Source organism: Ascaphus truei, chromosome 4, assembly GCF_040206685.1.
Source record: "Ascaphus truei isolate aAscTru1 chromosome 4, aAscTru1.hap1, whole genome shotgun sequence".
Classification (NCBI taxonomy): domain Eukaryota; kingdom Metazoa; phylum Chordata; class Amphibia; order Anura; family Ascaphidae; genus Ascaphus; species Ascaphus truei.
The window spans coordinates 183,602,083-183,667,487 of NC_134486.1; positions in this window are offsets into that span (position 1 = coordinate 183,602,083).

Genomic DNA, 65,405 nt, shown 5'->3' on the forward strand with positions numbered 1-65,405 from the left:
CAGTCAGTCAGTCTTTCTCTCATTCAGTCAGTCAGTGAGTCTCTCTCTCAGTCAGTCAGTCTCTTACTCCATCAGTCAGTCAATCAGTACGTCAGTCTCTCTCTCAGTCAGTTAGTCAGTCAGTCAGTCTCTCTTTAGTCAGTCAGTCACTCTCTCAGACAGTCAGTCAGTCAGTCTCTCTCTCTCTCAGTCAGTCAGTCAGTCTCTCTCTCAGTCAGTCTCTCTCTGTCAGTCAGTCTCTCTCTCATTCAGTCAGTCTCTCTCTCAGTCAGTCAGTCAGTCAGTCTCTCTCTCAGTCAGTCAGTCAATCAGTCACTCTTTCAGTCAGTCAGTCAGTCTCTCCGTCAGTCAGTCAGTCTCTCTCTCAGTCAGTCAGTCAGTCTCTCTCTAGTCAGTCAGTCACTCTCTCAGACAGTCAGTCAGTCAGTTTCTCTCTCAGTCAGTCTCTCTCTCAGTCAGTCAGTCTCTCTCTCAGTCAGTCAGTCAGTCAGTCTCTCTCAGTCAGTCAGTCAGTCAGTCTCTAACTCATTTAGTCAGTCACTCTCTCTCTCAGTCAGTCAGTCTCTCTCTCAGTCAGTCAGTCAGTCAGTCAGTCTCTCTCTCAGTCAGTCAGTCTCACTCTCAGTCAGTCAGTCTCTCTCTCATTCAGTCTGTCAGTCAGTCAGTCTCTCTTTTAGTCAGTCAGTCAGTCAGTCAGTCAGTCACTCTCTCAGTCAGTCAGTTAGTCTGTCAGTCTCTCTCTCAGTCAGTAAGTCATTCAGTCTCTCTCTCATACAGTCAGTAAGTCTCTCTCTCAGTCAGTCAGTCAGTCTCTCTCTCAGTCAGTCAGTCTCTCTCTCATTCAATCAGTCAGTCAGTCAGTCTCTCTTTCAGTCAGTCAGTCAGTCAGTCAGTCAGTTTCTCTCTCATGCAGTCAGTCAGTCAGTCAGCCTCTCTCTCAGTCAGTCAGTCAGTCTCTCTCTCAGTCAGTCAGTCTGTCAGTCTCTCTCTCAGTCAGTCAGTCAGTCAGTCTCTCTCTCAGTCAGTCAGTCTCTCTCTCAGTCAGTCAGTCAATCAGTCACTCTCTCAGTCAGTCAGTCAGTCAGTCTCTCAGTCAGTCAGTCTCTCTCTCAATCAGTCAGTCAGTGAGTCAGTCTCTCTCAGTCAGTCAGTCACTCTCTCAGTCAGTAAGTCAGTCTCTCTCTCAGTCAGTCAGTCAGTCAGTCTGTCTCTCTCTCAGTCAGTCAGTCAGTCTCTTTCTCTCAGTCAGTCTCTCTCTCAGTCAGTCAGTTTCTCTCTCTGTCAGTCAGTCTCTCTCTCAGTCAGTCTCTCTCTCAGTCAGTCAGTCTCTCTCTCAGTCAGTCAGTCTCTCTCTCAGTCAGTCAGTCTCTCTCTCAGTAAGTCAGTCAATCAGTCACTCTCTCAGTCTGTCAGTCAGTCTCTCCGTCAGTCAGTCAGTCTCTCTCTCAGTCAGTCAGTCAGTCAGTCTCTCTCTAGTCAGTCAGTCAGTCTCTCTCTCTCAGTCAGTCAGTCTCTCTCTCAGTCAGACTCTCTCTCAGTCAGTCTCTCTCTCAGTCAGTCAGTCAGTCTCTCTCTCAGTCAGTTAGTCAGTCTCTCTCTCAGTCAGTCAGTCAGTCAGTCTCTCTCAGTCTGTCTCTCTCAGTCAGTCAGTCAGTCAGTCTGTCAGTCTCTCTCTCAGTCAGTCAGTCTTTCTCTCATTCAGTCAGTCAGTGAGTCTCTCTCTCAGTCAGTCAGTCTCTCACTCCATCAGTCAGTCAATCAGTACGTCAGTCTCTCTCTCAGTCAGTTAGTCAGTCAGTCAGTCTCTCTTTAGTCAGTCAGTCACTCTCTCAGACAGTCAGTCAGTCAGTCTCTCTCTCTCTCAGTCAGTCAGTCAGTCTCTCTCTCAGTCAGTCTCTCTCTGTCAGTCAGTCTCTCTCTCATTCAGTCAGTCTCTCCCTCAGTCAGTCAGTCAGTCAGTCACTCTCTCAGTCAGTCAGTCAATCAGTCACTCTTTCAGTCAGTCAGTCAGTCTCTCTCTAGTCAGTCAGTCAGTCTCTCTCTCTCAGTCAGTCAGTCTCTCTCTCAGTCAGACTCTCTCTCAGTCAGTCTCTCTCTCAGTCAGTCAGTCAGTCAGTCTCTCTCTCAGTCAGTTAGTCAGTCTCTCTCTCAGTCAGTCAGTCAGTCTCTCTCAGTCAGTCTCTCTCAGTCAGTCAGTCAGTCAGTCTGTCAGTCTCTCTCTCAGTCAGTCAGTCTTTCTCTCATTCAGTCAGTCAGTGAGTCTCTCTCTCAGTCAGTCAGTCTCTCACTCCATTAGTCAGTCAATCAGTACGTCAGTCTCTCTCTAAGTCAGTTAGTCAGTCAGTCAGTCTCTCTTTAGTCAGTCAGTCACTCTCTCAGACAGTCAGTCAGTCAGTCTCTCTCTCTCTCAGTCAGTCAGTCAGTCTCTCTCTCTTTCAGTCTCTCTCTGTCAGTCAGTCTCTCTCTCATTCAGTCAGTCTCTCTCTCAGTCAGTCAGTCAGTCAGTCTCTCTCTCAGTCAGTCAGTCAATCAGTCACTCTTTCAGTCAGTCAGTCAGTCTCTCCGTCAGTCAGTCAGTCTCTCTCTAGTCAGTCAGTCACTCTCTCAGACAGTCAGTCAGTCAGTTTCTCTCTCAGTCAGTCAGTCTCTCTCAGTCAGTCAGTCTCTCTCTCAGTCAGTCAGTCAGTCTCTCTCTCAGTCAGTCAGTCACTCTCTCAGACAGTCAGTCAGTCAGTTTCTCTCTCAGTCAGTCAGTCTCTCTCAGTCAGTCAGTCTCTCTCTCAGTCAGTCAGTCAGTCTCTCTCTCAGTCAGTCAGTCAGTCTCTCTCTCAGTCAGTCAGTCAGTCTCTCTTTCAGTCAGTCTCTCTCTCAGTCAGTCAGTCTCTCCCTCAGTCAGTCTATCTCTCAGTCAGTCAGTCTCTCTCTCATTCAGTCAGTCAGTCAGTCTCTCTCTCAGTCAGTCAGTCAGTCAGTCTCTCTCAGTCAGTCAGTCAGTCAGTCAGTCTCTAACTCATTTAGTCAGTCACTCTCTCTCTCAGTCAGTCAGTCTCTCTCTCAGTCAGTCAGTCAGTCAGTCTCTCTCTCAGTCAGTCAGTCTCACTCTCAGTCAGTCAGTCTCTCTCTCATTCAGTCTGTCAGTCAGTCAGTCTCTCTTTTAGTCAGTCAGTCAGTCAGTCACTCTCTCAGTCAGTCAGTTAGTCTGTCAGTCTCTCTCTCAGTCAGTAAGTCATTCAGTCTCTCTCTCATACAGTCAGTAAGTCTCTCTCTCAGTCAGTCAGTCAGTCTCTCTCTCAGTCAGTCAGTCTCTCTCTCATTCAATCAGTCAGTCAGTCAGTCTCTCTTTCAGTCAGTCAGTCAGTCAGTCAGTCAGTTTCTCTCTCATGCAGTCAGTCAGTCAGTCAGCCTCTCTCTCAGTCAGTCAGTCAGTCTCTCTCTCAGTCAGTCAGTCTGTCAGTCTCTCTCTCAGTCAGTCAGTCAGTCAGTCTCTCTCTCAGTCAGTCAGTCTCTCTCTCAGTCAGTCAGTCAATCAGTCACTCTCTCAGTCAGTCAGTCGGTCAGTCTCTCAGTCAGTCAGTCTCTCTCTCAATCAGTCAGTCAGTGAGTCAGTCTCTCTCAGTCAGTCAGTCACTCTCTCAGTCAGTAAGTCAGTCTCTCTCTCAGTCAGTCAGTCAGTCAGTCTGTCTCTCTCTCAGTCAGTCAGTCAGTCTCTTTCTCTCAGTCAGTCTCTCTCTCAGTCAGTCAGTTTCTCTCTCTGTCAGTCAGTCTCTCTCTCAGTCAGTCTCTCTCTCAGTCAGTCAGTCTCTCTCTCAGTCAGTCAGTCTCTCTCTCAGTCAGTCAGTCTCTCTCTCAGTAAGTCAGTCAATCAGTCACTCTCTCAGTCTGTCAGTCAGTCTCTCCGTCAGTCAGTCAGTCTCTCTCTCAGTCAGTCAGTCAGTCAGTCTCTCTCTAGTCAGTCAGTCAGTCTCTCTCTCTCAGTCAGTCAGTCTCTCTCTCAGTCAGACTCTCTCTCAGTCAGTCTCTCTCTCAGTCAGTCAGTCAGTCAGACTCTCTCTCAGTCAGTTAGTCAGTCTCTCTCTCAGTCAGTCAGTCAGTCTCTCTCAGTCAGTCTCTCTCAGTCAGTCAGTCAGTCAGTCTGTCAGTCTCTCTCTCAGTCAGTCAGTCTTTCTCTCATTCAGTCAGTCAGTGAGTCTCTCTCTCAGTCAGTCAGTCTCTCACTCCATCAGTCAGTCAATCAGTACGTCAGTCTCTCTCTCAGTCAGTTAGTCAGTCAGTCTCTCTTTAGTCAGTCAGTCACTCTCTCAGACAGTCAGTCAGTCAGTCTCTCTCTCTCTCAGTCAGTCAGTCAGTCTCTCTCTCAGTCAGTCTCTCTCTGTCAGTCAGTCTCTCTCTCATTCAGTCAGTCTCTCAGTCAGTCAGTCAGTCAGTCAGTCTCTCTCTCAGTCAGTCAGTCAATCAGTCACTCTTTCAGTCAGTCAGTCTCTCCGTCAGTCAGTCAGTCTCTCTCTCAGTCAGTCAGTCAGTCTCTCTCTAGTCAGTCAGTCACTCTCTCAGACAGTCAGTCAGTCAGTTTCTCTCTCAGTCAGTCAGTCTCTCTCTCAGTCAGTCAGTCTCTCTCTCAGTCAGTCAGTCAGTCAGTCTCTCTCAGTCAGTCAGTCAGTCAGTCTCTAACTCATTTAGTCAGTCACTCTCTCTCTCAGTCAGTCAGTCTCTCTCTCAGTCAGTCAGTCAGTCAGTCAGTCAGTCAGTCTCTCTCTCAGTCAGTCAGTCTCACTCTCAGTCAGTCAGTCTCTCTCTCATTCAGTCTGTCAGTCAGTCAGTCTCTCTTTTAGTCAGTCTGTCAGTCAGTCAGTCACTCTCTCAGTCAGTCAGTTAGTCTGTCAGTCTCTCTCTCAGTCAGTAAGTCATTCAGTCTCTCTCTCATACAGTCAGTAAGTCTCTCTCTCAGTCAGTCAGTCAGTCTCTCTCTCAGTCAGTCAGTCTCTCTCTCATTCAATCAGTCAGTCAGTCAGTCTCTCTTTCAGTCAGTCAGTCAGTCAGTCAGTTTCTCTCTCATGCAGTCAGTCAGGCAGTCAGTCAGCCTCTCTCTCAGTCAGTCAGTCAGTCAGTCAGTCTCTCTCTCAGTCAGTCAGTCTGTCAGTCTCTCTCTCAGTCAGTCAGTCAGTCTCTCTCTCAGTCAGTCAGTCTCTCTCTCAGTCAGTCAGTCAATCAGTCACTCTCTCAGTCAGTCAGTCAGTCAGTCTCTCAGTCAGTCAGTCTCTCTCTCAATCAGTCAGTCAGTGAGTCAGTCTCTCTCAGTCAGTCAGTCACTCTCTCAGTCAGTAAGTCAGTCTCTCTCTCAGTCAGTCAGTCAGTCAGTCTGTCTCTCTCTCAGTCAGTCAGTCAGTCTCTTTCTCTCAGTGAGTCTCTCTCTCAGTCAGTCAGTTTCTCTCTCTGTCAGTCAGTCTCTCTCTCAGTCAGTCTCTCTCTCAGTCAGTCAGTCTCTCTCTCAGTCAGTCAGTCTCTCTCTCAGTCAGTCAGTCTCTCTCTCAGTAAGTCAGTCAATCAGTCACTCTCTCAGTCTGTCAGTCAGTCTCTCCGTCAGTCAGTCAGTCTCTCTCTCAGTCAGTCAGTCAGTCAGTCTCTCTCTAGTCAGTCAGTCAGTCTCTCTCTCTCAGTCAGTCTCTCTCTCATTCAGACTCTCTCTCAGTCAGTCTCTCTCTCAGTCAGTCAGTCAGTCAGTCTCTCTCTCAGTCAGTTAGTCAGTCTCTCTCTCAGTCAGTCAGTCAGTCTCTCTCAGTCAGTCTCTCTCAGTCAGTCAGTCAGTCAGTCTGTCAGTCTCTCTCTCAGTCAGTCAGTCTTTCTCTCATTCAGTCAGTCAGTGAGTCTCTCTCTCAGTCAGTCAGTCTCTCACTCCATCAGTCAGTCAATCAGTACGTCAGTCTCTCTCTCAGTCAGTTAGTCAGTCAGTCAGTCTCTCTTTAGTCAGTCCGTCACTCTCTCAGACAGTCAGTCAGTCAGTCTCTCTCTCTCTCAGTCAGTCAGTCAGTCAGTCTCTCTCTCAGTCAGTCTCTCTCTGTCAGTCAGTCTCTCTCTCATTCAGTCAGTCTCTCTCTCAGTCAGTCAGTCAGTCAGTCTCTCTCTCAGTCAGTCAGTCAATCAGTCACTCTTTCAGTCAGTCAGTCAGTCTCTCCTCAGTCAGTCAGTCTCTCTCTCAGTCAGTCAGTCAGTCTCTCTCTAGTCAGTCAGTCACTCTCTCAGACAGTCAGTCAGTCAGTTTCTCTCTCAGTCAGTCAGTCTCTCTCTCAGTCAGTCAGTCTCTCTCTCAGTCAGTCAGTCAGTCTCTCTCTCAGTCAGTCAGTCAGTCTCTCTCTCTCTCAGTCAGTCAGTTTGTCTCTCTTTCAGTCAGTCTCTCTCTCAGTCAGTCAGTCAGTCTCTCTCTCTCTCAGTCAGTCAGTTTGTCTCTCTTTCAGTCAGTCTCTCTCTCAGTCAGTCAGTCTCTCCCTCAGTCAGTCTATCTCTCAGTCAGTCAGTCTCCCTCTCATTCAGTCAGTCAGTCAGTCTCTCTCTCAGTCAGTCAGTCAGTCAGTCAGTCTCTCTCAGTCAGTCAGTCTCTAACTCATTTAGTCAGTCAGTCTCTCTCTCAGTCAGTCAGTCTCTCTCTCAGTCAGTCAGTCAGTCAGTCTCTCTCTCAGTCAGTCAGTCTCACTCTCAGTCAGTCAGTCTCTCTCTCATTCAGTCTGTCAGTCAGTCAGTCTCTCTTTCAGTCAGTCAGTCAGTCAGTCAGTCACTCTCTCAGTCAGTCAGTTAGTCTGTCAGTCTCTCTCTCAGTCAGTCAGTCATTCAGTCTCTCTCTCATACAGTCAGTAAGTCTCTCTCTCAGTCAGTCAGTCAGTCAGTCTCTCTTTCAGTCAGACAGTCAGTTAGTCTCTCTCATAGTCAGTCAGTCAGTCTCTCTCTCATTCAGTCAGTCAGTCTCTCTCACAGTCAGTCAGTCAGTCAGTCTCTCTCTCAGTCAGTCAGTCAGTCTCTCTCTCAGTCAGTCAGTCAGTCAGTCAGTCAGTCTCTCTCTAGTCAGTCAGTCAGTCAGTCCCTCTCTCAGTCAGTCAGTCAGTCACTCTCTTGTCAGTCAGTCACTCTCTCAGACAGTCAGTCAGTCAGTCTCTCTCTCAGTCAGTCAGTCAATCAGTCACTCTTTCAGTCAGTCAGTCAGTCTCTCCGTCAGTCAGTCAGTCTCTCTCTCAGTCAGTCAGTCAGTCTCTCTCTAGTCAGTCAGTCACTCTCTCAGTCAGTCAGTCAGTCAGTCTCTCTCTCAGTCAGTTAGTCAGTCTCTCTCTCAGTCAGTCAGTCAGTCTCTCTCAGTCAGTCTCTCTCAGTCAGTCAGTCAGTCAGTCTGTCAGTCTCTCTCTCAGTCAGTCAGTCTTTCTCTCATTCAGTCAGTCAGTGAGTCTCTCTCTCAGTCAGTCAGTCTCTCACTCCATCAGTCAGTCAATCAGTACGTCAGTCTCTCTCTCAGTCAGTTAGTCAGTCAGTCAGTCTCTCTTTAGTCAGTCCGTCACTCTCTCAGACAGTCAGTCAGTCAGTCTCTCTCTCTCTCAGTCAGTCAGTCAGTCAGTCTCTCTCTCAGTCAGTCAGTCAGTCAGTCAGTCTCTCTCTCAGTCAGTCTCTCTCTGTCAGTCAGTCTCTCTCTCATTCAGTCAGTCTCTCTCTCAGTCAGTCAGTCAGTCAGTCTCTCTCTCAGTCAGTCAGTCAATCAGTCACTCTTTCAGTCAGTCAGTCAGTCTCTCCTCAGTCAGTCAGTCTCTCTCTCAGTCAGTCAGTCAGTCTCTCTCTAGTCAGTCAGTCACTCTCTCAGACAGTCAGTCAGTCAGTTTCTCTCTCAGTCAGTCAGTCTCTCTCTCAGTCAGTCAGTCTCTCTCTCAGTCAGTCAGTCAGTCTCTCTCTCAGTCAGTCAGTCAGTCTCTCTCTCTCTCAGTCAGTCAGTTTGTCTCTCTTTCAGTCAGTCTCTCTCTCAGTCAGTCAGTCTCTCCCTCAGTCAGTCTATCTCTCAGTCAGTCAGTCTCCCTCTCATTCAGTCAGTCAGTCAGTCTCTCTCTCAGTCAGTCAGTCAGTCAGTCAGTCTCTCTCAGTCAGTCAGTCTCTAACTCATTTAGTCAGTCAGTCTCTCTCTCAGTCAGTCAGTCTCTCTCTCAGTCAGTCAGTCAGTCAGTCTCTCTCTCAGTCAGTCAGTCTCACTCTCAGTCAGTCAGTCTCTCTCTCATTCAGTCTGTCAGTCAGTCAGTCTCTCTTTCAGTCAGTCAGTCAGTCAGTCAGTCACTCTCTCAGTCAGTCAGTTAGTCTGTCAGTCTCTCTCTCAGTCAGTCAGTCATTCAGTCTCTCTCTCATACAGTCAGTAAGTCTCTCTCTCAGTCAGTCAGTCAGTCAGTCTCTCTTTCAGTCAGACAGTCAGTTAGTCTCTCTCATAGTCAGTCAGTCAGTCTCTCTCTCATTCAGTCAGTCAGTCTCTCTCACAGTCAGTCAGTCAGTCAGTCTCTCTCTCAGTCAGTCAGTCAGTCTCTCTCTCAGTCAGTCAGTCAGTCAGTCAGTCAGTCAGTCAGTCTCTCTCTAGTCAGTCAGTCAGTCAGTCCCTCTCTCAGTCAGTCAGTCAGTCACTCTCTTGTCAGTCAGTCACTCTCTCAGACAGTCAGTCAGTCAGTCTCTCTCTCAGTCAGTCAGTCAATCAGTCACTCTTTCAGTCAGTCAGTCAGTCTCTCCGTCAGTCAGTCAGTCTCTCTCTCAGTCAGTCAGTCAGTCTCTCTCTAGTCAGTCAGTCACTCTCTCAGACAGTCAGTCAGTCAGTTTCTCTCACAGTCAGTCAGTCTCTCTCTCAGTCAGTCAGTCTCTCTCTCAGTCAGTCAGTCAGTCTCTCTCTCAGTCAGTCAGTAAGTCTCTCTCTCAGTCAGTCAGTCAGTCTCTCTTTCAGTCAGTCTCTCTCTCAGTCAGTCAGTTTCTCCCTCAGTCAGTCTATCTCTCAGTCAGTCAGTCTCTCTCTCATTCAGTCAGTCAGTCAGTCTCTCTCTCAGTCAGTCAGTCAGTCAGTCAGTCAGTCTCTCTCAGTCAGTCAGTCTCTAACTCATTTAGTCAGTCAGTCTCTCTCTCAGTCAGTCAGTCTCTCTCTCAGTCAGTCAGTCAGTCAGTCAGTTTCTCTCTCAGTCAGTCAGTCTCACACTCAGTCAGTCAGTCTCTCTCTCATTCAGTCTGTCAGTCAGTCAGTCTCTCTTTTAGTCAGTCAGTCAGTCAGTCAGTCACTCTCTCAGTCAGTCAGTTAGTCTGTCAGTCTCTCTCTCAGTCAGTCAGTCATTCAGTCTCTCTCTCATACAGTCAGTAAGTCTCTCTCTCAGTCAGTCAGTCAGTCAGTCTCTCTCTCAGTCAGTCAGTCAGTCTCTCTCTCATTCAGTCAGTCAGTCTCTCTCTCAGTCAGTCAGTCAGTCAGTCAGTCTCTCTCTCAGTCAGTCAGTCAGTCTCTCTCTCAGTCAGTCAGTCAGTCAGTCAGTCTCTCTCTAGTCAGTCAGTCAGTCACTCTCTTGTCAGTCAGTCACTCTCTCAGACAGTCAGTCAGTCAGTCTCTCTCAGTCAGTCAGTCTCTCTCTCAGTCAGTCAGTCTCTCTCTCAGTCAGTCTCTCTCTCAGTCAGTCTCTCTCTCATTCAGTTAGTCAGTCAGTCAGTCTCTCTCTCAGTCAGTCAGTCTCTAACTCATTTAGTCAGTAAGCCTCTCTCTCAGTCAGTCAGTCTCTCTCTCAGTCAGTCAGTCAGTCAGTCTCTCTCTCAGTCAGTCAGTCTCACTCTCAGTCAGTCAGTCTCTCTCTCATTCAGTCTGTCAGTCAGTCAGTCTCTCTTTTAGTCAGTCAGTCAGTCAGTCACTCTCTCAGTCAGTCAGTTAGTCTGTCAGTCTCTCTCTCAGTCAGTCAGTCATTCAATCTCTCTCTCATACAGTCAGTAAGTCTCTCTCTCAGTCAGTCAGTCAGTCTCTCTCTCAGTCAGACAGTCAGTTAGTCTCTCTCATAGTCAGTCAGTCAGTCTCTCTCTCATTCAGTCAGTCTCTCTCTCAGTCAGTCAGTCAGTCAGTCAGTCAGTCAGTCTCTCTCTCAGTCAGTCAGTCAGTCTCTCTCTCAGTCAGTCAGTCAATCAGTCAGTCAGTTTCTCTCTAGTCAGTCAGTCAGTCTCTCTCTCAGTCAGTTAGTCAGTCACTCTCTTGTCAGTCAGTCACTCTCTCAGACAGTCAGTCAGTCAGTCTCTCTCAGTCAGTCAGTCAGTCAGTCAGTCTCTCTCTCAGTCAGACAGTCAGTTAGTCTCTCTCATAGTCAGTCAGTCAGTCTCTCTCTCATTCAGTCAGTCAGTCTCTCTCACAGTCAGTCAGTCAGTCAGTCAGTCTCTCTCTCAGTCAGTCAGTCAGTCTCTCTCTCAGTCAGTCAGTCAGTCAGTCAGTCAGTCTCTCTCTAGTCAGTCAGTCAGTCAGTCCCTCTCTCAGTCAGTCAGTCAGTCACTCTCTTGTCAGTCAGTCACTCTCTCAGACAGTCAGTCAGTCAGTCTCTCTCTCAGTCAGTCAGTCAATCAGTCACTCTTTCAGTCAGTCAGTCAGTCTCTCCGTCAGTCAGTCAGTCTCTCTCTCAGTCAGTCAGTCAGTCTCTCTCTAGTCAGTCAGTCACTCTCTCAGACAGTCAGTCAGTCAGTTTCTCTCTCAGTCAGTCAGTCTCTCTCTCAGTCAGTCAGTCTCTCTCTCAGTCAGTCAGTCAGTCAGTCAGTCTCTCTCTCAGTCAGTCAGTCAGTCTCTCTCTCAGTCAGTCAGTCAGTCTCTCTTTCAGTCAGTCTCTCTCTCAGTCAGTCAGTCTCTCCCTCAGTCAGTCTATCTCTCAGTCAGTCAGTCTCTCTCTCATTCAGTCAGTCAGTCAGTCTCTCTCTCAGTCAGTCAGTCAGTCAGTCAGTCTCTCAGTCAGTCAGTCTCTAACTCATTTAGTCAGTCAGTCTCTCTCTCAGTCAGTCAGTCTCTCTCTCAGTCAGTCAGTCAGTCAGTCAGTCAGTCTCTCTCTCAGTCAGTCAGTCTCACTCTCAGTCAGTCAGTCTCTCTCTCATTCAGTCTGTCAGTCAGTCAGTCTCTCTTTTAGTCAGTCAGTCAGTCAGTCAGTCACTCACTCAGTCAGTCAGTTAGTCTGTCAGTCTCTCTCTCAGTCAGTCAGTCATTCAGTCTCTCTCTCATACAGTCAGTAAGTCTCTCTCTCAGTCAGTCAGTCAGTCAGTCTCTCTCTCAGTCAGACAGTCAGTTAGTCTCTCTCATAGTCAGTCAGTCAGTCTCTCTCTCATTCAGTCAGTCAGTCTCTCTCTCAGTCAGTCAGTCAGTCAGTCAGTCTCTCTCTCAGTCAGTCAGTCAGTCTCTCTCTCAGTCAGTCAGTCAGTCAGTCAGTCAGTCTCTCTCTAGTCAGTCAGTCAGTCAGTCTCTCTCTCAGTCAGTCAGTCAGTCACTCTCTTGTCAGTCAGTAACTCTCTCAGACAGTCAGTCAGTCAGTCTCTCTCAGTCAGTCAGTCAGTCTCTCTCTCAGTCAGTCAGTCTCTCTCTCAGTCAGTCTCTCTCTCAGTCAGTCTCTCTCTCATTCAGTCAGTCAGTCAGTCAGTTTCTCTCTCAGTCAGTCAGTCTCTAACTCATTTAGTCAGTCAGCCTCTCTCTCAGTCAGTCAGTCTCTCTCTCAGTCAGTCAGTCAGTCAGTCTCTCTCTCAGTCAGTCAGTCTCACTCTCAGTCAGTCAGTCTCTCTCTCATTCAGTCTGTCAGTCAGTCAGTCTCTCTTTTAGTCAGTCAGTCAGTCAGTCAGTCACTCTCTCAGTCAGTCAGTTAGTCTGTCAGTCTCTCTCTCAGTCAGTCAGTCATTCAATCTCTCTCTCATACAGTCAGTAAGTCTCTCTCTCAGTCAGTCAGTCAGTCAGTCTCTCTCTCAGTCAGACAGTCAGTTAGTCTCTCTCATAGTCAGTCAGTCAGTCTCTCTCTCATTCAGTCAGTCAGTCTCTCTCTCAGTCAGTCAGTCAGTCAGTCAGTCAGTCTCTCTCTCAGTCAGTCAGTCAGTCTCTCTCTCAGTCAGTCAGTCAGTCAGTCAGTCAGTCTCTCTCTAGTCAGTCAGTCAGTCAGTCTCTCTCTCAGTCAGTTAGTCAGTCACTCTCTTGTCAGTCAGTCACTCTCTCAGACAGTCAGTCAGTCAGTCTCTCTCAGTCAGTCAGTCAGTCAGTCTCTCTCTCAGTCAGTCAGTCTCTCTCTCAGTCAGTCTCTCTCTCAGTCAGTCTCTCTCTCATTCAGTCAGTCAGTCAGTCAGTCTCTCTCTCAGTCAGTCAGTCTCTCTCTCAGTCAGTCAGTCAGTCAGTCTCTCTCTCAGTCAGTCAGTCAGTCTCTCTCTCAGTCAGTCAGTCAGTCTCTCTCTCAGTCAGTCAGTCTGTTTCTCTCTCAGTCAGTCTCTCTCTCAGTCAGTCAGTCTCTCCCTCAGTCAGTCTATCTCTCAGTCAGTCAGTCTCTCTTTCAGTCAGTCAGTCAGTCAGTCTCTCTCAGTCAGTCAGTCAGTCTCTAACTCATTTAGTCAGTCAGTCTCTCTCTCAGTCAGTAAGTCTCTCTCTCAGTCAGTCAGTCAGTCAGTCAGTCTCTCTCTCAGTCAGACAGTCTCTCTCTCATTCAGTCAGTCAGTCTCTCTCTCAGTCAGTCAGTCAGTCTCTCTCTCAGTCAGTCAGTCAGTCAGTCAGTCTTTCTCTCAGTCAGTCAGTCTGTCTCTCTCTCAGTCAGTCTCTCTCTCAGTCAGTCAGTCACTCCCTCAGTCAGTCTATCTCTCAGTCAGTCAGTCTCTCTCTCATTCAGTCAGTCAGTCAGTCTCTCTCTCAGTCAGTCAGTCAGTCAGTCTCTCTCAATCAGTCAGTCAGTCTCTAACTCATTTAGTCAGTCAGTCTCTCTCTCAGTCAGTCAGTCTCTCAGTCAGTCAGTCAGTCAGTCAGTCTCTCTCTCAGTCAGTCAGTCTCTCTCTCAGTCAGTCAGTCAGTCAGTCTCTCTCTCAGGCAGTCAGTCAGTCTCTCTCTCAGTCAGTCAGTCAGTCAGTCTCTCTCTCAGTCAGTCAGTCTGTCTCTCTCCCAGTCAGTCTCTCTCTCAGTCAGTCAGTCTCTCCCTCAGTCAGTCTATCTCTCAGTCAGTCAGTCTCTCTCTCATTCAGTCAGTCAGTCAGTCTCTCTCTCAGTCAGTCAGTCAGTCAGTCTCTCTCAGTCAGTCAGTCAGTCAGTCTCTAACTCATTTAGTCAGTCAGTCTCTCTCTCAGTCAGTAAGTCTCTCTCTCAGTCAGTCAGTCAGTCAGTCAGTCAGTCTCTCTCTCAGTCAGACAGTCAGTCAGTCTCTCTCTCAGTCAGTCAGTCAGTCAGTCTCTCTCTCAGTCAGTCAGTCAGTCAGTCAGTCAGTCTCTCTCTCAGTCAGTCAGTCAGTTTCTCTCTCAGTCAGTCAGTCAGTCAGTCAGTCTCTCTCTAGTCAGTCAGTCACTCTCTCAGACAGCTAGTCAGTCAGGCTCTCTCTCAGTCAGTCAGTCAGTCTCTCTCTCATTCAGTCAGTCAGTCAGTCTCTCTCTCAGTCAGTCAGTCTCTCTCTCAGTCAGTCTCTCTCTCAGTCAGTCAGTCTCTCTCTCAGTCAGTCAGTCAGTCAGTCTCTCTCAATCAGTCAGTCAGTCTCTAACACATTTAGTCAGTCAGTCTCTCTCTCAGTCAGTCAGTCTCTCTCTCAGTCAGTCAGTCAGTCAGTCTCTCTCTCAGTCAGTCAGTCTCTCTCTCAGTCAGTCAGTCAGTCTCTCTCTCAGTCAGTCAGTCAGTCTCTCTCTCAGTCAGTCAGTCAGTCTCTCTCTCAGTCAGTCAGTCTGTCTCTCTCTCAGTCAGGCTCTCTCTCAGTCAGTCAGTCTCTCCCTCAGTCAGTCTATCTCTCATTCAGTCAGTCTCTCTCTCATTCAGTCAGTCAGTCAGTCTCACTCTCAGTCAGTCAGTCAGTCAGTCTCTCTCAGTCAGTCAGTCAGTCTCTAACTCATTTAGTCAGTCAGTCTCTCTCTCAGTCAGTAATTCTCTCTCTCAGTCAGTCAGTCAGTCAGTCTCTCTCTCAGTCAGACAGTCAGTCAGTCTCTGTCACAGTCAGTCAGTCAGTCAGTCAGTCTCTCTCTCATTCAGTCAGTCTCTCTCTCAATCAGTCAGTCTGTCTCTCTCTCAGTCAGTCAGTCAGTCAGTCAGTCAGTCTCTCTCTCAGTCAGTCAGTCAGTTTCTCTCTCAGTCAGTCAGTCAGTCAGTCTCTCTCTAGTCAGTCAGTCACTCTCTCAGACAGTTAGTCAGTCAGTCTCTCTCTCAGTCAGTCAGTCAGTCTCTCTCTCATTCAGTCAGTCAGTCAGTCTCTCTCTCAGTCAGTCAGTCTCTCTCTCAGTCAGTCTCTCTCTCAGTCAGTCAGTCTCTCTCTCAGTCAGTCAGTCAGTCAGTCAGTCAGTCTCTCATTCAGTCAGTCAGTCAGACAGTCTCTAACTCATTTAGTCAGTCAGTCTCTCTCTCCGTCAGCCTCTCTCTCAGTCAGTCAGTCAGTCAGTCTCTCTCTCAGTCAGTCAATCAGTCTCTCTCTCAGTCAGTCAGTCTCTCTCTCATTCAGTCTGTCAGTCAGTCAGTCTCTCTTTCAGTCAGTCAGTCAGTCACTCTCTCAGTCAGTCAGTTAGTCTGTCAGTCTCTCTCTCAGTCAGTCAGTCAGTCAGTCATTCAGTCTCTCTCTCATTCAGTCAGTACGTCTCTCTCTCAGTCAGTCAGTCAGTCAGTCAGTCTCTCTCTCAGTCAGACAATCAGTCAGTCTCTCTCACAGTCAGTCAGTCAGTCAGTCTCTCTCTCATTCAGTCAGTCAGTCTCTCTCTCAGTCAGTCAGTCTCTCTCTCATTCAGTCAGTCAGTCTCTCTCTCAGTCAGTCAGTCAGTCTCTCTCTCAGTCAGTCAGTCAGTCAGTCTTTCTCTCAGTCAGTCTCTCTCTCAGTCAGTCAGTCAGTCAGTCTCTCTCTAGTCAGTCAGTCACTCTCTCAGTCAGTCAGTCAGTCTCTCTCTCATTCAGTCAGTCAGTCTCTCTCTCAGTCAGTCAGTCAGTCAGTCTCTCTCTCAGTCAGTCAGTCAGTCAGTCTTTCTCTCAGTCAGTCAGTCAGTCTCTCACTCCATCAGTCAGTCAATCAGTACGTCAGTCTCTCTCTCAGTCAGTTAGTCAGTCAGTCAGTCTCTCAGACAGTGAGTCAGTCAGTCAGTCTCTCTCTCTCTCTCAGTCAGTCAGTCAGTCTCTCTCTCAGTCAGTCTCTCTCTGTCAGTCAGTCTCTCTCTCATTCAGTCAGTCAGTCTCTGTTTCAGTCAGTCAGTCAGTCAGTCAGTCAGTCAGTCTCTCTCTCAGTCAGTCAGTCAATCAGTCACTCTCAGTCAGTCGGTCTCTCTCTCAGTCAGTCTCTCTCTCAGTCAGTCTCTCTCTCATTCAGTCAGTCAGTCAGTCAGTTTCTCTCTCAGTCAGTCAGTCTCTAACTCATTTAGTCAGTCAGCCTCTCTCTCAGTCAGTCAGTCTCTCTCTCAGTCAGTCAGTCAGTCAGTCTCTCTCTCAGTCAGTCAGTCTCACTCTCAGTCAGTCAGTCTCTCTCTCATTCAGTCTGTCAGTCAGTCAGTCTCTCTTTTAGTCAGTCAGTCAGTCAGTCAGTCAGTCACTCTCTCAGTCAGTCAGTTAGTCTGTCAGTCTCTCTCTCAGTCAGTCAGTCATTCAATCTCTCTCTCATACAGTCAGTAAATCTCTCTCTCAGTCAGTCAGTCAGTCAGTCTCTCTCTCAGTCAGACAGTCAGTTAGTCTCTCTCATAGTCAGTCAGTCAGTCTCTCTCTCATTCAGTCAGTCAGTCTCTCTCTCAGTCAGTCAGTCAGTCAGTCAGTCTCTCTCTCAGTCAGTCAGTCAGTCTCTCTCTCAGTCAGTCAGTCAGTCAGTCAGTCAGTCTCTCTCTAGTCAGTCAGTCAGTCTCTCTCTCAGTCAGTTAGTCAGTCACTCTCTTGTCAGTCAGTCACTCTCTCAGACAGTCAGTCAGTCAGTCTCTCTCAGTCTGTCAGTCAGTCAGTCTCTCTCTCAGTCAGTCAGTCTCTCTCTCAGTCAGTCTCTCTCTCAGTCAGTCTCTCTCTCATTCAGTCAGTCAGTCAGTCAGTCTCTCTCTCAGTCAGTCAGTCTCTCTCTCAGTCAGTCAGTCAGTCAGTCTCTCTCTCAGTCAGTCAGTCAGTCTCTCTCTCAGTCAGTCAGTCAGTCTCTCTCTCAGTCAGTCAGTCTGTCTCTCTCTCAGTCAGTCTCTCTCTCAGTCAGTCAGTCTCTCCCTCAGTCAGTCTATCTCTCAGTCAGTCAGTCTCTCTCTCATTCAGTCAGTCAGTCAGTCTCTCTTTCAGTCAGTCAGTCAGTCAGTCTCTCTCAGTCAGTCAGTCAGTCTCTAACTCATTTAGTCAGTCAGACTCTCTCTCAGTCAGTAAGTCTCTCTCTCAGTCAGTCAGTCAGTCAGTCTCTCTCTCAGTCAGACAGTCTCTCTCTCATTCAGTCAGTCTCTCTCTCAGTCAGTCAGTCAGTCTCTCTCTCAGTCAGTCAGTCAGTCAGTCTTTCTCTCAGTCAGTCAGTCTGTCTCTCTCTCAGTCAGTCTCTCTCTCAGTCAGTCAGTCACTCCCTCAGTCAGTCTATCTCTCAGTCAGTCAGTCTCTCTCTCATTCAGTCAGTCAGTCAGTCTCTCTCTCAGTCAGTCAGTCTCTCTCTCAGTCAGTCAGTCAGTCAGTCAGTCAGTCTCTCTCTCAGTCAGTCAGTCTCTCTCTCAGTCAGTCAGTCAGTCAGTCTCTCTCTCAGTCAGTCAGTCAGTCTCTCTCTCAGTCAGTCAGTCAGTCAGTCTCTCTCTCAGTCAGTCAGTCTGTCTCTCTCTCAGTCAGTCTCTCTCTCAGTCAGTCAGTCTCTCCCTCAGTCAGTCTATCTCTCAGTCAGTCAGTCTCTCTCTCATTCAGTCAGTCAGTCAGTCTCTCTCTCAGTCAGTCAGTCAGTCAGTCTCTCTCAGTCAGTCAGTCAGTCTCTAACTCATTTAGTCAGTCAGTCTCTCTCTCAGTCAGTAAGTCTCTCTCTCAGTCAGTCAGTCAGTCAGTCTCTCTCTCAGTCAGACATTCAGTCAGTCTCTCTCTCAGTCAGTCAGTCAGTCTCTCTCTCAGTCAGTCAGTCAGTCAGTCAGTCTCTCTCTCAGTCAGTCAGTCAGTTTCTCTCTCAGTCAGTCAGTCAGTCAGTCAGTCTCTCTCTAGTCAGTCAGTCACTCTCTCAGACAGTTAGTCAGTCAGTCTCTCTCTCAGTCAGTCAGTCAGTCTCTCTCTCATTCAGTCAGTCAGTCAGTCTCTCTCTCAGTCAGTCAGTCTCTCTCTCAGTCAGTCTCTCTCTCAGTCAGTCAGTCTCTCTCTCAGTCAGTCAGTCAGTCAGTCTCTCTCAATCAGTCAGTCAGTCTCTAACACATTTAGTCAGTCAGTCTCTCTCTCAGTCAGTCAGTCTCTCTCTCAGTCAGTCAGTCAGTCAGTCTCTCTCTCAGTCAGTCAGTCTCTCTCTCAGTCAGTCAGTCAGTCTCTCTCTCAGTCAGTCAGTCAGTCTCTCTCTCAGTCAGTCAGTCTGTCTCTCTCTCAGTCAGGCTCTCTCTCAGTCAGTCAGTCTCTCCCTCAGTCAGTCTATCTCTCAGTCAGTCAGTCTCTCTCTCATTCAGTCAGTCAGTCAGTCTCACTCTCAGTCAGTCAGTCAGTCAGTCTCTCTCAGTCAGTCAGTCAGTCTCTAACTCATTTAGTCAGTCAGTCTCTCTCTCAGTCAGTAATTCTCTCTCTCAGTCAGTCAGTCAGTCAGTCTCTCTCTCAGTCAGACAGTCAGTCAGTCTCTGTCACAGTCAGTCAGTCAGTCAGTCAGTCTCTCTCTCATTCAGTCAGTCAGTCTCTCTCTCAGTCAGTCAGTTGTCTCTCTCTCAGTCAGTCAGTCAGTCAGTCAGTCAGTCTCTCTCTCAGTCAGTCAGTCAGTCTCTCTCAATCAGTCAGTCAGTCTCTAACACATTTAGTCAGTCAGTCTCTCTCTCAGTCAGTCAGTCTCTCTCTCAGTCAGTCAGTCAGTCAGTCTCTCTCTCAGTCAGTCAGTCTCTCTCTCAGTCAGTCAGTCAGTCTCTCTCTCAGTCAGTCAGTCAGTCTCTCTCTCAGTCAGTCAGTCTGTCTCTCTCTCAGTCAGGCTCTCTCTCAGTCAGTCAGTCTCTCCCTCAGTCAGTCTATCTCTCAGTCAGTCAGTCTCTCTCTCATTCAGTCAGTCAGTCAGTCTCACTCTCAGTCAGTCAGTCAGTCAGTCTCTCTCAGTCAGTCAGTCAGTCTCTAACTCATTTAGTCAGTCAGTCTCTCTCTCAGTCAGTAATTCTCTCTCTCAGTCAGTCAGTCAGTCAGTCTCTCTCTCAGTCAGACAGTCAGTCAGTCTCTGTCACAGTCAGTCAGTCAGTCAGTCTCTCTCTCATTCAGTCAGTCAGTCTCTCTCTCAGTCAGTCAGTTGTCTCTCTCAGTCAGTCAGTCAGTCAGTCAGTCAGTCTCTCTCTCAGTCAGTCAGTCAGTTTCTCTCTCAGTCAGTCAGTCAGTCAGTCTCTCTCTAGTCAGTCAGTCACTCTCTCAGACAGTTAGTCAGTCAGTCTCTCTCTCAGTCAGTCAGTCAGTCTCTCTCTCATTCAGTCAGTCAGTCAGTCTCTCTCTCAGTCAGTCAGTCTCTCTCTCAGTCAGTCTCTCTCTCAGTCAGTCAGTCTCTCTCTCAGTCAGTCAGTCAGTCAGTCAGTCAGTCAGTCTCTCATTCAGTCAGTCAGTCAGACAGTCTCTAACTCATTTAGTCAGTCAGTCTCTCTCTCCGTCAGTCTCTCTCTCAGTCAGTCAGTCAGTCAGTCTCTCAGTCAGTCAATCAGTCTCTCTCTCAGTCAGTCAGTCTCTCTCTCATTCAGTCTGTCAGTCAGTCAGTCTCTCTTTCAGTCAGTCAGTCAGTCACTCTCTCAGTCAGTCAGTTAGTCTGTCAGTCTCTCTCTCAGTCAGTCAGTCAGTCAGTCATTCAGTCTCTCTCTCATTCAGTCAGTACGTCTCTCTCTCAGTCAGTCAGTCAGTCAGTCTCTCTCTCAGTCAGACAATCAGTCAGTCTCTCTCACAGTCAGTCAGTCAGTCAGTCTCTCTCTCATTCAGTCAGTCAGTCTCTCTCTCAGTCAGTCAGTCTCTCTCTCATTCAGTCAGTCAGTCTCTCTCTCAGTCAGTCAGTCAGTCTCTCTCTCAGTCAGTCAGTCAGTCAGTCTTTCTCTCAGTCAGTCAGTCAGTCTCTCTCTCAGTCAGTCAGTCAGTAAGTCTCTCTCTAGTCAGTCAGTCACTCTCTCAGTCAGTCAGTCAGTCTCTCTCTCATTCAGTCAGTCAGTCTCTCTCTCAGTCAGTCAGTCAGTCAGTCTCTCTCTCAGTCAGTCAGTCAGTCAGTCAGTCTTTCTCTCAGTCAGTCAGTCAGTCTCTCACTCCATCAGTCAGTCAATCAGTACGTCAGTCTCTCTCTCAGTCAGTTAGTCAGTCAGTCAGTCTCTCAGACAGTGAGTCAGTCAGTCAGTCTCTCTCTCTCTCAGTCAGTCAGTCAGTCTCTCTCTCAGTCAGTCTCTCTCTGTCAGTCAGTCTCTCTCTCATTCAGTCAGTCAGTCTCTCTTTCAGTCAGTCAGTCAGTCAGTCTCTCTCTCAGTCAGTCAGTCAATCAGTCACTCTCTCAGTCAGTCTCTCTCTCAGTCAGTCAGTCTCTCCCTCAGTCAGTCTATCTCTCAGTCAGTCAGTCTCTCTCTTTCAGTCAGTCAGTCAGTCTCTCTCTCAGTCAGTCAGTCAGTCTCTCTCAGTCAGTCAGTCAGTCTCTAACTCATTTAGTCAGGCAGTCTCTCTCTCAGTCAGTCAGTCTCTCTCTCAGTCAGTCAGTCAGTCAGTCTCTCTTTCAGTCAGTCAGTCTCTCTCTCAGTGAGTCAGTCAATCAGTCACTCTCTCAGTCAGTCAGTCAGTCTCTCCGTCAGTCAGTCAGTCTCTCTCTCAGTCAGTCAGTCAGTCTCTCTCTAGTCAGTCAGTCACTCTCTCAGACAGTCAGTCAGCCAGTCTCTCTCTCTCAGTCAGTCAGTCTCTCTCTCAGTCAGTCAGTCTCTCTCTCAGTCAGTCAGTCTCTCTCTCAGTCAGTCAGTCAGTCTCTCTCTCAGTCAGTCAGTCAGTCTCTCTCTCAGTCAGTCTCTCTCTCAGTCAGTCAGTCTCTCCCTCAGTCAGTCTATCTCTCAGTCAGTCAGTCTCTCTCTCATTCAGTCAGTCAGTCAGTCTCTCTCTCAGTCAGTCAGTCAGTCAGTCTCTCTCTCAGTCAGTCAGTCAATCAGTCACTCTCTCAGTCAGTCAGTCAGTCTCTCCGTCAGTCAGTCAGTCTCTCTCTCAGTCAGTCAGTCAGTCTCTCTCTAGTCAGTCAGTCACTCTCTCAGACAGTCAGTCTCTCTCTCAGTCAGTCAGTCTCTCTCTCAGTCAGTCAGTCTCTCTCTCAGTCAGTCAGTCTCTCTCTAAGTCAGTCAGTCAGTCTCTCTCTCTCAGTCAGTCAGTCTCTCTCTCAGTCAGTCTCTCTCTCAGTCAGTCAGTCTCTCCCTCAGTCAGTCTATCTCTCAGTCAGTCAGTCTCTCTCTCATTCAGTCAGTCAGTCAGTCTCTCTCTCAGTCAGTCAGTCAGTCAGTCTCTCTCACAGTCAGTCAATCAGTGAGTCAGTCTCTCTCTCATTCAGTCAGTCAGTCTCTCTCTCAGTCAGTCAGTCTCTCTCTCATTCAGTCAGTCAGTCTCTCTCTCAGTCAGTCAGTCAGTCTCTCTCTCAGTCAGTCAGTCAGTCAGTCTTTCTCTCAGTCAGTCAGTCAGTCTCTCTCTCAGTCAGTCAGTCAGTCAGTCTCTCTCTAGTCAGTCAGTCACTCTCTCAGTCAGTCAGTCAGTCTCTCTCTCATTCAGTCAGTCAGTCTCTCTCTCAGTCAGTCAGTCAGTCAGTCTCTCTCTCAGTCAGTCAGTCAGTCAGTCTTTCTCTCAGTCAGTCAGTCAGTCTCTCACTCCATCAGTCAGTCAATCAGTACGTCAGTCTCTCTCTCAGTCAGTTAGTCAGTCAGTCAGTCTCTCAGACAGTGAGTCAGTCAGTCAGTCTCTCTCTCTCTCAGTCAGTCAGTCAGTCTCTCTCTCAGTCAGTCTCTCTCTGTCAGTCAGTCTCTCTCTCATTCAGTCAGTCAGTCAGTCTCTCTCTCAGTCAGTCAGTCAATCAGTCACTCTCTCAGTCAGTCTCTCTCTCAGTCAGTCAGTCTCTCCCTCAGTCAGTCTATCTCTCAGTCAGTCAGTCTCTCTCTCATTCAGTCAGTCAGTCAGTCTCTCTCTCAGTCAGTCAGTCAGTCTCTCTCAGTCAGTCAGTCAGTCTCTAACTCATTTAGTCAGGCAGTCTCTCTCTCAGTCAGTCAGTCTCTCTCTCAGTCAGTCAGTCAGTCAGTCTCTCTTTCAGTCAGTCAGTCTCTCTCTCAGTGAGTCAGTCAATCAGTCACTCTCTCAGTCAGTCAGTCAGTCTCTCCGTCAGTCAGTCAGTCTCTCTCTCAGTCAGTCAGTCTCTCTCTAGTCAGTCAGTCACTCTCTCAGACAGTCAGTCAGCCAGTCTCTCTCTCTCAGTCAGTCAGTCTCTCTCTCAGTCAGTCAGTCTCTCTCTCAGTCAGTCTCTCTCTAAGTCAGTCAGTCAGTCTCTCTCTCAGTCAGTCAGTCAGTCTCTCTCTCAGTCAGTCTCTCTCTCAGTCAGTCAGTCTCTCCCTCAGTCAGTCTATCTCTCAGTCAGTCAGTCTCTCTCTCATTCAGTCAGTCAGTCAGTCTCTCTCTCAGTCAGTCAGTCAGTCAGTCTCTCTCTCAGTCAGTCAGTCAATCAGTCACTCTCTCAGTCAGTCAGTCAGTCTCTCCGTCAGTCAGTCAGTCTCTCTCTCAGTCAGTCAGTCAGTCTCTCTCTAGTCAGTCAGTCACTCTCTCAGTCAGTCAGCCAGTCTCTCTCTCTCAGTCAGTCAGTCTCTCTCTCAGTCAGTCAGTCTCTCTCTCAGTCAGTCAGTCTCTCTCTAAGTCAGTCAGTCAGTCTCTCTCTCTCAGTCAGTCAGTCTCTCTCTCAGTCAGTCTCTCTCTCAGTCAGTCAGTCTCTCCCTCAGTCAGTCTATCTCTCAGTCAGTCAGTCTCTCTCTCATTCAGTCAGTCAGTCAGTCTCTCTCTCAGTCAGTCAGTCAGTCAGTCTCTCTCTCAGTCAGACAATCAGTCAGTCTCTCTCACAGTCAGTCAGTCAGTCTCTCTCTCATTCAGTCAGTCAGTCTCTCTCTCAGTCAGTCAGTCTCTCTCTCATTCAGTCAGTCAGTCTCTCTCTCAGTCAGTCAGTCAGTCTCTCTCTCAGTCAGTCAGTCAGTCAGTCAGTCAGTCTTTCTCTCAGTCAGTCAGTCAGTCTCTCTCTCAGTCAGTCAGTCAGTCTCTCTCTAGTCAGTCAGTCACTCTCTCAGTCAGTCAGTCAGTCTCTCTCTCATTCAGTCAGTCAGTCTCTCTCTCAGTCAGTCAGTCAGTCTCTCTCTCTCAGTCAGTCAGTCAGTCAGTCTTTCTCTCAGTCAGTCAGTCAGTCTCTCACTCCATCAGTCAGTCAATCAGTACGTCAGTCTCTCTCTCAGTCAGTTAGTCAGTCTGTCAGTCTCTCAGACAGTGAGTCAGTCAGTCAGTCTCTCTCTCTCTCAGTCAGTCAGTCAGTCTCTCTCTCAGTCAGTCTCTCTCTGTCAGTCAGTCTCTCTCTCATTCAGTCAGTCAGTCTCTCTTTCAGTCAGTCAGTCAGTCAGTCAGTCTCTCTCTCAGTCAGTCAGTCAATCAGTCACTCTCTCAGTCAGTCTCTCTCTCAGTCAGTCAGTCTCTCCCTCAGTCAGTCTATCTCTCAGTCAGTCAGTCTCTCTCTCATTCAGTCAGTCAGTCAGTCTCTCTCTCAGTCAATCAGTCACTCTCTCAGTCAGTCAGTCAGTCTCTCCGTCAGTCAGTCAGTCTCTCTCTCAGTCAGTCAGTCAGTCTCTCTCTAGTCAGTCAGTCACTCTCTCAGACAGTCAGTCAGCCAGTCTCTCTCTCTCAGTCAGTCAGTCTCTCTCTCAGTCAGTCAGTCTCTCTCTCAGTCAGTCAGTCTCTCTCTCAGTCAGTCAGTCAGTCAGTCTCTCTCTCAGTCAGTCAGTCAGTCTCTCTCTCAGTCAGTCTCTCTCTCAGTCAGTCAGTCTCTCCCTCAGTCAGTCTATCTCTCAGTCAGTCAGTCTCTCTCTCATTCAGTCAGTCAGTCAGTCTCTCTCTCAGTCAGTCAGTCAGTCAGTCTCTCTCTCAGTCAGTCAGTCAATCAGTCACTCTCTCAGTCAGTCAGTCAGTCTCTCCGTCTGTCAGTCAGTATCTCTCTCAGTCAGTCAGTCAGTCTCTCTCTAGTCAGTCAGTCACTCTCTCAGACAGTCAGTCAGCCAGTCTCTCTCTCTCTCAGTCAGTCAGTCTCTCTCTCAGTCAGTCAGTCTCTCTCTCAGTCAGTCAGTCTCTCTCTCAGTCAGTCAGTCAGTCTCTCTCTCTCAGTCAGTCAGTCTCTCTCTCAGTCAGTCTCTCTCTCAGTCAGTCAGTCTCTCCCTCAGTCAATCTATCTCTCAGTCAGTCAGTCTCTCTCTCATTCAGTCAGTCAGTCAGTCTCTCTCTCAGTCAGTCAGTCAGTCTCTCTCTCTCAGTCAGTCAGTCTCTAACTCATTTAGTCAGTCAGTCTCTCTCTCAGTCAGTAAGTCTCTCTCTCAGTCAGTCAGTCAGTCAGTCTCTCTCACAGTCAGTCAGTCAGTCAGTCAGTCAGTCTCTCTCTCATTCAGTCAGTCAGTCTCTCTCTCAGTCAGTCAGTCAGTCTCTCTCTCAGTCAGTCAGTCAGTCAGTCAGTCTCTCTCTCAGTCAGTCAGTCAGTTTCTCTCTCAGTCAGTCAGTCAGTCAGTCTCTCTCTAGTCAGTCAGTCACTCTCTCAGACAGTCAGTCAGTCAGTTTCTCTCTCAGTCAGTCAGTCAGTCTCTCTCTCATTCAGTCAGTCAGTCAGTCTCTCTCTCAGTCAGTCAGTCAGTCAGTCAGTCAGTCAGTCTCTCTCAGTCAGTCAGTCAGTGTCTCACTCATTTAGTCAGTCAGTCTCTCTCTCAGTCAGTCAGTCAGTCTCTCTCTCAGTTAGTCTGTCAGTCAGTCAGTCTCTCTTTCAGTCAGTCAATCAGTCACTCTCTCAGTCAGTCAGTTAGTCTGTCAGTCTCTCTCTCAGTCAGTCATTCAGTCAGTCATTCAGTCTCTCTCTCATTCAGTCAGTACGTCTCTCTCTCAGTCAGTCAGTCAGTCAGTCTCTCTCTCAGTCAGACAGTTAGTCAGTCTCTCTCACAGTCAGTCAGTCAGTCAGTCTCTCTCTCATTCAGTCAGTCAGTCTCTCTCTCAGTCAGTCAGTCTCTCTCTCATTCAGTCAGTCAGTCTCTCTCTCAGTCAGTCAGTCTTTCTCTCAGTCAGTCAGTCAGTCAGTCTTTCTCTCAGTCAGTCAGTCAGTCTCTCTCTCAGTCAGTCAGTCAGTCAGTCTCTCTCTAGTCAGTCAGTCACTCTCTCAGTCAGTCAGTCAGTCTCTCTCTCATTCAGTCAGTCAGTCTTTCTCTCTCAGTCAGTCAGTCAGTCAGTCTCTCTCTCAGTCAGTCAGTCAGTCAGTCTTTCTCTCAGTCAGTCAGTCAGTCTCTCACTCCATCAGTCAGTCAATCAGTACGTCAGTCTCTCTCTCAGTCAGTTAGTCAGTCAGTCAGTCTCTCTTTAGTCAGTCAGTCACTCTCTCAGACAGTGAGTCAGTCAGTCAGTCTCTCTCTCTCTCAGTCAGTCAGTCTCTCTCTCAGTCAGTCTCTCTCTGTCAGTCAGTCTCTCTCTCATTCAGTCAGTCAGTCTCTCTTTCAGTCAGTCAGTCAGTCAGTCTCTCTCTCAGTCAGTCAGTCAATCAGTCACACTCTCAGTCAGTCTCTCTCTCAGTCAGTCAGTCTCTCCCTCAGTCAGTCTATCTCTCAGTCAGTCAGTCAGTCTCTCTCTCATTCAGTCAGTCAGTCAGTCTCTCTCTCAGTCAGTCAGTCAGTCTCTCTCAGTCAGTCAGTCCGTCTCTAACTCATTTAGTCAGTCAGTCTCTCTCTCAGTCAGTCAGTCTCTCTCTCAGGTAGTCAGTCAGTCAGTCTCTCTCTCAGTCAGTCAGTCTCTCTCTCAGTCAGTCAGTCAGTCAATCAGTCACTCTCTCAGTCAGTCAGTCAGTCTCTCTCTAGTCAGTCAGTCAATCTCTCAGACAGTCAGTCAGCCAGTCTCTCTCTCTCAGTCAGTCAGTCTCTCTCTCAGTCAGTCAGTCTCTCTCTCAGTCAGTCAGTCTCTCTCTCAGTCAGTCAGTCAGTCTCTCTCTCAGTCAGTCAGTAAGTCAGTCTCTCTCTCAGTCAGTCTCTCTCTCAGTCAGTCAGTCTCTCCTTCAGTCAGTCTATCTCTCAGTCAGTCAGTCTCTCTCTCATTCAGTCAGTCAGTCAGTCTCTCTCTCATTCAGTCAGTCAGTCAGTCTCTCTCTAGTCAGTCAGTCACTCTCTCAGACAGTCAGTCAGCCAGTCTCTCTCTCTCAGTCAGTCAGTCTCTCTCTCAGTCAGTCAGTCTCTCTCTCAGTCAGTCAGTCTCTCTCTCAGTCAGTCAGTCAGTCTCTCTCTCAGTCAGTCAGTCAGTCTCTCTCTCAGTCAGTCTCTCTCTCAGTCAGTCAGTCTCTCCCTCAGTCAGTCTATCTCTCAGTCAGTCAGTCTCTCTCTCATTCAGTCAGTCAGTCAGTCTCTCTCTCAGTCAGTCAGTCAGTCAGTCTCTCTCTCAGTCAGTCAGTCAATCAGTCACTCTCTCAGTCAGTCAGTCAGTCTCTCCGTCAGTCAGTCAGTCTCTCTCTCAGTCAGTCAGTCAGTCTCTCTCTAGTCAGTCAGTCACTCTCTCAGACAGTCAGTCAGCCAGTCTCTCTCTCTCAGTCAGTCAGTTTCTCTCTCAGTCAGTCAGTCTCTCTCTCAGTCAGTCAGTCTCTCTCTAAGTCAGTCAGTCAGTCTCTCTCTCTCAGTCAGTCAGTCTCTCTCTCAGTCAGTCTCTCTCTCAGTCAGTCAGTCTCTCTCTCAGTCAGTCAGTCAGTCAGTCTCTCTCTCAGTCAGACAATCAGTCAGTCTCTCTCACAGTCAGTCAGTCAGTCAGTCTCTCTCTCATTCAGTCAGTCAGTCTCTCTCTCAGTCAGTCAGTCTCTCTCTCATTCAGTCAGTCAGTCTCTCTCTCAGTCAGTCAGTCAGTCTCTCTCTCAGTCAGTCAGTCAGTCAGTCTTTCTCTCAGTCAGTCAGTCAGTCTCTCACTCCATCAGTCAGTCAATCAGTACGTCAGTCTCTCTCTCAGTCAGTTAGTCAGTCAGTCAGTCTCTCAGACAGTGAGTCAGTCAGTCAGTCTCTCTCTCTCTCAGTCAGTCAGTCAGTCTCTCTCTCAGTCAGTCTCTCTCTGTCAGTCAGTCTCTCTCTCATTCAGTCAGTCAGTCAGTCTTTCTCTCAGTCAGTCAGTCAGTCTCTCTCTCAGTCAGTCAGTCAGTCTCTCTCTAGTCAGTCAGTCACTCTCTCAGTCAGTCAGTCAGTCTCTCTCTCATTCAGTCAGTCAGTCTCTCTCTCAGTCAGTCAGTCAGTCAGTCTCTCTCTCAGTCAGTCAGTCAGTCAGTCTTTCTCTCAGTCAGTCAGTCAGTCTCTCACTCCATCAGTCAGTCAATCAGTACGTCAGTCTCTCTCTCAGTCAGTTAGTCAGTCAGTCAGTCTCTCAGACAGTGAGTCAGTCAGTCAGTCTCTCTCTCTCTCAGTCAGTCAGTCAGTCTCTCTCTCAGTCAGTCTCTCTCTGTCAGTCAGTCTCTCTCTCATTCAGTCAGTCAGTCTCTCTTTCAGTCAGTCAGTCAGTCAGTCAGTCAGTCTCTCTCTCAGTCAGTCAGTCAATCAGTCACTCTCTCAGTCAGTCTCTCTCTCAGTCAGTCAGTCTCTCCCTCAGTCAGTCTATCTCTCAGTCAGTCAGTCTCTCTCTCATTCAGTCAGTCAGTCAGTCTCTCTCTCAGTCAGTCAGTCAGTCTCTCTCAGTCAGTCAGTCAGTCTCTAACACATTTAGTCAGGCAGTCTCTCTCTCAGTCAGTCAGTCTCTCTCTCAGTCAGTCAGTCAGTCAGTCTCTCTTTCAGTCAGTCAGTCTCTCTCTCAGTGAGTCAGTCAATCAGTCACTCTCTCAGTCAGTCAGTCAGTCTCTCCGTCAGTCAGTCAGTCTCTCTCTCAGTCAGTCAGTCTCTCTCTAGTCAGTCAGTCACTCTCTCAGACAGTCAGTCAGCCAGTCTCTCTCTCTCAGTCAGTCAGTCTCTCTCTCAGTCAGTCAGTCTCTCTCTCAGTCAGTCTCTCTCTCAGTCAGTCAGTCAGTCTCTCTCTCAGTCAGTCAGTCAGTCTCTCTCTCAGTCAGTCTCTCTCTCAGTCAGTCAGTCTCTCCCTCAGTCAGTCTATCTCTCAGTCAGTCAGTCTCTCTCTCATTCAGTCAGTCAGTCAGTCTCTCTCTCAGTCAGTCAGTCAGTCAGTCTCTCTCTCAGTCAGTCAGTCAATCAGTCACTCTCTCAGTCAGTCAGTCAGTCTCTCCGTCAGTCAGTCAGTCTCTCTCTCAGTCAGTCAATCAGTCTCTCTCTAGTCAGTCAGTCACTCTCTCAGACAGTCAGTCAGCCAGTCTCTCTCTCTCAGTCAGTCAGTCTCTCTCTCAGTCAGTCAGTCTCTCTCTCAGTCAGTCAGTCTCTCTCTAAGTCAGTCAGTCAGTCTCTCTCTCTCAGTCAGTCAGTCTCTCTCTCAGTCAGTCTCTCTCTCAGTCAGTCAGTCTCTCCCTCAGTCAGTCTATCTCTCAGTCAGTCAGTCTCTCTCTCATTCAGTCAGTCAGTCAGTCTCTCTCTCAGTCAGTCAGTCAGTCAGTCTCTCTCTCAGTCAGACAATCAGTCAGTCTCTCTCACAGTCAGTCAGTCAGTCAGTCTCTCTCTCATTCAGTCAGTCAGTCTCTCTCTCAGTCAGTCAGTCTCTCTCTCATTCAGTCAGTCAGTCTCTCTCTCAGTCAGTCATTCAGTCTCTCTCTCAGTCAGTCAGTCAGTCAGTCAGTCTTTCTCTCAGTCAGTCAGTCAGTCTCTCTCTCAGTCAGTCAGTCAGTCAGTCTCTCTCTAGTCAGACAGTCACTCTCTCAGTCAGTCAGTCAGTCTCTCTCTCATTCAGTCAGTCAGTCTCTCTCTCAGTCAGTCAGTCAGTCTCTCTCTCTCAGTCAGTCAGTCAGTCAGTCTTTCTCTCAGTCAGTCAGTCAGTCTCTCACTCCATCAGTCAGTCAATCAGTACGTCAGTCTCTCTCTCAGTCAGTTAGTCAGTCAGTCAGTCTCTCAGACAGTGAGTCAGTCAGTCAGTCTCTCTCTCTCTCAGTCAGTCAGTCAGTCTCTCTCTCAGTCAGTCTCTCTCTGTCAGTCAGTCTCTCTCTCATTCAGTCAGTCAGTCTCTCTTTCAGTCAGTCAGTCAGTCAGTCAGTCTCTCTCTCAGTCAGTCAGTCAATCAGTCACTCTCTCAGTCAGTCTCTCTCTCAGTCAGTCAGTCTCTCCCTCAGTCAGTCTATCTCTCAGTCAGTCAGTCTCTCTCTCATTCAGTCAGTCAGTCAGTCTCTCTCTCAGTCAGTCAGTCATTCTCTCTCAGTCAGTCAGTCAGTCTCTAACTCATTTAGTCAGTCAGTCTCTCTCTCAGTCAGTCAGTCTCTCTCTCAGTCAGTCAGTCAGTCAGTCTCTCTTTCAGTCAGTCAGTCTCTCTCTCAGTGAGTCAGTCAATCAGTCACTCTCTCAGTCAGTCAGTCAGTCTCTCCGTCAGTCAGTCAGTCTCTCTCTCAGTCAGTCAGTCAGTCTCTCTCTAGTCAGTCAGTCACTCTCTCAGACAGTCAGTCAGCCAGTCTCTCTCTCTCAGTCAGTCAGTCTCTCTCTCAGTCAGTCAGTCTCTCTCTCAGTCAGTCAGTCTCTCTCTCAGTCAGTCAGTCAGTCTCTCTCTCAGTCAGTCAGTCAGTCTCTCTCTCAGTCAGTCTCTCTCTCAGTCAGTCAGTCTCTCCCTCAGTCAGTCTATCTCTCAGTCAGTCAGTCTCTCTCTCATTCAGTCAGTCAGTCAGTCTCTCTCTCAGTCAGTCAGTCAGTCTCTCTCTCAGTCAGTCAGTCAATCAGTCACTCTCTCAGTCAGTCAGTCAGTCTCTCCGTCAGTCAGTCAGTCTCTCTCTCAGTCAGTCAGTCAGTCTCTCTCTAGTCAGTCAGTCACTCTCTCAGACAGTCAGTCAGCCAGTCTCTCTCTCTCAGTCAGTCAGTCTCTCTCTCAGTCAGTCAGTCTCTCTCTCAGTCAGTCAGTCTCTCTCTCAGTCAGTCAGTCAGTCAGTCTCTCTCTCTCAGTCAGTCAGTCTCTCTCTCAGTCAGTCTCTCTCTCAGTCAGTCAGTCTCTCCCTCAGTCAGTCTATCTCTCAGTCAGTCAGTCTCTCTCTCATTCAGTCAGTCAGTCAGTCTCTCTCTCAGTCAGTCAGTCAGTCTCTCTCTCTCAGTCAGTCAGTCTCTAACTCATTTAGTCAGTCAGTCTCTCTCTCAGTCAGTAAGTCTCTCTCTCAGTCAGTCAGTCAGTCAGTCTCTCTCACAGTCAGTCAGTCAGTCAGTCTCTCTCTCATTCAGTCAGTCAGTCTCTCTCTCAGTCAGTCAGTCAGTCTCTCTCTCAGTCAGTCAGTCAGTCAGTCAGTCAGTCTCTCTCTCAGTCAGTCAGTCAGTTTCTCTCTCAGTCAGTCAGTCAGTCAGTCAGTCTCTCTCTAGTCAGTCAGTCACTCTCTCAGACAGTCAGTCAGTCAGTTTCTCTCTCAGTCAGTCAGTCAGTCTCTCTCTCATTCAGTCAGTCAGTCAGTCTCTCTCTCAGTCAGTCAGTCAGTCAGTCAGTCAGTCAGTCAGTCAGTCTCTCTCAGTCAGTCAGTCAGTGTCTCACTCATTTAGTCAGTCAGTCTCTCTCTCAGTCAGTCAGTCAGTCTCTCTCTCAGTTAGTCTGTCAGTCAGTCAGTCTCTCTTTCAGTCAGTCAATCAGTCACTCTCTCAGTCAGTCAGTTAGTCTGTCAGTCTCTCTCTCAGTCAGTCAGTCAGTCAGTCATTCAGTCTCTCTCTCATTCAGTCAGTACGTCTCTCTCTCAGTCAGTCAGTCAGTCAGTCTCTCTCTCAGTCAGACAGTCAGTCAGTCTCTCTCACAGTCAGTCAGTCAGTCAGTCTCTCTCTCATTCAGTCAGTCAGTCTCTCTCTCAGTCAGTCTCTCTCTCATTCAGTCAGTCAGTCTCTCTCTCAGTCAGTCATTCTCTCTCTCAGTCAGTCAGTCAGTCAGTCTTTCTCTCAGTCAGTCAGTCAGTCTCTCTCTCAGTCAGTCAGTCAGTCAGTCTCTCTCTAGTCAGTCAGTCACTCTCTCAGTCAGTCAGTCAGTCTCTCTCTCATTCAGTCAGTCAGTCTCTCTCTCAGTCAGTCAGTCAGTCAGTCTCTCTCTCAGTCAGTCAGTCAGTCAGTCTTTCTCTCAGTCAGTCAGTCAGTCTCTCACTCCATCAGTCAGTCAATCAGTACGTCAGTCTCTCTCTCAGTCAGTTAGTCAGTCAGTCAGTCTCTCTTTAGTCAGTCAGTCACTCTCTCAGACAGTGAGTCAGTCAGTCAGTCTCTCTCTCTCTCAGTCAGTCAGTCTCTCTCTCAGTCAGTCTCTCTCTGTCAGTCAGTCTCTCTCTCATTCAGTCAGTCAGTCTCTCTTTCAGTCAGTCAGTCAGTCAGTCTCTCTCTCAGTCAGTCAGTCAATCAGTCACACTCTCAGTCAGTCTCTCTCTCAGTCAGTCAGTCTCTCCCTCAGTCAGTCTATCTCTCAGTCAGTCAGTCTCTCTCTCATTCAGTCAGTCAGTCAGTCTCTCTCTCAGTCAGTCAGTCAGTCTCTCTCAGTCAGTCAGTCCGTCTCTAACTCATTTAGTCAGTCAGTCTCTCTCTCAGTCAGTCAGTCTCTCTCTCAGGTAGTCAGTCAGTCAGTCTCTCTCTCAGTCAGTCAGTCTCTCTCTCAGTCAGTCAGTCAGTCAATCAGTCACTCTCTCAGTCAGTCAGTCAGTCTCTCTCTAGTCAGTCAGTCACTCTCTCAGACAGTCAGTCAGCCAGTCTCTCTCTCTCAGTCAGTCAGTCTCTCTCTCAGTCAGTCAGTCTCTCTCTCAGTCAGTCAGTCTCTCTCAGTCAGTCAGTCAGTCTATCTCTCAGTCAGTCTTTAAGTCAGTCTCTCTCTCAGTCAGTCTCTCTCTCAGTCAGTCAGTCTCTCCTTCAGTCAGTCTATCTCTCAGTCAGTCAGTCTCTCTCTCATTCAGTCAGTCAGTCAGTTTCTCTCTCAGTCAGTCAGTCAGTCAGTCTCTCTCTCTCAGTCAGTCAGTCAGTCTCTAATTCATTTAGTCAGTCAGTCTCTCTCTCAGTCAGTAAGTCTCTCTCTCAGTCAGTCAGTCAGTCAGTCTCTCTCACAGTCAGTCAGTCAGTCAGTCTCTCTCTCATTCAGTCAGTCAGTCTCTCTCTCAGTCAGTCAGTCAGTCTCTCTCTCAGTCAGTCAGTCAGTCAGTCAGTCTCTCTCTCAGTCAGTCAGTCAGTTTCTCTCTCAGTCAGTCAGTCAGTCAGTCTCTCTCTAGTCAGTCAGTCACTCTCTCAGACAGTCAGTCAGTCAGTCTCTCTCTCAGTCAGTCAGTCAGTCTCTCTCTCATTCAGTCAGTCAGTCAGTCTCTCTCTCAGTCAGTCAGTCAGTCAGTCAGTCAGTCTCTCTCAGTCAGTCAGTCAGTGTCTCACTCATTTAGTCAGTCAGTCTCTCTCTCAGTCAGTCAGTCAGTCTCTCTCTCAGTCAGTCAGTCAGTCTCTCAGTCAGTCAGTCAGTCAGTCTCTCTCTCAGTCAGTCAGTCTCTCTCTCATTCAATCAGTCAGTCAGTCAGTCTCTCTTTCAGTCAGTCAGTCAGTCAGTCAGTCAGTTTCTCTCTCAGTCAGTCAGTCTGTCAGTCTCTCTCTCAGTCAGTCAGTCTTTCTCTCATTCAGTCAGTCAGTGAGTCTCTCTCTCAGTCAGTCAGTCTCTCACTCCATCAGTCAGTCAATCAGTACGTCAGTCTCTCTCTCAGTCAGTTAGTCAGTCAGTCAGTCTCTCTTTAGTCAGTCAGTCACTCTCTCAGACAGTCAGTCAGTCAGTCTCTCTCTCTCTCAGTCAGTCAGTCAGTCTCTCTCTCAGTCAGTCTCTCTCTGTCAGTCAGTCTCTCTCTCATTCAGTCAGTCTCTCTCTCAGTCAGTCAGTCAGTCAGTCTCTCTCTCAGTCAGTCAGTCAATCAGTCACTCTTTCAGTCAGTCAGTCAGTCTCTCCGTCAGTCAATCAGTCTCTCTCTCAGTCAGTCAGTCAGTCTCTCTCTAGTCTGTCAGTCACTCTCTCAGACAGTCAGTCAGTCAGTTTCTCTCTCAGTCAGTCAGTCTCTCTCTCAGTCAGTCAGTCTCTCTCTCAGTCAGTCAGTCAGTCTCTCTCTCAGTCAGTCAGTCAGTCTCTCTTTCAGTCAGTCTCTCTCTCAGTCAGTCAGTCTCTCCCTCAGTCAGTCTATCTCTCAGTCAGTCAGTCTCTCTCTCATTCAGTCAGTCAGTCAGTCTCTCTCTCAGTCAGTCAGTCAGTCAGTCAGTCTCTCTCAGTCAGTCAGTCAGTCAGTCTCTAACTCATTTAGTCAGTCAGTCTCTCTCTCAGTCAGTCAGTCTCTCTCTCAGTCAGTCAGTCAGTCAGTCTCTCTCTCAGTCAGTCAGTCTCACTCTCAGTCAGTCAGTCTCTCTCTCATTCAGTCTGTCAGTCAGTCAGTCTCTCTTTTAGTCAGTCAGTCAGTCAGTCACTCTCTCAGTCAGTCAGTTAGTCTGTCAGTCTCTCTCTCAGTCAGTCAGTCATTCAGTCTCTCTCTCATACAGTCAGTAAGTCTCTCTCTCAGTCAGTCAGTCAGTCAGTCTCTCTCTCAGTCAGACAGTCAGTCAGTCTCTCTCATAGTCAGTCAGTCAGTCTCTCTCTCATTCAGTAAGTCAGTCTCTCTCTCAGTCAGTCAGTCAGTCAGTCAGTCTCTCTCTCAGTCAGTCAGTCAGTCTCTCTCTCAGTCAATCAGTCAGTCTGTCAGTCAGTCTCTCTCTAGTCAGTCAGTCAGTCTCTCTCTCAGTCAGTCAGTCACTCTCTAGTCAGTCAGTCACTCTCTCAGACAGTCAGTCAGTCAGTCTCTCTCAGTCAGTCAGTCAGTCAGTCTCTCTCTCAGTCAGTCAGTCTCTCTCTCATTCAGTCAGTCAGTCTCTCTCTCAGTCAGTCAGTCTCTCTCTCAGTCAGTCAGTCAGTCAGTCTTTCTCTCAGTCAGTCAGTCAGTCTCTCTCTCAGTCAGTCAGTCAGTCTGTCAGTCTCTCTCTAGTCAGTCAGTCACTCTCTCAGTCAGTCAGTCAGTCTCTCTCTCATTCAGTCAGTCAGTCTCTCTCTCAGTCAGTCAGTCAGTCAGTCTCTCTCTCAGTCAGTCAGTCAGTCAGTCTTTCTCTCAGTCAGTCAGTCAGTCTCTCACTCCATCAGTCAGTCAATCAGTACGTCAGTCTCTCTCTCAGTCAGTTAGTCAGTCAGTCAGTCAGTCTCTCTTTAGTCAGTCAGTCACTCTCTCAGACAGTGAGTCAGTCAGTCAGTCTCTCTCTCTCTCAGTCAGTCAGTCTCTCTCTCAGTCAGTCTCTCTCTGTCAGTCAGTCTCTCTCTCATTCAGTCAGTCAGTCTCTCTTTCAGTCAGTCAGTCAGTCAGTCTCTCTCTCAGTCAGTCAGTCAATCAGTCACACTCTCAGTCAGTCTCTCTCTCAGTCAGTCAGTTTCTCCCTCAGTCAGTCTATCTCTCAGTCAGTCAGTCTCTCTCTCATTCAGTCAGTCAGTCAGTCTCTCTCTCAGTCAGTCAGTCAGTCTCTCTCAGTCAGTCAGTCCGTCTCTAACTCATTTAGTCAGTCAGTCTCTCTCTCAGTCAGTCAGTCTCTCTCTCAGGTAGTCAGTCAGTCAGTCTCTCTCTCAGTCAGTCAGTCTCTCTCTCAGTCAGTCAGTCAATCAGTCACTCTCTCAGTCAGTCAGTCAGTCTCTCTCTAGTCAGTCAGTCACTCTCTCAGACAGTCAGTCAGCCAGTCTCTCTCTCTCAGTCAGTCAGTCTCTCTCTCAGTCAGTCAGTCTCTCTCTCAGTCAGTCAGTCTCTCTCTCAGTCAGTCAGTCTCTCTCTCAGTCAGTCAGTCAGTCAGTCTCTCTCTCAGTCAGTCTCTCTCTCAGTCAGTCAGTCTCTCCTTCAGTCAGTCTATCTCTCAGTCAGTCAGTCTCTCTCTCATTCAGTCAGTCAGTCAGTCTCTCTCTCAGTCAGTCAGTCAGTCAGTCTCTCTCAGTCAGTCAGTCAGTCTCTAATTCATTTAGTCAGTCTCTCTCTCAGTCAGTCAGTCTCTCTCTCAGTCAGTCAGTCAGTCAGTCTCTCTCTCAGACACACAGTCAGTCAGTCTTTCTCTCAGTCAGTCAGTCAGTCTCTCACTCCATCAGTCAGTCAATCAGTACGTCAGTCTCTCTCTCAGTCAGTTAGTCAGTCAGTCAGTCTCTCTTTAGTCAGTCAGTCACTCTCTCAGACAGTGAGTCAGTCAGTCAGTCTCTCTCTCTCTCAGTCAGTCAGTCAGTCTCTCTCTCAGTCAGTCTCTCTCTGTCAGTCAGTCTCTCTCTCATTCAGTCAGTCAGTCTCTCTTTCAGTCAGTCAGTCAGTCAGTCTCTCTCTCAGTCAGTCAGTCAATCAGTCACACTCTCAGTCAGTCTCTCTCTCAGTCAGTCAGTCTCTCCCTCAGTCAGTCTATCTCTCAGTCAGTCAGTCTCTCTCTCATTCAGTCAGTCAGTCAGTCTCTCTCTCAGTCAGTCAGTCAGTCTCTCTCAGTCAGTCAGTCCGTCTCTAACTCATTTAGTCAGTCAGTCTCTCTCTCAGTCAGTCAGTCTCTCTCTCAGGTAGTCAGTCAGTCAGTCTCTCTCTCAGTCAGTCAGTCTCTCTCTCAGTCAGTCAGTCAATCAGTCACTCTCTCAGTCAGTCAGTCAGTCTCTCTCTAGTCAGTCAGTCACTCTCTCAGACAGTCAGTCAGCCAGTCTCTCTCTCTCAGTCAGTCAGTCTCTCTCTCAGTCAGTCAGTCTCTCTCTCAGTCAGTCAGTCTCTCTCAGTCAGTCAGTCAGTCTATCTCTCAGTCAGTCTTTAAGTCAGTCTCTCTCTCAGTCAGTCTCTCTCTCAGTCAGTCAGTCTCTCCTTCAGGCAGTCTATCTCTCAGTCAGTCAGTCTCTCTCTCATTCAGTCAGTCAGTCAGTTTCTCTCTCAGTCAGTCAGTCAGTCAGTCTCTCTCTCTCAGTCAGTCAGTCAGTCTCTAATTCATTTAGTCAGTCAGTCTCTCTCTCAGTCAGTAAGTCTCTCTCTCAGTCAGTCAGTCAGTCAGTCTCTCTCACAGTCAGTCAGTCAGTCTCTCTCTCATTCAGTCAGTCAGTCTCTCTCTCAGTCAGTCAGTCAGTCTCTCTCTCAGTCAGTCAGTCAGTCAGTCAGTCTCTCTCTCAGTCAGTCAGTCAGTTTCTCTCTCAGTCAGTCAGTCAGTCAGTCAGTCTCTCTCTAGTCAGTCAGTCACTCTCTCAGACAGTCAGTCAGTCAGTCTCTCTCTCAGTCAGTCAGTCAGTCTCTCTCTCATTCAGTCAGTCAGTCAGTCTCTCTCTCAGTCAGTCAGTCAGTCAGTCAGTCTCTCTCAGTCAGTCAGTCAGTGTCTCACTCAGTCAATCAGTCAGTCAGTCTCTCTCTAGTCAGTCAGTCACTCTCTCAGTCAGTCAGTCAGTCTCTCTCTCATTCAGTCAGTCAGTCTCTCTCTCAGTCAGTCAGTCAGTCAGTCTCTCTCTCAGACACACAGTCAGTCAGTCTTTCTCTCAGTCAGTCAGTCAGTCTCTCACTCCATCAGTCAGTCAATCAGTACGTCAGTCTCTCTCTCAGTCAGTTAGTCAGTCAGTCAGTCTCTCTTTAGTCAGTCAGTCACTCTCTCAGACAGTGAGTCAGTCAGTCAGTCTCTCTCTCTCTCAGTCAGTCAGTCAGTCTCTCTCTCAGTCAGTCTCTCTCTGTCAGTCAGTCTCTCTCTCATTCAGTCAGTCAGTCTCTCTTTCAGTCAGTCAGTCAGTCAGTCTCTCTCTCAGTCAGTCAGTCAATCAGTCACACTCTCAGTCAGTCTCTCTCTCAGTCAGTCAGTCTCTCCCTCAGTCAGTCTATCTCTCAGTCAGTCAGTCTCTCTCTCATTCAGTCAGTCAGTCAGTCAGTCTCTCTCTCAGTCAGTCAGTCAGTCTCTCTCAGTCAGTCAGTCCGTCTCTAACTCATTTAGTCAGTCAGTCTCTCTCTCAGTCAGTCAGTCTCTCTCTCAGGTAGTCAGTCAGTCAGTCTCTCTCTCAGTCAGTCAGTCTCTCTCTCAGTCAGTCAGTCAATCAGTCACTCTCTCAGTCAGTCAGTCAGTCAGTCTCTCTCTAGTCAGTCAGTCACTCTCTCAGACAGTCAGTCAGCCAGTCTCTCTCTCTCAGTCAGTCAGTATCTCTCTCAGTCAGTCAGTCTCTCTCTCAGTCAGTCAGTCTCTCTCAGTCAGTCAGTCAGTCTATCTCTCAGTCAGTCTTTAAGTCAGTCTCTCTCTCAGTCAGTCTCTCTCTCAGTCAGTCAGTCTCTCCTTCAGTCAGTCTATCTCTCAGTCAGTCAGTCTCTCTCTCATTCAGTCAGTCAGTCAGTTTCTCGCTCAGTCAGTCAGTCAGTCAGTCAGTCTCTCTCTCTCAGTCAGTCAGTCAGTCTCTAATTCATTTAGTCAGTCAGTCTCTCTCTCAGTCAGTAAGTCTCTCTCTCAGTCAGTCAGTCAGTCAGTCTCTCTCACAGTCAGTCAGTCAGTCTCTCTCTCATTCAGTCAGTCAGTCTCTCTCTCAGTCAGTCAGTCAGTCTCTCTCTCAGTCAGTCAGTCAGTCAGTCAGTCTCTCTCTCAGTCAGTCAGTCAGTTTCTCTCTCAGTCAGTCAGTCAGTCAGTCTCTCTCTAGTCAGTCAGTCACTCTCTCAGACAGTCAGTCAGTCAGTCTCTCTCTCAGTCAGTCAGTCAGTCTCTCTCTCATTCAGTCAGTCAGTCAGTCAGTCTCTCTCTCAGTCAGTCAGTCAGTCAGTCAGTCTCTCTCAGTCAGTCAGTCAGTGTCTCACTCATTTAGTCAGTCAGTCTCTCTCTCAGTCAGTCAGTCAGTCTCTCTCTCAGTCAGTCAGTCAGTCTCTCAGTCAGTCAGTCAGTCAGTCAGTCAGTCAGTCTCTCTCTCAGTCAGTCAGTCTCTCTCTCATTCAATCAGTCAGTCAGTCAGTCTCTCTTTCAGTCAGTCAGTCAGTCAGTCAGTCAGTTTCTCTCTCAGTCAGTCAGTCTGTCAGTCTCTCTCTCAGTCAGTCAGTCTTTCTCTCATTCAGTCAGTCAGTGAGTCTCTCTCTCAGTCAGTCAGTCTCTCACTCCATCAGTCAGTCAATCAGTATGTCAGTCTCTCTCTCAGTCAGTTAGTCAGTCAGTCAGTCTCTCTTTAGTCAGTCAGTCACTCTCTCAGACAGTCAGTCAGTCAGTCTCTCTCTCTCTCAGTCAGTCAGTCAGTCTCTCTCTCAGTCAGTCTCTCTCTGTCAGTCAGTCTCTCTCTCATTCAGTCAGTCTCTCTCTCAGTCAGTCAGTCAGTCAGTCTCTCTCTCAGTCAGTCAGTCAATCAGTCACTCTTTCAGTCAGTCAGTCAGTCTCTCCGTCAGTCAATCAGTCTCTCTCTCAGTCAGTCAGTCAGTCTCTCTCTAGTCAGTCAGTCACTCTCTCAGACAGTCAGTCAGTCAGTTTCTCTCTCAGTCAGTCAGTCTCTCTCTCAGTCAGTCAGTCTCTCTCTCAGTCAGTCAGTCAGTCAGTCTCTCTCTCAGTCAGTCAGTCAGTCTCTCTCTCAGTCAGTCAGTCAGTCTCTCTTTCAGTCAGTCTCTCTCTCAGTCAGTCAGTCTCTCCCTCAGTCAGTCTATCTCTCAGTCAGTCAGTCTCTCTCTCATTCAGTCAGTCAGTCAGTCTCTCTCTCAGTCAGTCAGTCAGTCAGTCAGTCTCTCTCAGTCAGTCAGTCAGTCAGTCTCTAACTCATTTAGTCAGTCAGTCTCTCTCTCAGTCAGTCAGTCTCTCTCTCAGTCAGTCAGTCTCTCTCTCAGTCAGTCAGTCTCACTCTCAGTCAGTCAGTCTCTCTCTCATTCAGTCTGTCAGTCAGTCAGTCTCTCTTTTAGTCAGTCAGTCAGTCAGTCACTCTCTCAGTCAGTCAGTTAGTCTGTCAGTCTCTCTCTCAGTCAGTCAGTCATTCAGTCTCTCTCTCATACAGTCAGTAAGTCTCTCTCTCAGTCAGTCAGTCAGTCAGTCTCTCTCTCAGTCAGACAGTCAGTCAGTCTCTCTCATAGTCAGTCAGTCAGTCTCTCTCTCATTCAGTAAGTCAGTCTCTCTCTCAGTCAGTCAGTCAGTCAGTCAGTCTCTCTCTCAGTCAGTCAGTCAGTCTCTCTCTCAGTCAGTCAGTCAGTCTGTCAGTCAGTCTCTCTCTAGTCAGTCAGTCAGTCTCTCTCTCAGTCAGTCAGTCACTCTCTAGTCAGTCAGTCACTCTCTCAGACAGTCAGTCAGTCAGTCTCTCTCAGTCAGTCAGTCAGTCAGTCTCTCTCTCAGTCAGTCAGTTTCTCTCTCATTCAGTCAGTCAGTCTCTCTCTCAGTCAGTCAGTCTCTCTCTCAGTCAGTCAGTCAGTCTTTCTCTCAGTCAGTCAGTCTCTCTCTCAGTCAGTCAGTCTCTCTCTCAGTCAGTCAGTCAGTCAGTCTCTCTCTAGTCAGTCAGTCACTCTCTCAGTCAGTCAGTCAGTCTCTCTCTCATTCAGTCAGTCAGTCTCTCTCTCAGTCAGTCAGTCAGTCAGTCTCTCTCTCAGTCAGTCAGTCAGTCAGTCTTTCTCTCAGTCAGTCAGTCAGTATCTCACTCCATCAGTCAGTCAATCAGTACGTCAGTCTCTCTCTCAGTCAGTTAGTCAGTCAGTCAGTCTATCTTTAGTCAGTCAGTCACTCTCTCAGACAGTGAGTCAGTCAGTCAGTCTCTCTCTCTCTCAGTCAGTCAGTCTCTCTCTCAGTCAGTCTCTCTCTGTCAGTCAGTCTCTCTCTCATTCAGTCAGTCAGTCTCTCTTTCAGTCAGTCAGTCAGTCTCTCTCTCAGTCAGTCAGTCAATCAGTCACACTCTCAGTCAGTCTCTCTCTCAGTCAGTCAGTCTCTCCCTCAGTCAGTCTATCTCTCAGTCAGTCAGTCTCTCTCTCATTCAGTCAGTCAGTCAGTCTCTCTCTCAGTCAGTCAGTCAGTCTCTCTCAGTCAGTCAGTCAGTGTCTCACTCATTTAGTCAGTCAGTCTCTCTCTCAGTCAGTTAGTCAGTCTCTCTCTCAGTCAGTCAGTCAGTCTCTCAGTCAGTCAGTCAGTCAGTCAGTCAGTCAGTCTCTCTCTCAGTCAGTCAGTCTCTCTCTCATTCAATCAGTCAGTCAGTCAGTCTCTCTTTCAGTCAGTCAGTCAGTCAGTCAGTCAGTTTCTCTCTCAGTCAGTCAGTCTGTCAGTCTCTCTCTCAGTCAGTCAGTCTTTCTCTCATTCAGTCAGTCAGTGAGTCTCTCTCTCAGTCAGTCAGTCTCTCACTCCATCAGTCAGTCAATCAGTACGTCAGTCTCTCTCTCAGTCAGTTAGTCAGTCAGTCAGTCTCTCTTTAGTCAGTCAGTCACTCTCTCAGACAGTCAGTCAGTCAGTCTCTCTCTCTCTCAGTCAGTCAGTCAGTCTCTCTCTCAGTCAGTCTCTCTCTGTCAGTCAGTCTCTCTCTCATTCAGTCAGTCTCTCTCTCAGTCAGTCAGTCAGTCAGTCTCTCTCTCAGTCAGTCAGTCAATCAGTCACTCTTTCAGTCAGTCAGTCAGTCTCTCCGTCAGTCAATCAGTCTCTCTCTCAGTCAGTCAGTCAGTCTCTCTCTAGTCAGTCAGTCACTCTCTCAGACAGTCAGTCAGTCAGTTTCTCTCTCAGTCAGTCAGTCTCTCTCTCAGTCAGTCAGTCTCTCTCTCAGTCAGTCAGTCAGTCAGTCTCTCTCTCAGTCAGTCAGTCAGTCTCTCTCTCAGTCAGTCAGTCAGTCTCTCTTTCAGTCAGTCTCTCTCTCAGTCAGTCAGTCTCTCCCTCAGTCAGTCTATCTCTCAGTCAGTCAGTCTCTCTCTCATTCAGTCAGTCAGTCAGTCTCTCTCTCAGTCAGTCAGTCAGTCAGTCAGTCTCTCTCAGTCAGTCAGTCAGTCAGTCTCTAACTCATTTAGTCAGTCAGTCTCTCTCTCAGTCAGTCAGTCTCTCTCTCAGTCAGTCAGTCAGTCAGTCTCTCTCTCAGTCAGTCAGTCTCACTCTCAGTCAGTCAGTCTCTCTCTCATTCAGTCTGTCAGTCAGTCAGTCTCTCTTTTAGTCAGTCAGTCAGTCAGTCACTCTCTCAGTCAGTCAGTTAGTCTGTCAGTCTCTCTCTCAGTCAGTCAGTCATTCAGTCTCTCTCTCATACAGTCAGTAAGTCTCTCTCTCAGTCAGTCAGTCAGTCAGTCTCTCTCTCAGTCAGACAGTCAGTCAGTCTCTCTCATAGTCAGTCAGTCAGTCTCTCTCTCATTCAGTAAGTCAGTCTCTCTCTCAGTCAGTCAGTCAGTCAGTCAGTCTCTCTCTCAGTCAGTCAGTCAGTCTCTCTCTCAGTCAGTCAGTCAGTCTGTCAGTCAGTCTCTCTCTAGTCAGTCAGTCAGTCTCTCTCTCAGTCAGTCAGTCACTCTCTAGTCAGTCAGTCACTCTCTCAGACAGTCAGTCAGTCAGTCTCTCTCAGTCAGTCAGTCAGTCAGTCTCTCTCTCAGTCAGTCAGTTTCTCTCTCATTCAGTCAGTCAGTCTCTCTCTCAGTCAGTCAGTCTCTCTCTCAGTCAGTCAGTCAGTCTTTCTCTCAGTCAGTCAGTCTCTCTCTCAGTCAGTCAGTCTCTCTCTCAGTCAGTCAGTCAGTCAGTCTCTCTCTAGTCAGTCAGTCACTCTCTCAGTCAGTCAGTCAGTCTCTCTCTCATTCAGTCAGTCAGTCTCTCTCTCAGTCAGTCAGTCAGTCAGTCTCTCTCTCAGTCAGTCAGTCAGTCAGTCTTTCTCTCAGTCAGTCAGTCAGTCTCTCACTCCATCAGTCAGTCAATCAGTACGTCAGTCTCTCTCTCAGTCAGTTAGTCAGTCAGTCAGTCTCTCTTTAGTCAGTCAGTCACTCTCTCAGACAGTGAGTCAGTCAGTCAGTCTCTCTCTCTCTCAGTCAGTCAGTCTCTCTCTCAGTCAGTCTCTCTCTGTCAGTCAGTCTCTCTCTCATTCAGTCAGTCAGTCTCTCTTTCAGTCAGTCAGTCAGTCTCTCTCTCAGTCAGTCAGTCAATCAGTCACACTCTCAGTCAGTCTCTCTCTCAGTCAGTCAGTCTCTCCCTCAGTCAGTCTATCTCTCAGTCAGTCAGTCTCTCTCTCATTCAGTCAGTCAGTCAGTCTCTCTCTCAGTCAGTCAGTCAGTCTCTCTCAGTCAGTCAGTCCGTCTCTAACTCATTTAGTCAGTCAGTCTCTCTCTCAGTCAGTCAGTCTCTCTCTCAGGTAGTCAGTCAGTCAGTCTCTCTCTCAGTCAGTCAGTCTCTCTCTCAGTCAGTCAGTCAATCAGTCACTCTCTCAGTCAGTCAGTCAGTCTCTCTCTAGTCAGTCAGTCACTCTCTCAGACAGTCAGTCAGCCAATCTCTCTCTCTCAGTCAGTCAGTCTCTCTCTCAGTCAGTCAGTCTCTCTCTCAGTCAGTCAGTCTCTCTCTCAGTCAGTCAGTCAGTCTCTCTCTCAGTCAGTCAGTCAGTCAGTCTCTCTCTCAGTCAGTCTCTCTCTCAGTCAGTCAGTCTCTCCTTCAGTCAGTCTATCTCTCAGTCAGTCAGTCTCTCTCTCATTCAGTCAGTCAGTCAGTCTCTCTCTCAGTCAGTCAGTCAGTCAGTCAGTCTCTCTCTCTCAGTCAGTCAGTCAGTCTCTAATTCATTTAGTCAGTCAGTCTCTCTCTCAGTCAGTAAGTCTCTCTCTCAGTCAGTCAGTCAGTCAGTCTCTCTCACAGTCAGTCAGTCAGTCAGTCTCTCTCTCATTCAGTCAGTCAGTCTCTCTCTCAGTCAGTCAGTCAGTCTCTCTCTCAGTCAGTCAGTCAGTCAGTCAGTCTCTCTCTCAGTCAGTCAGTCAGTTTCTCTCTCAGTCAGTCAGTCTCTCTCTCATTCAGTCAGTCAGTCAGTCTCTCTCTCAGTCAGTCAGTCAGTCTCTCTCAGTCAGTCAGTCCGTCTCTAACTCATTTAGTCAGTCAGTCTCTCTCTCAGTCAGTCAGTCTCTCTCTCAGGTAGTCTGTCAGTCAGTCTCTCTCTCAGTCAGTCAGTCTCTCTCTCAGTCAGTCAGTCAATCAGTCACTCTCTCAGTCAGTCAGTCAGTCTCTCTCTAGTCAGTCAGTCACTCTCTCAGACAGTCAGTCAGCCAATCTCTCTCTCTCAGTCAGTCAGTCTCTCTCTCAGTCAGTCAGTCTCTCTCTCAGTCAGTCAGTCTCTCTCTCAGTCAGTCAGTCAGTCTCTCTCTCAGTCAGTCAGTCAGTCAGTCTCTCTCTCAGTCAGTCTCTCTCTCAGTCAGTCAGTCTCTCCTTCAGTCAGTCTATCTCTCAGTCAGTCAGTCTCTCTCTCATTCAGTCAGTCAGTCAGTCTCTCTCTCAGTCAGTCAGTCAGTCAGTCTCTCTCTCTCAGTCAGTCAGTCAGTCTCTAATTCATTTAGTCAGTCAGTCTCTCTCTCAGTCAGTAAGTCTCTCTCTCAGTCAGTCAGTCAGTCAGTCTCTCTCACAGTCAGTCAGTCAGTCAGTCTCTCTCTCATTCAGTCAGTCAGTCTCTCTCTCAGTCAGTCAGTCAGTCTCTCTCTCAGTCAGTCAGTCAGTCAGTCAGTCTCTCTCTCAGTCAGTCTGTCAGTTTCTCTCTCAGTCAGTCAGTCAGTCAGTCTCTCTCTAGTCAGTCAGTCACTCTCTCAGACAGTCAGTCAGTCAGTCTCTCTCTCAGTCAGTCAGTCAGTCTCTCTCTCATTCAGTCAGTCAGTCAGTCTCTCTCTCAGTCAGTCAGTCAGTCAGTCTCTCTCAGTCAGTCAGTCAGTGTCTCACTCATTTAGTCAGTCAGTCTCTCTCTCAGTCAGTCAGTCAGTCAGTCTCTCTCTCAGTCAGTCAGTCAGTCTCTCAGTCAGTCAGTCAGTCAGTCTCTCTCTCAGTCAGTCAGTCTCTCTCTCATTCAATCAGTCAGTCAGTCAGTCTCTCTTTCAGTCAGTCAGTCAGTCAGTCAGTTTCTCTCTCAGTCAGTCAGTCTGTCAGTCTCTCTCTCAGTCAGTCAGTCTTTCTCTCATTCAGTCAGTCAGTGAGTCTCTCTCTCAGTCAGTCAGTCTCTCACTCCATCAGTCAGTCAATCAGTACGTCAGTCTCTCTCTCAGTCAGTTAGTCAGTCAGTCAGTCTCTCTTTAGTCAGTCAGTCAGTCTCTCAGACAGTCAGTCAGTCAGTCTCTCTCTCTCTCAGTCAGTCAGTCAGTCTCTCTCTCAGTCAGTCTCTCTCTGTCAGTCAGTCTCTCTCTCATTCAGTCAGTCTCTCTCTCAGTCAGTCAGTCAGTCTCTCTCTCAGTCAGTCAGTCAATCAGTCACTCTTTCAGTCAGTCAGTCAGTCTCTCCGTCAGTCAATCAGTCTCTCTCTCAGTCAGTCAGTCTCTCTCTAGTCAGTCAGTCACTCTCTCAGACAGTCAGTCAGTCAGTTTCTCTCTCAGTCAGTCAGTCTCTCTCTCAGTCAGTCAGTCAGTCTCTCTCTCAGTCAGTCAGTCAGTCAGTCTCTCTCTCAGTCAGTCAGTCAGTCTCTCTCTCAGTCAGTCAGTCAGTCTCTCTTTCAGTCAGTCTCTCTCTCAGTCAGTCAGTCTCTCCCTCAGTCAGTCTATCTCTCAGTCAGTCAGTCTCTCTCTCATTCAGTCAGTCAGTCAGTCTCTCTCTCAGTCAGTCAGTCAGTCAGTCAGTCTCTCTCAGTTAGTCAGTCAGTCAGTCTCTAACTCATTTAGTCAGTCAGTCTCTCTCTCAGTCAGTCAGTCTCTCTCTCAGTCAGTCAGTCAGTCAGTCTCTCTCTCAGTCAGTCAGTCTCACTCTCAGTCAGTCAGTCTCTCTCTCATTCAGTCTGTCAGTCAGTCAGTCTCTCTTTTAGTCAGTCAGTCAGTCAGTCACTCTCTCAGTCAGTCAGTTAGTCTGTCAGTCTCTCTCTCAGTCAGTCAGTCATTCAGTCTCTCTCTCAGTCAGTCAGTCAGTCAGTCTCTCTCTCAGTCAGACAGTCAGTCAGTCTCTCTCATAGTCAGTCAGTAAGTCTCTCTCTCATTCAGTCAGTCAGTCTCTCTCTCAGTCAGTCAGTCAGTCAGTCAGTCTCTCTCTCAGTCAGTCAGTCAGTCTCTTTCTCAGTCAGTCAGTCAGTCAGTCAGTCAGTCTCTCTCTAGTCAGTCATTCAGTCTCTCTCTCAGTCAGTCAGTCACTCTCTAGTCAGTCAGTCACTCTCTCAGACAGTCAGTCAGTCAGTCTCTCTCAGTTAGTCAGTCAGTCAGTCTCTCTCTCAGTCAGTCAGTCTCTCTCTCAGTCAGTCTCTCTCTCAGTCAGTCTCTCTCTCATTCAGTCAGTCAGTCAGTCAGTCAGTCACTCTCTCAGTCAGTCAGTTAGTCTGTCAGTCTCTCTCTCAGTCAGTCATTCAGTCTCTCACTCATTCAGTCAGTAAGTCTCTCTCTCAGTCAGTCAGTAAGTCTCTCTCTCAGTCAGTCAGTCAGTCTCTCTCTCAGTCAGACAGTGAGTCAGTCTCTCTCACAGTCAGTCAGTCGGTCAGTCAGTCTCTCTCTCATTCAGTCAGTCAGTCTCTCTCTCAGTCAGTCAGTCAGTCTCTCTCTCAGTCAGTCAGTCAGTCAGTCAGTCTCTCTCTCAGTCAGTCAGTCAGTTTCTCTCTCAGTCAGTCAGTCAGTCAGTCAGTCAGTCTCTCTCTAGTCAGTCAGTAACTCTCTCAGACAGTCAGTCAGTCTCTCTCTCAGTCAGTCAGTCAGTCAGTCTCTCTCTCATTCAGTCAGTCAGTCAGTCAGTCTCTCTCTCAGTCAGTCAGTCAGTCTCTCTCAGTCAGTCAGTCAGTCAGTCTCTCACTCATTTAGTCAGTCAGTCTCTCTCTCAGTCAGTCAGTCAGTCTCTCTCTCAGTCAGTCAGTCAGTCAGTCAGTCTCTCTCTCAGTCAGTCAGTCTCTCTCTCATTCAGTCAGTCAGTCAGTCAGTCAGTCTCTCTTTCAGTCAGTCAGTCATTCTCTCTCTCAGTCAGTCAGTCTCTCTCTCAGTCAGTCAGTCAATCAGTCACTCTCTCAGTCAGTCAGTCAGTCAGTCAGTCAGTCTCTCAGTCAGTCAGCCTCTCTCTCAGTCAGTCAGTCAGTCAGTCTCTCTCAGTCAGTCAGTCACTCTCTCAGTCAGTAAGACAGTCTCTCTGTCAGTCAGTCAGTCAGTCAGTCAGTCTGTCTCTGTCTCAGTCAGTCAGTCAGTCTCTCTCTCTCAGTCAGTCTCTCTCTCAGTCAGTTAGTTTCTCTCTCTGTCAGTCAGTCTCTCTCTCAGTCAGTCTCTCTCTCAGTCAGTCAGTCTCTCTCTCAGTCAGTCAGTCTCTCTCTCAGTCAGTCAGTCTCTCTCTCAGTCAGTCAGTCAATCAGTCACTCTCTCAGTCTGTCAGTCAGTCTCTCTGTCAGTCAGTCAGTCAATCAGTCTCTCTCTAGTCAGTCAGTCACTCTCTGACAGTCAGTCAGTCAGTCTCTCTCTCTCAGTCAGTCAGTCTCTCTCTCAGTCAGTCTCTCTCTCAGTCAGTCTCTCTCTCAGTTAGTCAGTCAGTCAGTCTCTCTCTCAGTCAGTTAGTCAGTCTCTCTCTCAGTCAGTCAGTCAGTCTCTCTCAGTCAGTCTCTCTCAGTCAGTCAGTCAGTCTGTCAGTCTCTCTCTCAGTCAGTCAGTCTTTCTCTCATTCAGTCAGTCAGTGAGTCTCTCTCTCAGTCAGTCAGTCTCTCACTCCATCAGTCAGTCAATCAGTACGTCAGTCTCTCTCTTAGTCAGTTAGTCAGTCAGTCAGTCTCTCTTTAGTCAGTCAGTCACTCTCTCAGACAGTCAGTCAGTCAGTCTCTCTCTCTCTCAGTCAGTCAGTCTCTCTCTCAGTCAGTCTCTCTCTGTCAGTCAGTCTCTCTCTCATTCAGTCAGTCAGTCTCTCTCTCAGTCAGTCAGTCTCACTCTCAGTCAGTCAGTCTCTCTCTCATTCAGTCTGTCAGTCAGTCAGTCTCTCTTTTAGTCAGTCAGTCAGTCAGTCACTCTCTCAGTCAGTCAGTTAGTCTGTCAGTCTCTCTCTCAGTCAGTCAGTCATTCAGTCTCTCTCTCATACAGTCAGTAAGTCTCTCTCTCAGTCAGTCAGTCAGTCAGTCTCTCTCTCAGTCAGACAGTCAGTCAGTCTCTCTCATAGTCAGTCAGTCAGTCTCTCTCTCATTCAGTAAGTCAGTCTCTCTCTCAGTCAGTCAGTCAGTCAGTCAGTCTCTCTCTCAGTCAGTCAGTCAGTCTCTCTCTCAGTCAGTCAGTCAGTCTGTCAGTCAGTCTCTCTCTAGTCAGTCAGTCAGTCTCTCTCTCAGTCAGTCAGTCACTCTCTAGTCAGTCAGTCACTCTCTCAGACAGTCAGTCAGTCAGTCTCTCTCAGTCAGTCAGTCAGTCAGTCTCTCTCTCAGTCAGTCAGTTTCTCTCTCATTCAGTCAGTCAGTCTCTCTCTCAGTCAGTCAGTCTCTCTCTCAGTCAGTCAGTCAGTCTTTCTCTCAGTCAGTCAGTCTCTCTCTCAGTCAGTCAGTCTCTCTCTCAGTCAGTCAGTCAGTCAGTCTCTCTCTAGTCAGTCAGTCACTCTCTCAGTCAGTCAGTCAGTCTCTCTCTCATTCAGTCAGTCAGTCTCTCTCTCAGTCAGTCAGTCAGTCAGTCTCTCTCTCAGTCAGTCAGTCAGTCAGTCTTTCTCTCAGTCAGTCAGTCAGTCTCTCACTCCATCAGTCAGTCAATCAGTACGTCAGTCTCTCTCTCAGTCAGTTAGTCAGTCAGTCAGTCTCTCTTTAGTCAGTCAGTCACTCTCTCAGACAGTGAGTCAGTCAGTCAGTCTCTCTCTCTCTCAGTCAGTCAGTCTCTCTCTCAGTCAGTCTCTCTCTGTCAGTCAGTCTCTCTCTCATTCAGTCAGTCAGTCTCTCTTTCAGTCAGTCAGTCAGTCTCTCTCTCAGTCAGTCAGTCAATCAGTCACACTCTCAGTCAGTCTCTCTCTCAGTCAGTCAGTCTCTCCCTCAGTCAGTCTATCTCTCAGTCAGTCAGTCTCTCTCTCATTCAGTCAGTCAGTCAGTCTCTCTCTCAGTCAGTCAGTCAGTCTCTCTCAGTCAGTCAGTCCGTCTCTAACTCATTTAGTCAGTCAGTCTCTCTCTCAGTCAGTCAGTCTCTCTCTCAGGTAGTCAGTCAGTCAGTCTCTCTCTCAGTCAGTCAGTCTCTCTCTCAGTCAGTCAGTCAATCAGTCACTCTCTCAGTCAGTCAGTCAGTCTCTCTCTAGTCAGTCAGTCACTCTCTCAGACAGTCAGTCAGCCAATCTCTCTCTCTCAGTCAGTCAGTCTCTCTCTCAGTCAGTCAGTCTCTCTCTCAGTCAGTCAGTCTCTCTCTCAGTCAGTCAGTCAGTCTCTCTCTCAGTCAGTCAGTCAGTCAGTCTCTCTCTCAGTCAGTCTCTCTCTCAGTCAGTCAGTCTCTCCTTCAGTCAGTCTATCTCTCAGTCAGTCAGTCTCTCTCTCATTCAGTCAGTCAGTCAGTCTCTCTCTCAGTCAGTCAGTCAGTCAGTCAGTCTCTCTCTCTCAGTCAGTCAGTCAGTCTCTAATTCATTTAGTCAGTCAGTCTCTCTCTCAGTCAGTAAGTCTCTCTCTCAGTCAGTCAGTCAGTCAGTCTCTCTCTCAGTCAGACAGTCAGTCAGTCTCTGTCACAGTCAGTCAGTCAGTCCGTCTCTCTCTCATTCAGTCAGTCAGTCTCTCTCTCAGTCAGTCAGTCAGTCTCTCGCTCAGTCAGTCAGTCAGTCAGTCTCTCTCTCAGTCAGTCAGTCAGTTTCTCTCTCAGTCAGTCAGTCAGTCAGTCAGTGTCTCTCTAGTCAGTCAGTCACTCTCTCAGACAGTTAGTCAGTCAGTCTCTCTCTCAGTCAGTCAGTCTCTCTCTCATTCAGTCAGTCAGTCTCTCTCTCAGTCAGTCAGTCTCTCTCTCAGTCAGTCTCTCTCTCAGTCAGTCAGTCTCTCTCTCAGTCAGTCAGTCAGTCAGTCTCTCTCAATCAGTCAGTCAGTCTCTAACTCATTTAGTCAGTCAGTCTCTCTCTCAGTCAGTCAGTCTCTCTCTCAGTCAGTCAGTCAGTCAGTCTCTCTCTCAGTCAGTCAGTCTCTCTCTCAGTCAGTCAGTCAGTCTCTCTCTCAGTCAGTCAGTCAGTCTCTCTCTCAGTCAGTCAGTCAGTCTCTCTCTCAGTCAGTCAGTCTGTCTCTCTCTCAGTCAGTCTCTCTCTCAGTCAGTCAGTCTCTCCCTCAGTCAGTCTATCTCTCAGTCAGTCAGTCTCTCTCTCATTCAGTCAGTCAGTCAGTCTCTCTCTCAGTCAGTCAGTCAGTCAGTCTCTCTCAGTCAGTCAGTCAGTCTCTAACTCATTTAGTCAGTCAGTCTCTCTCTCAGTCAGTAAGTCTCTCTCTCAGTCAGTCAGTCAGTCAGTCTCTCTCTCAGTCAGACAGTCAGTCAGTCTCTGTCACAGTCAGTCAGTCAGTCAGTCTCTCTCTCATTCAGTCAGCCAGTCTCTCTCTCAGTCAGTCAGTCAGTCTCTCTCTCAGTCAGTCAGTCAGTCAGTCAGTCTCTCTCTCAGTCAGTCAGTCAGTTTCTCTCTCAGTCAGTCAGTCAGTCAGTCAGTCTCTCTCTAGTCAGTCAGTCACTCTCTCAGACAGTTAGTCAGTCAGTCTCTCTCTCAGTCAGTCAGTCAGTCTCTCTCTCATTCAGTCAGTCAGTCAGTCTCTCTCTCAGTCAGTCAGTCTCTCTCTCAGTCAGTCTCTCTCTCAGTCAGTCAGTCTCTCTCTCAGTCAGTCAGTCAGTCTCTCATTCAGTCAGTCAGTCCGACAGTCTCTAACTCATTTAGTCAGTCAGTCTCTCTCTCCGTCAGTCTCTCTCTCAGTCAGTCAGTCAGTCAGTCTCTCTCTCAGTCAGTCAATCAGTCTCTCTCTCAGTCAGTCAGTCTCTCTCTCATTCAGTCTGTCAGTCAGTCAGTCTCTCTTTCAGTCAGTCAGTCAGTCACTCTCTCAGTCAGTCTGTTAGTCTGTCAGTCTCTCTCTCAGTCAGTCAGTCAGTCAGTCAGTCATTCAGTCTCTCTCATTCAGTCAGTACGTCTCTCTCTCAGTCAGTCAGTCAGTCAGTCTCTCTCTCAGTCAGACAGTCAGTCAGTCTCTCTCACAGTCAGTCAGTCAGTCAGTCTCTCTCTCATTCAGTCAGTTAGTCTCTCTCTCAGTCAGTCAGTCTCTCTCTCATTCAGTCAGTCAGTCTCTCTCTCAGTCAGTCCGTCAGTCTCTCTCTCAGTCAGTCAGTCAGTCAGTCTTTCTCTCAGTCAGTCAGTCAGTCTCTCTCTCAGTCAGTCAGTCAGTCAGTCTCTCTCTAGTCAGTCAGTCACTCTCTCAGTCAGTCAGTCTCTCTCTCATTCAGTCAGTCAGTCTCTCTCTCAGTCAGTCAGTCAGTCAGTCAGTCAGTCTCTCTCTCAGTCAGTCAGTCAGTCTTTCTCTCAGTCAGTCAGTCAGTCTCTCACTCCATCAGTCAGTCAATCAGTACGTCAGTCTCTCTCTCAGTCAGTTAGTCAGTCAGTCAGTCTCTCTTTAGTCAGTCAGTCACTCTCTCAGACAGTGAGTCAGTCAGTCAGTCTCTCTCTCTCTCAGTCAGTCAGTCAGTCTCTCTCTCAGTCAGTCTCTCTCTGTCAGTCAGTCTCTCTCTCATTCAGTCAGTCAGTCTCTCTTTCAGTCAGCCAGTCAGTCAGTCTCTCTCTCAGTCAGTCAGTCAATCAGTCACTCTCTCAGTCAGTCTCTCTCTCAGTCAGTCAGTCTCTCCCTCAGTCAGTCTATCTCTCAGTCAGTCAGTCTCTCTCTCATTCAGTCAGTCAGTCAGTCTCTCTCTCAGTCAGTCAGTCAGTCTCTCTCTCAGTCAGACAGTCAGTCAGTCTCTCTCACAGTCAGTCAGTCAGTCAGTCTCTCTCTCATTCAGTCAGTCAGTCTCTCTCTCAGTCAGTCAGTCTCTCTCTCATTCAGTCAGTCAGTCTCTCTCTCAGTCAGTCAGTCAGTCTCTCTCTCAGTCAGTCAGTCAGTCAGTCTTTCTCTCAGTCAGTTAGTCAGTCTCTCTCTCATTCAATCAGTCAGTCAGTCTCTCTTTCAGTCAGTCAGTCAGTCAGTTTCTCTCTCATGCAGTCAGTCAGTCAGTCAGCCTCTCTCTCAGTCAGTCAGTCAGTCTCTCTCTCAGTCAGTCAGTCTGTTAGTCTCTCTCTCAGTCAGTCAGTCAGTCTCTAACTCATTTAGTCTGTCAGTCTCTCTCTCAGTCAGTCAGTCAGTCATTCAGTCTCTCTCTCATTCAGTCAGTACGTCTCTCTCTCAGTCAGTCAGTCAGTCAGTCTCTCTCTCAGTCAGACAGTCAGTCAGTCTCTCTCACAGTCAGTCAGTCAGTCTCTCTCTCATTCAGTCAGTCAGTCTCTCTCTCAGTCAGTCAGTCTCTCTCTCATTCAGTCAGTCAGTCTCTCTCTCAGTCAGTCAGTCAGTCTCTCTCTCAGTCAGTCAGTCAGTCAGTCTTTCTCTCAGTCAGTCAGTCAGTCTCTCTCTCAGTCAGTCAGTCAGTCAGTCAGTCTCTCTCTAGTCAGTCAGTCACTCTCTCAGTCAGTCAGTCAGTCTCTCTCTCATTCAGTCAGTCAGTCTCTCTCTCAGTCAGTCAGTCTCACTCTCAGTCAGTCAGTCTCTCTCTCATTCAGTCTGTCAGTCAGTCAGTCTCTCTTTTAGTCAGTCAGTCAGTCAGTCACTCTCTCAGTCAGTCAGTTAGTCTGTCAGTCTCTCTCTCAGTCAGTCAGTCATTCAGTCTCTCTCTCATACAGTCAGTAAGTCTCTCTCTCAGTCAGTCAGTCAGTCAGTCTCTCTCTCAGTCAGACAGTCAGTCAGTCTCTCTCATAGTCAGTCAGTCAGTCTCTCTCTCATTCAGTAAGTCAGTCTCTCTCTCAGTCAGTCAGTCAGTCAGTCAGTCTCTCTCTCAGTCAGTCAGTCAGTCTCTTTCTCAGTCAGTCAGTCAGTCAGTCAGTCAGTCTCTCTCTAGTCAGTCATTCAGTCTCTCTCTCAGTCAGTCAGTCACTCTCTAGTCAGTCAGTCACTCTCTCAGACAGTCAGTCAGTCAGTCTCTCTCAGTTAGTCAGTCAGTCAGTCTCTCTCTCAGTCAGTCAGTCTCTCTCTCAGTCAGTCTCTCTCTCAGTCAGTCTCTCTCTCATTCAGTCAGTCAGTCAGTCAGTCAGTCACTCTCTCAGTCAGTCAGTTAGTCTGTCAGTCTCTCTCTCAGTCAGTCATTCAGTCTCTCACTCATTCAGTCAGTAAGTCTCTCTCTCAGTCAGTCAGTAAGTCTCTCTCTCAGTCAGTCAGTCAGTCTCTCTCTCAGTCAGACAGTGAGTCAGTCTCTCTCACAGTCAGTCAGTCGGTCAGTCAGTCTCTCTCTCATTCAGTCAGTCAGTCTCTCTCTCAGTCAGTCAGTCAGTCTCTCTCTCAGTCAGTCAGTCAGTCAGTCAGTCTCTCTCTCAGTCAGTCAGTCAGTTTCTCTCTCAGTCAGTCAGTCAGTCAGTCAGTCAGTCTCTCTCTAGTCAGTCAGTAACTCTCTCAGACAGTCAGTCAGTCTCTCTCTCAGTCAGTCAGTCAGTCAGTCTCTCTCTCATTCAGTCAGTCAGTCAGTCAGTCAGTCTCTCTCTCAGTCAGTCAGTCAGTCTCTCTCAGTCAGTCAGTCAGTCAGTCTCTCACTCATTTAGTCAGTCAGTCTCTCTCTCAGTCAGTCAGTCAGTCTCTCTCTCAGTCAGTCAGTCAGTCAGTCAGTCTCTCTCTCAGTCAGTCAGTCTCTCTCTCATTCAGTCAGTCAGTCAGTCAGTCAGTCTCTCTTTCAGTCAGTCAGTCATTCTCTCTCTCAGTCAGTCAGTCTCTCTCTCAGTCAGTCAGTCAATCAGTCACTCTCTCAGTCAGTCAGTCAGTCAGTCAGTCAGTCTCTCAGTCAGTCAGCCTCTCTCTCAGTCAGTCAGTCAGTCAGTCTCTCTCAGTCAGTCAGTCACTCTCTCAGTCAGTAAGACAGTCTCTCTGTCAGTCAGTCAGTCAGTCAGTCAGTCTGTCTCTGTCTCAGTCAGTCAGTCAGTCTCTCTCTCTCAGTCAGTCTCTCTCTCAGTCAGTTAGTTTCTCTCTCTGTCAGTCAGTCTCTCTCTCAGTCAGTCTCTCTCTCAGTCAGTCAGTCTCTCTCTCAGTCAGTCAGTCTCTCTCTCAGTCAGTCAGTCTCTCTCTCAGTCAGTCAGTCAATCAGTCACTCTCTCAGTCTGTCAGTCAGTCTCTCTGTCAGTCAGTCAGTCAATCAGTCTCTCTCTAGTCAGTCAGTCACTCTCTGACAGTCAGTCAGTCAGTCTCTCTCTCTCAGTCAGTCAGTCTCTCTCTCAGTCAGTCTCTCTCTCAGTCAGTCTCTCTCTCAGTTAGTCAGTCAGTCAGTCTCTCTCTCAGTCAGTTAGTCAGTCTCTCTCTCATTCAGTCAGTCAGTCTCTCTCAGTCAGTCTCTCTCAGTCAGTCAGTCAGTCTGTCAGTCTCTCTCTCAGTCAGTCAGTCTTTCTCTCATTCAGTCAGTCAGTGAGTCTCTCTCTCAGTCAGTCAGTCTCTCACTCCATCAGTCAGTCAATCAGTACGTCAGTCTCTCTCTTAGTCAGTTAGTCAGTCAGTCAGTCTCTCTTTAGTCAGTCAGTCACTCTCTCAGACAGTCAGTCAGTCAGTCTCTCTCTCTCTCAGTCAGTCAGTCTCTCTCTCAGTCAGTCTCTCTCTGTCAGTCAGTCTCTCTCTCATTCAGTCAGTCAGTCTCTCTCTCAGTCAGTCAGTCTCACTCTCAGTCAGTCAGTCTCTCTCTCATTCAGTCTGTCAGTCAGTCAGTCTCTCTTTTAGTCAGTCAGTCAGTCAGTCACTCTCTCAGTCAGTCAGTTAGTCTGTCAGTCTCTCTCTCAGTCAGTCAGTCATTCAGTCTCTCTCTCATACAGTCAGTAAGTCTCTCTCTCAGTCAGTCAGTCAGTCAGTCTCTCTCTCAGTCAGACAGTCAGTCAGTCTCTCTCATAGTCAGTCAGTCAGTCTCTCTCTCATTCAGTAAGTCAGTCTCTCTCTCAGTCAGTCAGTCAGTCAGTCAGTCTCTCTCTCAGTCAGTCAGTCAGTCTCTCTCTCAGTCAGTCAGTCAGTCTGTCAGTCAGTCTCTCTCTAGTCAGTCAGTCAGTCTCTCTCTCAGTCAGTCAGTCACTCTCTAGTCAGTCAGTCACTCTCTCAGACAGTCAGTCAGTCAGTCTCTCTCAGTCAGTCAGTCAGTCAGTCTCTCTCTCAGTCAGTCAGTTTCTCTCTCATTCAGTCAGTCAGTCTCTCTCTCAGTCAGTCAGTCTCTCTCTCAGTCAGTCAGTCAGTCTTTCTCTCAGTCAGTCAGTCTCTCTCTCAGTCAGTCAGTCTCTCTCTCAGTCAGTCAGTCAGTCAGTCTCTCTCTAGTCAGTCAGTCACTCTCTCAGTCAGTCAGTCAGTCTCTCTCTCATTCAGTCAGTCAGTCTCTCTCTCAGTCAGTCAGTCAGTCAGTCTCTCTCTCAGTCAGTCAGTCAGTCAGTCTTTCTCTCAGTCAGTCAGTCAGTCTCTCACTCCATCAGTCAGTCAATCAGTACGTCAGTCTCTCTCTCAGTCAGTTAGTCAGTCAGTCAGTCTCTCTTTAGTCAGTCAGTCACTCTCTCAGACAGTGAGTCAGTCAGTCAGTCTCTCTCTCTCTCAGTCAGTCAGTCTCTCTCTCAGTCAGTCTCTCTCTGTCAGTCAGTCTCTCTCTCATTCAGTCAGTCAGTCTCTCTTTCAGTCAGTCAGTCAGTCTCTCTCTCAGTCAGTCAGTCAATCAGTCACACTCTCAGTCAGTCTCTCTCTCAGTCAGTCAGTCTCTCCCTCAGTCAGTCTATCTCTCAGTCAGTCAGTCTCTCTCTCATTCAGTCAGTCAGTCAGTCTCTCTCTCAGTCAGTCAGTCAGTCTCTCTCAGTCAGTCAGTCCGTCTCTAACTCATTTAGTCAGTCAGTCTCTCTCTCAGTCAGTCAGTCTCTCTCTCAGGTAGTCAGTCAGTCAGTCTCTCTCTCAGTCAGTCAGTCTCTCTCTCAGTCAGTCAGTCAATCAGTCACTCTCTCAGTCAGTCAGTCAGTCTCTCTCTAGTCAGTCAGTCACTCTCTCAGACAGTCAGTCAGCCAATCTCTCTCTCTCAGTCAGTCAGTCTCTCTCTCAGTCAGTCAGTCTCTCTCTCAGTCAGTCAGTCTCTCTCTCAGTCAGTCAGTCAGTCTCTCTCTCAGTCAGTCAGTCAGTCAGTCTCTCTCTCAGTCAGTCTCTCTCTCAGTCAGTCAGTCTCTCCTTCAGTCAGTCTATCTCTCAGTCAGTCAGTCTCTCTCTCATTCAGTCAGTCAGTCAGTCTCTCTCTCAGTCAGTCAGTCAGTCAGTCAGTCTCTCTCTCTCAGTCAGTCAGTCAGTCTCTAATTCATTTAGTCAGTCAGTCTCTCTCTCAGTCAGTAAGTCTCTCTCTCAGTCAGTCAGTCAGTCAGTCTCTCTCTCAGTCAGACAGTCAGTCAGTCTCTGTCACAGTCAGTCAGTCAGTCCGTCTCTCTCTCATTCAGTCAGTCAGTCTCTCTCTCAGTCAGTCAGTCAGTCTCTCGCTCAGTCAGTCAGTCAGTCAGTCTCTCTCTCAGTCAGTCAGTCAGTTTCTCTCTCAGTCAGTCAGTCAGTCAGTCAGTGTCTCTCTAGTCAGTCAGTCACTCTCTCAGACAGTTAGTCAGTCAGTCTCTCTCTCAGTCAGTCAGTCTCTCTCTCATTCAGTCAGTCAGTCTCTCTCTCAGTCAGTCAGTCTCTCTCTCAGTCAGTCTCTCTCTCAGTCAGTCAGTCTCTCTCTCAGTCAGTCAGTCAGTCAGTCTCTCTCAATCAGTCAGTCAGTCTCTAACTCATTTAGTCAGTCAGTCTCTCTCTCAGTCAGTCAGTCTCTCTCTCAGTCAGTCAGTCAGTCAGTCTCTCTCTCAGTCAGTCAGTCTCTCTCTCAGTCAGTCAGTCAGTCTCTCTCTCAGTCAGTCAGTCAGTCTCTCTCTCAGTCAGTCAGTCAGTCTCTCTCTCAGTCAGTCAGTCTGTCTCTCTCTCAGTCAGTCTCTCTCTCAGTCAGTCAGTCTCTCCCTCAGTCAGTCTATCTCTCAGTCAGTCAGTCTCTCTCTCATTCAGTCAGTCAGTCAGTCTCTCTCTCAGTCAGTCAGTCAGTCAGTCTCTCTCAGTCAGTCAGTCAGTCTCTAACTCATTTAGTCAGTCAGTCTCTCTCTCAGTCAGTAAGTCTCTCTCTCAGTCAGTCAGTCAGTCAGTCTCTCTCTCAGTCAGACAGTCAGTCAGTCTCTGTCACAGTCAGTCAGTCAGTCAGTCTCTCTCTCATTCAGTCAGCCAGTCTCTCTCTCAGTCAGTCAGTCAGTCTCTCTCTCAGTCAGTCAGTCAGTCAGTCAGTCTCTCTCTCAGTCAGTCAGTCAGTTTCTCTCTCAGTCAGTCAGTCAGTCAGTCAGTCTCTCTCTAGTCAGTCAGTCACTCTCTCAGACAGTTAGTCAGTCAGTCTCTCTCTCAGTCAGTCAGTCAGTCTCTCTCTCATTCAGTCAGTCAGTCAGTCTCTCTCTCAGTCAGTCAGTCTCTCTCTCAGTCAGTCTCTCTCTCAGTCAGTCAGTCTCTCTCTCAGTCAGTCAGTCAGTCTCTCATTCAGTCAGTCAGTCCGACAGTCTCTAACTCATTTAGTCAGTCAGTCTCTCTCTCCGTCAGTCTCTCTCTCAGTCAGTCAGTCAGTCAGTCTCTCTCTCAGTCAGTCAATCAGTCTCTCTCTCAGTCAGTCAGTCTCTCTCTCATTCAGTCTGTCAGTCAGTCAGTCTCTCTTTCAGTCAGTCAGTCAGTCACTCTCTCAGTCAGTCTGTTAGTCTGTCAGTCTCTCTCTCAGTCAGTCAGTCAGTCAGTCAGTCATTCAGTCTCTCTCATTCAGTCAGTACGTCTCTCTCTCAGTCAGTCAGTCAGTCAGTCTCTCTCTCAGTCAGACAGTCAGTCAGTCTCTCTCACAGTCAGTCAGTCAGTCAGTCTCTCTCTCATTCAGTCAGTTAGTCTCTCTCTCAGTCAGTCAGTCTCTCTCTCATTCAGTCAGTCAGTCTCTCTCTCAGTCAGTCCGTCAGTCTCTCTCTCAGTCAGTCAGTCAGTCAGTCTTTCTCTCAGTCAGTCAGTCAGTCTCTCTCTCAGTCAGTCAGTCAGTCAGTCTCTCTCTAGTCAGTCAGTCACTCTCTCAGTCAGTCAGTCTCTCTCTCATTCAGTCAGTCAGTCTCTCTCTCAGTCAGTCAGTCAGTCAGTCAGTCAGTCTCTCTCTCAGTCAGTCAGTCAGTCTTTCTCTCAGTCAGTCAGTCAGTCTCTCACTCCATCAGTCAGTCAATCAGTACGTCAGTCTCTCTCTCAGTCAGTTAGTCAGTCAGTCAGTCTCTCTTTAGTCAGTCAGTCACTCTCTCAGACAGTGAGTCAGTCAGTCAGTCTCTCTCTCTCTCAGTCAGTCAGTCAGTCTCTCTCTCAGTCAGTCTCTCTCTGTCAGTCAGTCTCTCTCTCATTCAGTCAGTCAGTCTCTCTTTCAGTCAGCCAGTCAGTCAGTCTCTCTCTCAGTCAGTCAGTCAATCAGTCACTCTCTCAGTCAGTCTCTCTCTCAGTCAGTCAGTCTCTCCCTCAGTCAGTCTATCTCTCAGTCAGTCAGTCTCTCTCTCATTCAGTCAGTCAGTCAGTCTCTCTCTCAGTCAGTCAGTCAGTCTCTCTCTCAGTCAGACAGTCAGTCAGTCTCTCTCACAGTCAGTCAGTCAGTCAGTCTCTCTCTCATTCAGTCAGTCAGTCTCTCTCTCAGTCAGTCAGTCTCTCTCTCATTCAGTCAGTCAGTCTCTCTCTCAGTCAGTCAGTCAGTCTCTCTCTCAGTCAGTCAGTCAGTCAGTCTTTCTCTCAGTCAGTCAGTCAGTCTCTCTCTCATTCAATCAGTCAGTCAGTCTCTCTTTCAGTCAGTCAGTCAGTCAGTTTCTCTCTCATGCAGTCAGTCAGTCAGTCAGCCTCTCTCTCAGTCAGTCAGTCAGTCTCTCTCTCAGTCAGTCAGTCTGTTAGTCTCTCTCTCAGTCAGTCAGTCAGTCTCTAACTCATTTAGTCTGTCAGTCTCTCTCTCAGTCAGTCAGTCAGTCATTCAGTCTCTCTCTCATTCAGTCAGTACGTCTCTCTCTCAGTCAGTCAGTCAGTCAGTCTCTCTCTCAGTCAGACAGTCAGTCAGTCTCTCTCACAGTCAGTCAGTCAGTCTCTCTCTCATTCAGTCAGTCAGTCTCTCTCTCAGTCAGTCAGTCTCTCTCTCATTCAGTCAGTCAGTCTCTCTCTCAGTCAGTCAGTCAGTCTCTCTCTCAGTCAGTCAGTCAGTCAGTCTTTCTCTCAGTCAGTCAGTCAGTCTCTCTCTCAGTCAGTCAGTCAGTCAGTCAGTCTCTCTCTAGTCAGTCAGTCACTCTCTCAGTCAGTCAGTCAGTCTCTCTCTCATTCAGTCAGTCAGTCTCAATCTCAGTCAGTCAGTCTCACTCTCAGTCAGTCAGTCTCTCTCTCATTCAGTCTGTCAGTCAGTCAGTCTCTCTTTTAGTCAGTCAGTCAGTCAGTCACTCTCTCAGTCAGTCAGTTAGTCTGTCAGTCTCTCTCTCAGTCAGTCAGTCATTCAGTCTCTCTCTCATACAGTCAGTAAGTCTCTCTCTCAGTCAGTCAGTCAGTCAGTCTCTCTCTCAGTCAGACAGTCAGTCAGTCTCTCTCATAGTCAGTCAGTCAGTCTCTCTCTCATTCAGTAAGTCAGTCTCTCTCTCAGTCAGTCAGTCAGTCAGTCAGTCTCTCTCTCAGTCAGTCAGTCAGTCTCTCTCTCAGTCAGTCAGTCAGTCTGTCAGTCAGTCTCTCTCTAGTCAGTCAGTCAGTCTCTCTCTCAGTCAGTCAGTCACTCTCTAGTCAGTCAGTCACTCTCTCAGACAGTCAGTCAGTCAGTCTCTCTCAGTCAGTCAGTCAGTCAGTCTCTCTCTCAGTCAGTCAGTTTCTCTCTCATTCAGTCAGTCAGTCTCTCTCTCAGTCAGTCAGTCTCTCTCTCAGTCAGTCAGTCAGTCTTTCTCTCAGTCAGTCAGTCTCTCTCTCAGTCAGTCAGTCTCTCTCTCAGTCAGTCAGTCAGTCAGTCTCTCTCTAGTCAGTCAGTCACTCTCTCAGTCAGTCAGTCAGTCTCTCTCTCATTCAGTCAGTCAGTCTCTCTCTCAGTCAGTCAGTCAGTCAGTCTCTCTCTCAGTCAGTCAGTCAGTCAGTCTTTCTCTCAGTCAGTCAGTCAGTCTCTCACTCCATCAGTCAGTCAATCAGTACGTCAGTCTCTCTCTCAGTCAGTTAGTCAGTCAGTCAGTCTCTCTTTAGTCAGTCAGTCACTCTCTCAGACAGTGAGTCAGTCAGTCAGTCTCTCTCTCTCTCAGTCAGTCAGTCTCTCTCTCAGTCAGTCTCTCTCTGTCAGTCAGTCTCTCTCTCATTCAGTCAGTCAGTCTCTCTTTCAGTCAGTCAGTCAGTCTCTCTCTCAGTCAGTCAGTCAATCAGTCACACTCTCAGTCAGTCTCTCTCTCAGTCAGTCAGTCTCTCCCTCAGTCAGTCTATCTCTCAGTCAGTCAGTCTCTCTCTCATTCAGTCAGTCAGTCAGTCTCTCTCTCAGTCAGTCAGTCAGTCTCTCTCAGTCAGTCAGTCCGTCTCTAACTCATTTAGTCAGTCAGTCTCTCTCTCAGTCAGTCAGTCTCTCTCTCAGGTAGTCAGTCAGTCAGTCTCTCTCTCAGTCAGTCAGTCTCTCTCTCAGTCAGTCAGTCAATCAGTCACTCTCTCAGTCAGTCAGTCAGTCTCTCTCTAGTCAGTCAGTCACTCTCTCAGACAGTCAGTCAGCCAATCTCTCTCTCTCAGTCAGTCAGTCTCTCTCTCAGTCAGTCAGTCTCTCTCTCAGTCAGTCAGTCTCTCTCTCAGTCAGTCAGTCAGTCTCTCTCTCAGTCAGTCAGTCAGTCAGTCTCTCTCTCAGTCAGTCTCTCTCTCAGTCAGTCAGTCTCTCCTTCAGTCAGTCTATCTCTCAGTCAGTCAGTCTCTCTCTCATTCAGTCAGTCAGTCAGTCTCTCTCTCAGTCAGTCAGTCAGTCAGTCAGTCAGTCTCTCTCTCTCAGTCAGTCAGTCAGTCTCTAATTCATTTAGTCAGTCAGTCTCTCTCTCAGTCAGTAAGTCTCTCTCTCAGTCAGTCAGTCAGTCAGTCTCTCTCACAGTCAGTCAGTCAGTCAGTCTCTCTCTCATTCAGTCAGTCAGTCTCTCTCTCAGTCAGTCAGTCAGTCTCTCTCTCAGTCAGTCAGTCAGTCAGTCAGTCTCTCTCTCAGTCAGTCAGTCAGTTTCTCTCTCAGTCAGTCAGTCTCTCTCTCATTCAGTCAGTCAGTCAGTCTCTCTCTCAGTCAGTCAGTCAGTCTCTCTCAGTCAGTCAGTCCGTCTCTAACTCATTTAGTCAGTCAGTCTCTCTCTCAGTCAGTCAGTCTCTCTCTCAGGTAGTCTGTCAGTCAGTCTCTCTCTCAGTCAGTCAGTCTCTCTCTCAGTCAGTCAGTCAATCAGTCACTCTCTCAGTCAGTCAGTCAGTCTCTCTCTAGTCAGTCAGTCACTCTCTCAGACAGTCAGTCAGCCAATCTCTCTCTCTCAGTCAGTCAGTCTCTCTCTCAGTCAGTCAGTCTCTCTCTCAGTCAGTCAGTCTCTCTCTCAGTCAGTCAGTCAGTCTCTCTCTCAGTCAGTCAGTCAGTCAGTCTCTCTCTCAGTCAGTCTCTCTCTCAGTCAGTCAGTCTCTCCTTCAGTCAGTCTATCTCTCAGTCAGTCAGTCTCTCTCTCATTCAGTCAGTCAGTCAGTCTCTCTCTCAGTCAGTCAGTCAGTCAGTCTCTCTCTCTCAGTCAGTCAGTCAGTCTCTAATTCATTTAGTCAGTCAGTCTCTCTCTCAGTCAGTAAGTCTCTCTCTCAGTCAGTCAGTCAGTCAGTCTCTCTCACAGTCAGTCAGTCAGTCAGTCTCTCTCTCATTCAGTCAGTCAGTCTCTCTCTCAGTCAGTCAGTCAGTCTCTCTCTCAGTCAGTCAGTCAGTCAGTCAGTCTCTCTCTCAGTCAGTCTGTCAGTTTCTCTCTCAGTCAGTCAGTCAGTCAGTCTCTCTCTAGTCAGTCAGTCACTCTCTCAGACAGTCAGTCAGTCAGTCTCTCTCTCAGTCAGTCAGTCAGTCTCTCTCTCATTCAGTCAGTCAGTCAGTCTCTCTCTCAGTCAGTCAGTCAGTCAGTCTCTCTCAGTCAGTCAGTCAGTGTCTCACTCATTTAGTCAGTCAGTCTCTCTCTCAGTCAGTCAGTCAGTCAGTCTCTCTCTCAGTCAGTCAGTCAGTCTCTCAGTCAGTCAGTCAGTCAGTCTCTCTCTCAGTCAGTCAGTCTCTCTCTCATTCAATCAGTCAGTCAGTCAGTCTCTCTTTCAGTCAGTCAGTCAGTCAGTCAGTTTCTCTCTCAGTCAGTCAGTCTGTCAGTCTCTCTCTCAGTCAGTCAGTCTTTCTCTCATTCAGTCAGTCAGTGAGTCTCTCTCTCAGTCAGTCAGTCTCTCACTCCATCAGTCAGTCAATCAGTACGTCAGTCTCTCTCTCAGTCAGTTAGTCAGTCAGTCAGTCTCTCTTTAGTCAGTCAGTCAGTCTCTCAGACAGTCAGTCAGTCAGTCTCTCTCTCTCTCAGTCAGTCAGTCAGTCTCTCTCTCAGTCAGTCTCTCTCTGTCAGTCAGTCTCTCTCTCATTCAGTCAGTCTCTCTCTCAGTCAGTCAGTCAGTCTCTCTCTCAGTCAGTCAGTCAATCAGTCACTCTTTCAGTCAGTCAGTCAGTCTCTCCGTCAGTCAATCAGTCTCTCTCTCAGTCAGTCAGTCTCTCTCTAGTCAGTCAGTCACTCTCTCAGACAGTCAGTCAGTCAGTTTCTCTCTCAGTCAGTCAGTCTCTCTCTCAGTCAGTCAGTCAGTCTCTCTCTCAGTCAGTCAGTCAGTCAGTCTCTCTCTCAGTCAGTCAGTCAGTCTCTCTCTCAGTCAGTCAGTCAGTCTCTCTTTCAGTCAGTCTCTCTCTCAGTCAGTCAGTCTCTCCCTCAGTCAGTCTATCTCTCAGTCAGTCAGTCTCTCTCTCATTCAGTCAGTCAGTCAGTCTCTCTCTCAGTCAGTCAGTCAGTCAGTCAGTCTCTCTCAGTTAGTCAGTCAGTCAGTCTCTAACTCATTTAGTCAGTCAGTCTCTCTCTCAGTCAGTCAGTCTCTCTCTCAGTCAGTCAGTCAGTCAGTCTCTCTCTCAGTCAGTCAGTCTCACTCTCAGTCAGTCAGTCTCTCTCTCATTCAGTCTGTCAGTCAGTCAGTCTCTCTTTTAGTCAGTCAGTCAGTCAGTCAGTCACTCTCTCAGTCAGTCAGTTAGTCTGTCAGTCTCTCTCTCAGTCAGTCAGTCATTCAGTCTCTCTCTCAGTCAGTCAGTCAGTCAGTCTCTCTCTCAGTCAGACAGTCAGTCAGTCTCTCTCATAGTCAGTCAGTAAGTCTCTCTCTCATTCAGTCAGTCAGTCTCTCTCTCAGTCAGTCAGTCAGTCAGTCAGTCTCTCTCTCAGTCAGTCAGTCAGTCTCTTTCTCAGTCAGTCAGTCAGTCAGTCAGTCAGTCTCTCTCTAGTCAGTCATTCAGTCTCTCTCTCAGTCAGTCAGTCACTCTCTAGTCAGTCAGTCACTCTCTCAGACAGTCAGTCAGTCAGTCTCTCTCAGTTAGTCAGTCAGTCAGTCTCTCTCTCAGTCAGTCAGTCTCTCTCTCAGTCAGTCTCTCTCTCAGTCAGTCTCTCTCTCATTCAGTCAGTCAGTCAGTCAGTCAGTCACTCTCTCAGTCAGTCAGTTAGTCTGTCAGTCTCTCTCTCAGTCAGTCATTCAGTCTCTCACTCATTCAGTCAGTAAGTCTCTCTCTCAGTCAGTCAGTAAGTCTCTCTCTCAGTCAGTCAGTCAGTCTCTCTCTCAGTCAGACAGTGAGTCAGTCTCTCTCACAGTCAGTCAGTCGGTCAGTCAGTCTCTCTCTCATTCAGTCAGTCAGTCTCTCTCTCAGTCAGTCAGTCAGTCTCTCTCTCAGTCAGTCAGTCAGTCAGTCAGTCTCTCTCTCAGTCAGTCAGTCAGTTTCTCTCTCAGTCAGTCAGTCAGTCAGTCAGTCAGTCTCTCTCTAGTCAGTCAGTAACTCTCTCAGACAGTCAGTCAGTCTCTCTCTCAGTCAGTCAGTCAGTCAGTCTCTCTCTCATTCAGTCAGTCAGTCAGTCAGTCAGTCTCTCTCTCAGTCAGTCAGTCAGTCTCTCTCAGTCAGTCAGTCAGTCAGTCTCTCACTCATTTAGTCAGTCAGTCTCTCTCTCAGTCAGTCAGTCAGTCTCTCTCTCAGTCAGTCAGTCAGTCAGTCAGTCTCTCTCTCAGTCAGTCAGTCTCTCTCTCATTCAGTCAGTCAGTCAGTCAGTCAGTCTCTCTTTCAGTCAGTCAGTCATTCTCTCTCTCAGTCAGTCAGTCTCTCTCTCAGTCAGTCAGTCAATCAGTCACTCTCTCAGTCAGTCAGTCAGTCAGTCAGTCAGTCTCTCAGTCAGTCAGCCTCTCTCTCAGTCAGTCAGTCAGTCAGTCTCTCTCAGTCAGTCAGTCACTCTCTCAGTCAGTAAGACAGTCTCTCTGTCAGTCAGTCAGTCAGTCAGTCAGTCTGTCTCTGTCTCAGTCAGTCAGTCAGTCTCTCTCTCTCAGTCAGTCTCTCTCTCAGTCAGTTAGTTTCTCTCTCTGTCAGTCAGTCTCTCTCTCAGTCAGTCTCTCTCTCAGTCAGTCAGTCTCTCTCTCAGTCAGTCAGTCTCTCTCTCAGTCAGTCAGTCTCTCTCTCAGTCAGTCAGTCAATCAGTCACTCTCTCAGTCTGTCAGTCAGTCTCTCTGTCAGTCAGTCAGTCAATCAGTCTCTCTCTAGTCAGTCAGTCACTCTCTGACAGTCAGTCAGTCAGTCTCTCTCTCTCAGTCAGTCAGTCTCTCTCTCAGTCAGTCTCTCTCTCAGTCAGTCTCTCTCTCAGTTAGTCAGTCAGTCAGTCTCTCTCTCAGTCAGTTAGTCAGTCTCTCTCTCAGTCAGTCAGTCAGTCTCTCTCAGTCAGTCTCTCTCAGTCAGTCAGTCAGTCTGTCAGTCTCTCTCTCAGTCAGTCAGTCTTTCTCTCATTCAGTCAGTCAGTGAGTCTCTCTCTCAGTCAGTCAGTCTCTCACTCCATCAGTCAGTCAATCAGTACGTCAGTCTCTCTCTTAGTCAGTTAGTCAGTCAGTCAGTCTCTCTTTAGTCAGTCAGTCACTCTCTCAGACAGTCAGTCAGTCAGTCTCTCTCTCTCTCAGTCAGTCAGTCTCTCTCTCAGTCAGTCTCTCTCTGTCAGTCAGTCTCTCTCTCATTCAGTCAGTCAGTCTCTCTCTCAGTCTCTCCGTCAGTCAGTCAGTCTCTCTCTCAGTCAGTCAGTCTCTCTCTAGTCAGTCAGTCACTCTCTCAGACAGTCAATCAGTCAGTCTCTCTCTCAGTCAGTCAGTCTCTCTCTCAGTCAGTCAGTCAGTCTCTCTCTCAGTCAGTTAGTCAGTCTCTCTCTCAGTCAGTCTCTCTCTCAGTCAGTCAGTCTCTCCCTCAGTCAGTCTCTCTCTCAGTCAGTCAGTCAGTCTCTCTCAATCAGTCAGTCAGTCAGTCTCTAACTCATTTAGTCAGTTAGTCTCTCTCAGTCAGTCAGTCTCTCTCTGAGTCAGTCAGTCAGTCTCTCTCTCAGTCAGTCAGTCAGTCTCACTCTCAGTCAGTCAGTCAGTCTCTCTCTCATTCAGTCTGTCAGTCAGTCAGTCTCTCTTTTAGTCAGTCAGTCAGTCAGTCAGTCACTCTCTCAGTCAGTCAGTTAGTCTTTCAGTCTCTCTCTCAGTCAGTCAGTCATTCAGTCTCTCTCTCATACAGTCAGTAAGTCTCTCTCTCAGTCAGTCAGTCAGTCAGTCTCTCTCTCAGTCAGACAGTCAGTCAGTCTCTCTCACAGTCAGTCAGTCAGTCTCTCTCTCATTCAGTCAGTCAGTCTCTCTCTCAGTCAGTCAGTCAGTCAGTCAGTCTCTCTCTTAGTAAGTCAGTCAGTCTCTCTGTCAGTCAGTCAGTCAGTCAGTCTCTCTCTAGTCAGTCAGTCACTCTCTCAGACAATCAGTCAGTCAGTCTCTCTCTCAGTCAGTCAGTCAGTCACTCTCTAGTCAGTCAGTCACTCTCTCAGACAGTCAGTCAGTTTCTCTCAGTCAGTCAGTCTGTCAGTCAGTCTCTCTCTCTCTCATTCAGTCCGTCTCTCTCTCAGTCAGTCTCTCTCTCAGTCAGACAGTCAGTCAGTCTCTCTCACAGTCAGTCAGTCAGTCAGTCTCTCTCTCATTCAGTCAGTCAGTCTCTCTCTCAGTCAGTCAGTCTCTCTCTCATTCAGTCAGTCAGTCTCTCTCTCAGTCAGTCAGTCAGTCTCTCTCTCAGTCAGTCAGTCAGTCAGTCTTTCTCTCAGTCAGTCAGTCAGTCTCTCTCTCAGTCAATCAGTCAGTCAGTCTCTCTCTAGTCAGTCAGTCACTCTCTCAGTCAGTCAGTCAGTCTCTCTCTCATTCAGTCAGTCAGTCTCTCTCTCAGTCAGTCAGTCAGTCAGTCTCTCTCTCAGTCAGTCAGTCAGTCAGTCTTTCTCTCAGTCAGTCAGTCAGTCTCTCACTCCATCAGTCAGTCAATCAGTACGTCAGTCTCTCTCTCAGTCAGTTAGTCAGTCAGTCAGTCTCTCTT